Source organism: Crinia signifera, chromosome 1, assembly GCF_055691185.1.
Source record: "Crinia signifera chromosome 1, ASM5569118v1, whole genome shotgun sequence".
NCBI lineage: Eukaryota > Metazoa > Chordata > Amphibia > Anura > Myobatrachidae > Crinia > Crinia signifera.
The window spans coordinates 252,607,515-252,679,603 of record NC_139217.1 but is presented as its reverse complement, the minus strand read 5'-3'; the positions used below and the strand labels follow the sequence as shown (position 1 = coordinate 252,679,603).

The window sequence follows — 72,089 nt, the reverse complement described above, 5'->3', positions numbered from 1 at the left end:
TATTCATGGTATAATTACCGTACTGTGGCTTTTACCTCAAATTCCTAGATTACCATATATCTAGTTAATATAACCAAAATACATATTAATTGGCATTCAGTTGAGGGTAACGTCCGTATATAAATGAGTAAGGGAAAGAAATTGATAGTAGTATGGTGAATAAAGTACCCTTTCTGATCCAAGGACCGCTGCTCATGTGTAGTGCTCTGGGGCAGAATGATGGCCTCTGTGCCGGTCCCTGGGTTACAGGGTTTTGGGTTAGCAGAAAGATGTTGATACTGTCCTGAGGGATGAGGTAGCAAGGATCCCTGTTAGTTAATACCAGTGCAGGGTATCTGGCCCCGCACTCAGGATGAGTGTATATCTGTAGAAAAATGGTGAGACAGAGAGTGGAAGTAGGGGTCCCTGTCCACCGGCCGTGCGCTGCTGCTCACCACTTGCCAGTAGCAGAGGTGGGGAGTGAGCGGTACGTCAGTGGGTGCAGAGGTTCCCTTGGGATTAGAGGAAAACAGATCGAGTGGGCAGATTGCAAGATTGGCGGGATCCCTTCCGTCCTCTGTACGCTGCTGCTCCCCACTTGTCTGTTACAGCAGTGGAGAGTGAGCGGCACGTGGAGGCTGCAGGGTACCTATCAGTATCCGTGGACACTGGGAGTGTACGGTTAAGCTTGTCCACGCGCCTGTAGGAGAAAGAGAAACACACATAACTGTGCTGTGTTACGGTGCCGCAGAGGGACTCATGCCGCATCTACCGCTTCATCAGTGCTGATGTATGGTTCCTATGTGGCTTTTTATATGCCAGTAGGTTAATTGCCACTTTAAATTGCCCATTAGAATAATTATGCCATGTTCTCTATTATTATGTGTCATTCTAATTGATTGGGGCTGTGCGGCATTAAGGTTACTGATTGTAAAAATAATTTGTATTAAAATAATTTATATATGTTTATTCTGACCCAGTTTTTATGAATTAAAAGTGTGACCTAGTGTATTGGGATGGGAATAATTTTAGTATGAAAACGGAAAGGCACTTTGTACATAATGTGTACACATAACAGTGTACATTAAATCCCTCTGGGAATTGATTGATCGGGGAGTCTATACTTGTACCTAATGATGGGGTAAGATAGAATTATAGATGTTATTTAACTGGCATGGAGACTGATAGCAAATGCTATGGAAAAGATGGAAAATGGAGTTCAAATTGGTGTATTAGGGAGCCTACATAGATTCACAGATGTTTTTTTCGGTGAAATAGATGATGAAAAGTACAAATATAAATAATGATGCGGATACTGTTAATGACTATTATTTAGCATTAAATTGTAAGGAATTAATCATCCGTATACAGTGAGATAAGACCATAGGAGGTCTGAGAAAAGTAGTTTTGGAGGTGGGTGTTTGCAGGGCCGGCGCAAGGCACCGGAGCGCCCCAGGCGAGTCGGGGTGGGGGCGCCCCAGTGCCATTGTGTGTGTGTGGGGGGGGGGGTACCTGTTGCGCCTTCTGGGGAGGAAGGGGTGTCTATTCCGGAATCTGACAGGAGGCGGAGCCCGCGCGGGTACCTGTCCTGTGACGCTTTGTGTACCTGGCGGCGGCGGCGGTCCCTGCAGTGAATAATAAATAACAAGCTCTATCCGGCGGCGCGGGAAGTGCTTCTATTTTGAAGAAACACTGGCCGCACGCTGATTGGCTGAATCAGCGTGCGGCCAGTGTTTTCAAAATAGAAGCACTTGCCGCGCCGCCGGATAGAGCTTGTAATTTATTATTCACTGCAGGGACCCCCGCCGCCGCCGCCGCTGCCAGGTTGTGATACACCTGTGTCGACCAGTAGGTGTATAAGTGGCAGAACGTAAATCAGAGCCTGGGAATATTGTGCATAAGGGCACTGCTATCCGCAAACATCAGCAGTTAGCTATATGCTAGTTCCCGTGCTGGTCACAAAGCGTCGCAGGACAGGTACCCGCGCGGGCTCCTGTCAGATTCCGACATAGACACCCCTTCCTCCCCAGACGGCACAACAGGTACCGGTGGCATGGGGGGGCGAAATGCCGCCCTCCAGTGGCCGGCGCCCTAGGCAAATGCCTAGACTTGCCTAGTGGTGGCGCCGGCCCTGGGTGTTTGTAGATAATAGTTAGAGTTGCGTGATATATCTTATTATAATACTGAGGAGGGTATATGGTGAAAATAAGAATAATAGCCAAGTGATTTATTAAAAAGGAGGTTGTAAATTTATACGTGTTGGTGATGTGCTACCTTTCTCAAAGACACACAAACATGGAATAATACACTTAATTATACTGGGAATAACCAGTGTCTCTCGCGCCAGCTCCGACCTCCCTCTGCATGCTTCCCGGCCATGAGCATTGATGACGTCATCAGAATGCGTCCTCTGCCATCTCAGCCGCACAGCCCTAGTGTTGCCTAGGCGACCATCCGACGCTGGAACGCAGGTGTAAGAAAAAAATGAATGAACTTAACAACTATACAAAGTAGCAAATATCAATGAGCACATGGACACAGAATAGTAAATCAATAACTGGCTGGTGGTTCGGTGTTCCGAGGCCCAGAGCTGAGAAAGAAATCACACATGCAATATTCATGTGTGACTAGAGGGGGATGCGGGCAACCTTTGCCCTATGCAACATACTAACATAATAGTTAACCCCTAAGAATGTGAATACATCTAGAGCTACTGTGCCTCAATCACACCTTTCCGACAGTCAAAACATTTTTAAGTCATGCTAACGTATTATGCGCTGAGACACCAGAAAAAAGAACTGGAATATAGGCAATGTCAAAAAGAGTAATCAAGAAATATATGTACACACAGAGAGATCAAAGAAAGCAATTTAACGATAAATACTCGTTAAGTCCTGGATGGATCACATTTAATATAAAAATCCATCTCGCCTCCAACTGGAGCAGTTTCTTATCACGGTCGCCACCTCTCCTGCATACAGGCACATGGTCTATCATTTTATATTTTAGAGTTGGCAATGAATGCTTGAAATCCCGAAAGTGGCCGGCTACCCGTTGGTCTGATGGCTCCCCTTCTAGAGCATGCTTAATCTCTGAGCGGTGCAATGCCATCTGCTGTTTGAATGTTCTGCTCGTTTTGCCCATGTATACAAGTCCGCATGGGCAGCAGATCATGTACACCAGGTACTTACTCGTGCACGTTAGAACACATGGGGTGACAGATGGGCATACATATGGGGTGACAGAGCATACGCAGGGTGACGGAGGCATATACAGGGTGACAGTGGAAGGGACAGTAAGACAAAGGGACAGTGACACATGTACACTGGGTTACGGGGGCATACACAGGGTTGTCAGAGGAAAGAACTGTAAGTGAAAGAGACACATATACATAAGCCAACAGAGGGGCATACATATGAGCATGGTGAAAGCTTACACAAATTCCACTCCTTGTGCCAGCCTGCAGAGAACCCAAACCTCCCCCACCACTGCCCAGGTGACAGCTACAACAGAAGCTCTCCCCTCAGACCAGGTAATTGCTTTCAGTGATAGCTAAAACAGATCCCCCTTCCCCCCAGTGACCGTTTGCCCTCTATGCAGGATATGCAGCTCACTTTCGAGATGCCTGCAGTGTGCTGCCGAGGCTGCTGCACAGAGCAGCGCCTCCACGGTCCTGCAGATGCAGTCCTCCCTTGTGCATCTAGCTGTGTCCGCTTCCTGTGTTGGAGCAGGGCGGATCCTGAGCCTCTGGCTGTCCCAGCTCTCTCTGCCTTCTATGCCTGCCCCGCCCCCTCTTTTCTGGGCTTTTTCTCCTGCTGCCAATTCGGGCAGCAGATGGCTTAATTCACTCATGGTATGGTGTGCACTTTGTGGAATTCTCTGTGCTCCCCGCAGACCCCTAGCACTGGCTCCTCCAAGCCACCGCAGGGTCTGCTGCACTATAGCTACGCCATTGTACCTGACCAAATCACTTGGTTGAGGAGGTCAGCATTTTGAGACAAATGTCTGCCAACTGTATTAAATAAAAGAAAACAGGCAAATCTGCAGATGCGTGGGCTGGTAGGTCTGTCATTCTATATCACCATGAGCAAGTTAGCAGCTTTTCTCTCATGTAGTACGTTGCTGGAGGGTCTGCAATTATTAAGCTTGAAAGACATGCACCTCAGAATTCTGATGTAGTTCGGGTCCCTTGGTGCCAGCTGTATTTATATACTTTTTTTTTCTACTTTGAACTGATGGAGACAGCACATCACATTCCTGAGTTTCTGTGCTCCAAACCTATAGATTTCAAAGCTCTGTGCGCCATATAAAATTGAATTTCAGAAGGTGTCTCTGAGCAAGCAATCTTTGAAAACTAGTTTGTAAAGTGTTTTGCTGATCACCAGGACCCACAATCTCAGGAGACCTTTTACCCTTACCCTGTTGCATATTCTACCATTTTCCAGACCATTTAGCTGAATCTGCAACTTTTATTAATATACTGTACAGTACTAACTTTTACCTGTGCTATTCTGCATAGGTCAGACACAGCATCCTTTTAATGTAGCTGCACTGTCAGCCAACTGACAGTATTCTCCTCAGACCTGCATAAATCATTCTATCCTTTCTGCAATATTTACATTGTGCCTTTCTCCCATCTATGGGCCTAACTCTGACTTGACCGCTAATTAGAGAATTCAGCAAATCAAGCAATTATCAAACAATTGCGCATGCTTAACGTTTGTATGACGCATGCATGAGGAGAAATAGTAACAGAAAATGCATATTGTTCTTATACATGAGGAGGGCCTGTGATGCCAGCGATCACCATTTCCAGCCTGTCTCAGTCGCAGATTTGTGGAAGCCTCTCACTTACAATTACACAGATGGCAAAAACTGTTAGCAATTCGCAATGTATTTGCGATTCTCTCGCAATTTAACAAGGGTCTTTTTCTCTTTTTGTCTGGGCGACGTCTTTCTCTTTGTAGTGCACTGCGAATTCTCACATTAGTGATCAACTCTGAATTAGGCCCTATGGGGGAAATGTAATAGCGTGCGACATGCAGGCATTAGCGAGATTCTGGGGAGTGTGGGTATATTTTAAAAGGCCAAAATAACGTTGTTGTTTTTTTTTATTATTGGTGCCTACAAAAAACAAATGGGCAGACTCACCAGAATCTCACCACTGACCACATCCGTTCCCCATATTGATTTTCAGCATTAGCTCTCTGCTGAAAAAATTATACTATATCAGCGGTGGTCAATCTGTGTCTTGAGCTAAATTTGGCTCTTTTCTTAATGATATGAGGCTCTGACACGCACAGCACTGCCACTTGCTTCCTCTGACGGTGCACTGCTGCAGGTGCAGGAGCCAGCGCACAGCAGAGTAGGGCACAATCACTGTGGTCTCAGTTAACAGTGGCTTTCAGCTCTTTCGTGCTGACACAACCCTGAGGTCTCTGTTAAAGGTGCCCATACACTTATAAGATTTATCTTCAGATCTGGCTGGTTGGAACAAAAACATGGTTATGGATGAGTGACAGTTTGTCAGTTTTCCAGCATTTCCAAGCAAATGGTCAACTGTCATTTGCTCTCATCCATAACCATGTTTTTGTTCCTATCAGCCAGATCTGAAGATAAATCTGCATGTGTATGGCCACTTCAACAGCAGCTATTAGTCCTCTAGATTCCCCCTGCTGTGCTGACATGCCCCTGAGGTCTCTGTTAACAGCAGCTGTTAGTCCTCTAGCTGACCCCTGCCATGCTGACACGCCCCTGAGGTCTCTGTTAATAGCGCCTGTTAGCTGAGGTGTCCCAAGATGGTTTCAATGTAGCATAAATGTGCTGCTTGTAGCTAGACAACAACCCATTTAAAAATGGTCTGTGGCTGTGTGGAAGCTACGTTACGAACATTTTTTGTATGGTATCGACTCTTTGTCCTACCATATTTTTTGACTCATTGACTCTGATTGGTTGGCCACCTCTGCTATATACAGTGTGATCAATCTCAACCACAACATATTTTGTACTGTTTAATCACATCAAACACATGCAATGGCCAAATAAAGGAAAGCAGGAAGTGGTTACATTTGCATAGTTAAGTTGCAATTTGAAATATTCTAAATGCTAGATAATAAAAGCAAGTGCAGGTTTCAAATCCTTTGTTCCCATAGATGTGTTTAAAAAGGAAAAAAAAAAACGAATTTATTTCCAAATTGTGAAAGATTCCCCACTGTAACTAATGACAACCATGTCTATGCTGAAAATCAGGCAGTGTATTATAATGATGGTCCTATTTACGGGTTTGATACAAAATCCCGGCGGTCGGAATCCTGGCGTTCAAAATCCCGATGCCGGCATCCCTACCGCCGAAGTCCCGACAAGGGGGGACGTGGATCGCCCCCCCTTGCGGGCTCGCTGCTGGACACCCATAGAGGGAGAAAGTGTCGGGATTTCGGCAGTCAGAATTCCGGCGTCAGGATTTTGAACGCCGGGATTCCGACCTCCAGGATTATAACTGCATCCCCTATTTACTACTCATATTGATGTAGATATTATCATAGCAACAGAACATAATCTTTCATTGAAATAAATGTACCCCCTAGTGGAAAGCAAGATTTCTTCTTAATTGGGATATGTTCCAGCACACAGATCGTCCCAGGCAGTGCTCAAAGTGGGAATTTAGCACTCATGCCTCTCCTGCACCCCAGCGTCTCTACAGGACCCCAGTATCTCTCCAGCACCGTTCTGTCTCTTTCTGTTTCTCCAACTCCAGACCTCTACAGCTTCCAACTGGGTCTCCTATATCCTACAGTGCCCTACACTTACCTTTTCCTGCACCTTCTGTTTCTGCCCCCTACTTATTACACTGCATTATCCCTGCCATTCAGCAGTGTGATGCCACTGCATTGCTGTGAATCATTTTACAATTATGAAGAATTTCAGTCCAAGTTTTGTATGGTTTAAAAAGGAACTACCTAGGCCCTTAATGGCTAACCTTGACACTCCAGCTGTGGTTGAACTACACATCCCAGCATACTCTGCAGAATTAGCATGGCCAAATAGCAAAACTGAAGCAGAGCATGCTGGGATGTGTAGTTCAACAACAGCTGGAGTGTCAAGGTTAGCCATCAAGGACCTAGGCCAATGTGTCACAACCACTGACTATATTTTATATGCCACTGCCACCACTGTCTATATGTATAGGTGTGTGCTACATTAAACTGCACACCATCTGCATTAACCCCACATGTTACTGTCTGGGGGGGAGATTCTCTAAAACAGAAATGCGGTAAAAAAAACAGTTTTATGGGTGCTCTATTGTCCCTCCGCAGTAACAGTGCCGCTTTTTCTGGTGATTCCATGTTGAAGCCTATGGGCTTCTTACCGCAGCGCTTCTTACCGCAGCGCTACTGTGAGGGATCCATCACGGATCCCTCCCAGCATGCCCCCCGCTGTCCCCGTCTCTGACCCGGAAGTCCAGCGCCGGCACCGCATCGCAAGGGACAGCTCTTATTGCAAGAGCTGTCCCTTGCGTTAATAATCACATATGTTAGAGCATATGCGATTATTAACAATGCGGTACCCTGCGAAGGCGGGATAAAATGGGCAGCGGATGTTACAACATCCCGCCCTGGATCTCTTATTAGAATTAGAAATGCTGTGTAAAAAAAAAATTATATTTCCTATATAAGGTAAACATTACAGGCAGGGCTTAAAGTGGTCCTGGAGAGGTGTTGTTTTTACACAGCAGAAATGCTGTGTCAAAAAATTATTATAATTCCTATATATGGTAAACATTACAGACAGGGCTTAAAGTGGTCATGGAGAGGAGGTGGATACCCAACCCCCACCCTCCCCCATACATTGGCCCTTATTCTGATTGACGCGGACTTTACCGCATTCTTACGGATCGCGTCTTTTCGCCGTCTGCGCATGCGTGGAGAACGCAACGCGCATGTGCCACGCCTAGACTCCGTACCAGTTCGGCAAAATCCCATCCAAAACTGTTGGCCGCAATCAGTCGGGAAATATGGGCGTATTATGGGCGTCATGCGGAATGGCACATGGGCGTAGTTTCAAAGTGGGCAAAACGGGGCGGAAACATGGGCGGACACGGGGGAGTACACTTATGTTGGGGGGCGTACATTCGGAAACCACTCCGAATGCACGCGATCAAAAAGGGCAGAAATGTGCGGTGTCCACAAGTGTACTATTGCTTTGCGGACACCACTCGTTCATGCGGTAGGCGAACGTACGCCTAATGACTACAACCATTAACACCTGAACCCAATAGAATCTACTCCTTTACTCATTACTCACTAATAGGCCGCTTGTCAGTGCTTTAATTGAAACCATTGCTGCTTCAAGGAAACCTTACTAGTCCCCCACATATGTACTTGTCAGACACTTTCAAACTGCTAACAATGGACATGACAGAATATTAATACTAGCAATACACATGTGTATTTGACATGTATAATAAGTGGGTCATGTGATGTATAGCAGAAGATACTTCATAGTGGGTTGTTTGGCGTAAATACTCCGCTTACGTGCGGTAGCACCGCTTGGCTCCCGTTCGGATGCGGTATTCCCGAGCATACTCTGTAATACTCTGTAATACCGTGCCGAATCTGAGTGTTTCTCCCGCACACGCATGGTTTGTATGTCGTCCGTAAACACGCCCTGTTCTTAAAGAGTGAGTCCGTCCGAATGCGGAGGACACGTGGGCGTTTCTACGGACGATGGCCGCACGTGGCAAAACACCGTGGCGTGCGGACCGCACCGTAAGAATGCGGGAATATCCGCACCGATCAGAATAAGGGCCATTATACATTAGGCAGAGACTAGACCAGTGCCAGGGAATTTGTGCCCTACCTCCCGTAAAGGGGTAATGGTAACACAAAGAAAAGATGTGGTCACACAATAGTAAGTCCAATTGAATTTACAACATACAGTAGCACAATCATATACTGTACACATTACACCACATGTAGTGCCCTTGATTCATATTAAGTCAAACAGTATTGCCCCTTCAGAGGTGATGGTATGACATCACATATGCTGTGCTAGAAGAAGGAGCTGCTGGGACTGTCTTTTCTGTTGGAATTACTGTTCAGGACTGTCGTAGTGGTGGAACTCAGTTCCCCCTACCATTAGAGGTGATGGAACTCAGTTCCACCCCGTTCCCCCTCACTTTAACCCCTGATTACAGGTTATTATATGTGCGGCAAATTTCACACCTATTTTGACAAGTTCACTTGGCACTCAAAGGGTTAAGCATCAATACCCATAAAACCTGGAATGTTAAGATGTCTTCATTACTGGGTTTGGTAACCAATGATCAGTCTGATCAGACTCTGCAGCATCTAGTTTCCTCTGTTTTTTTATGCCTTTCTGCTGGTCAATACCCCACCACCGGAGGATCCTCGCTGTCATTTGCTCGCCTGACATCCTGGCCGCTTGTAGGTAGTAATTGCCATTAGTTCACTACATGGATGTAAAGATTAATAACAGTAAAATGGATATTTGGAGACACTAACTGTCTGCACCTGTCATTGTTATGTAGTCCAAAATGTCCATTGTTAGTAACCCCTTGGGTTCCAAGGACTAACCATTTTCAGAACACACATCAAAAATGATGAAAACAGGTGCCACTCATCTTCAGTGATCAAGTGTTCTAGGTACTCACCTAGACGGCAGTTGTAACTAGTACCAGTGGCTCAGACTCTATTGTGCTGTGCTGCTGGGAGAGAGGAGGGGTCTGGAACAGAGGAGGCTGCACACAGGCTTCTTACCCTTTCTTCAAATCCTGGCATGTCTAGTGAGACCTACGGTGTCTGCAAATGTGTTTATAACAAATTATATTTAATTGATTCCAGTCCCGGGGCCCCTTTATGTCTGGGCCCAGGACCTAAGTCCTGGAAGTCCCCCATGATGGCAGCCTTGACTTTCAGACCTGTTATGAGAGTGTTGCTGGCATATCAGTGAAAGTGGTTGCGTAAATAGGAACTCAACCACTCACATAGCAGCCATACAAAGAAACTCCACCTGCCATAGATGCACCAATCAGTGGATGCAGAAAAGTTAGTGCCTCACATCTTGCACATTCATATGCATGGATGTACACAAAGGAAAGACCTTAATGGCATATGCATACATTCATAGATGGAATACAACCAACAGATGTAGCTGCCGACGCTTCTGCACCCATCTTTGTATCAGATCCACAGTGTAACTTAACAGGCAGAGAATCATTTTTCATCATATTACTTCATGACAAGATTCTTCTGGTTATTGGTACAGGAGAAAACTTGCAGCTTGGGGATAGGATTCCTCATATTTCAGAGCACATGTACCTGCCATAGAAATTTGCATTTTTTACAAGACCCAAGTTCAAGAGAATAGGATGGAAGTTTTCAGCACAGAAGGCTTCAAGGCAGAAGTGTCCTTGCAATTGGGCACATTTTGCTATCAATGTGTCATAAAATGGTACTTAGTGCCAATGAACCTGGTCTCGCAAGGACTCTGGGGCAGCTGCTTTCCCGCTCAGCAGGCTGCATAGCGTCCCTGCCCAGTTGGTATGTAAGGCTAAACTTTTAAACCCCCCTATCCACTACTGCGGCTTCTCTGAGGGGAGAATGTGCAGCCAATCCCCCTAGAGTCGTGGCGGCAGGATCACATGCAGTATATCGCATGCTGTCCTTGTACATGTGATATATTGCATACAATCCCATTCGCCGATGTGGGATTCGATGAATCCTTGGTGAAACAGTGACGATCTCCAGCTCCGATCTGTTGGCAAGGGATTTGGGTTATTTTCATCTGATTCCTCTGTCGAACTAAATCGCACTACTGGATGGTTTGGCATTGGATATAGGTCATCCTGTTCTTCACTGCTTACTTTGTTTTTTTGTGTGTTTTCTTTGCATTTAGGTAGGATGAACCCACATACTGACGGAGTATTTCAAAGATAACAAGGCATAACGAGAAGCCACACCACTGTTATTTGTGGCAACCCCCCCCCAGAACTCAAGTCCATGCCCCTTTCATCATGCACTAGTGACACCTGCAAGTTCCAATGAAGGGATAAGTATTTTGACTAGGTGCAGGGCATATTTTGAATAGGTGCAGGATGTGCACACCTTGCACCTATTATATATATATATATATATATATATATATATATTTATTGTGTTATATATACAATATATATACATCACAGCTCTCGATGTCATGGGGTGATAATTTTACCTAAGAAGGGCTTCTCAATGAAGCAGCCCTATACAAAGTTTGGGAGATAATTGTGTGCGGTGGGCTAATGTATGTTGTTAATGTTTACTGGCTGTACATATTATGAAATGGCTGGATATCGCTTTGCACAATATACAGATAGTTCAGAAAATCCGTCCGCAGTAACTGTATGCTAAGTATCCCTACAAGTAACGTGTGCTAAATAGTCTGCATTGACAGCAAAACACCTAATAAAGTGTAATATTATGAGAAAGGTATAATCAGATTTTCAGATTATTTTTGTTTTAACAAAATTGGAAAAACACGCTCGTGCACTCAAATCATGGCAACGATTTTCAGTAAAAAAAAAAAAAGAATGTTAAAAACGTTTTCACTGCTTGAATTGAATCCAAATTCCCATAGCAACATACAGAACTGATGCACAATGGCAACATAAAGCCAATGGTTGATAAGTTACCACCCAAAAAAAATACATACAGTCACCAGCAATTATGAACATGTATATGTGTATATGTATAGACTTCTAACAGCCTAAAAGCAATTCTGCTATTCATATTCCTTTAATTACTGGAAATGATTTGCATACTCATTAATATTACACCCACATCTGTCACCCAAATTCTATGACAGAAAGAACATGCATGAAGCCACTACAACGGTTATTGCAGAAACAGATCTGAGAACTCTGCTTTGACAGTGAACAATGCACAACAGTGTTGACTGAATCAAGTACAGCTAAAGCTAGACAAAAAAACATAATAAAAGGTGTAACTAAAAGAAGATTAGAAACAGCAAAGAAGGAAGGTGTATGTACAGAGGGGCAAGAGAGGAGTAGAGAGAAAGGGCAAGAGCAGGAATGGGGCAAGCCAGACTATAAGGAGGATACCCAGTTCAACTGGACATTTAAAATGATGGATGGTCTGCACAGAGGGTTAAGCCACTAGGAACCACCATTATGTCTAGGCTTAATCACCAGAGTCAAGTACCTTATATGCCTTATATGCCAGCCCAGGGCACCTTATATGCCAGCTCAGAGTCCTGGGATCAGTGATCACAAGTAATTGCATACCCGCTAAGTGCTTTTGTTCAAGGTATTCATAGATTTTTATACCATAATTCAGAGTGGTACCAGAGTTCATGTTAGCTATACAGTATCTACACCAGGCATTGAGGGAATGAAAAGTGATTGATATTTTCTTCTTCTTGCCCACAGCCTAATGCATCTGCGCTTCCTTCAGCTGCTGTTAGTGAATATTCTGTATTGCAAATTATTTTTTGTCAGATAATATTGCTATTATTATTATTGGTATCTTCATATCATTCCTGTGTCACTGTCATTTTACTTTTCCTGACCTCCACTTGCATCTCGCTAACCAACCTCCCTTTCTCACTGAAGTGCCTGCACCATCCCAATGCTCTCTTCATTTCCCTGCTCAAAATCAATCTCACTTCAACATTACAGCAACCCTGTCTCCCTCTCCTAAATAAACCCTGTGTAATGCCAGATCTGCCTGCAACAAACTGATCCCTACCCATGGCCTTTTCATCTGCAACTCCCTGACTCTCCTAGATTTCACCAATCATGGCTTTTCTCTTAGACACTGTTTCACTTGTTGCACTTTCCTCTGATAGCCTTGCATTCTCTCTTTAGTACATATGCAATTAGTATCAGCACAATTGGCCTTATTCTAGTTCACTCTTTCTGACAAAATCCTTCTTAGATGGACAAAACCATGTGCACTGCAGGGGGGGGCAGATGTAAAATGTGCAGAGAGAATTAGATTTGGGTGACTTATTTTGTTTCTGTGCAGGGTAAATACTGGCTGCTTTATTTTTACACTGCAATATAGGTCTCACTTTGAAGAAAAACCCCACCCAAATCTAATTCTCTCTGCACATGTTACATCTGCCCCCCTGCAGTGCACATGGTTTTGTCCATCTGAGAAGGAATTTGCCTCTAAGAGTGAACTAGAATAAGGCCGAATGGGTGGTGGGATATACTGCAAGTGGTTGTCCTAAGAAAGGCAGTCTGACCCCCCTCACCGCTGTCATTTTGTTCTATTTACCTGTCAAACAGATATTACTACATGAATTATATTAAATAAGTTAATAAAAGGATATACTGAACATTTAAAATAACACTGAAGAGATTAATATAATAGCATATTTATTATGTAAGAACCTATAATTTCATGACACGAGAAATTGCTAAAAGGCTGTTCAAATAGAGATAGTCCCAGAACGTCGAGAATTAGAAAATGGCAAAGATTCAGAGAGTAATGTTATGTCATATTACCCTTTCAAACACTTGTTCTTTACTGTAAAAAAAAAAAGGTGCCCATACATGGTACAATATTTCCATGCGTTTTGAAGTAGATCACATCACATCGCATGCGATTTGCGTGCAATGTGATCCGAAGTTTGTTCAAAAAGCACGGGATGCACAGACTTTATGTGCTGTGCGATGGGATGCCTGCGGGAGCGCGCACCGCACCGCACAGCACCCTCCCACCGTGTTTGGGCACCTTTACAAATATGAGGCGTCTGCAGAAGAACTCTTGTGCAAGTTAGTAACTAACCCTTTCATACTGTCATCTGGTAACAGGGAGATCTAGGGCCCGTTTCAGACCTGCTCGCTAGGCTGCGTATATCCACTTCCTAGCGAGTAGGTAAACGCTGTCCACTCTGCTGCCCGAATCCCCACACTATACTGTAAGCGGATGGGTTCCCTTACACATCCGCTAACATGCGCCCCGCACAGAGGGAAAATCATTTGATGGTTACTTAGCCAGGACTTACTGTGTAGTTGAAAGCTTTCCAATGAATTGGGGATGGGTGCTGACGTCATCTGCCCGACCCGAGCAGGCAGGGGCATGCCTGCATTTGGTGGGGTCTACCCACCATTTCTATGGGTGCGCCCATGAAACACGGGTGCCCACCCCAAAATGCCCACTGCCTATCAATCAGGCAGCGCACACCCCAGTGAATTAAAAATTGCAGAAGTCGGTCGCTGTGGAGGTTTGCGCATGCTCATTATCGCACATGCACAGACCCCCGCCATCGGGGACGGGCAGGGCTGCCATCAGAAATTGTGGGGCCCAGGACTGACAAAATAGGAAGACCCTCCCTCACCCCCCCCACCCCCCTTGATGTATAGTAATGATGATTGCTATTTTTATGACCATCTCAATCAGATTCACCACACACCAGCAGTCTGTGGGGCAGTGCAAGGGTGGACCGGGATGGCAGGGATTCACGTCACTGTGCAAGCTCTTGACTGTGTGAGACAGGCCAGCGTACAGCACAAGCTCCTTGTCTGTCTCCCGCGGTGTGATATCATTACATTACGCCGTGCTGTGGGGGTCTTCCTGTGTGGAGGGCTCCCGGCTTCGAGGGCTCTCGGCTGTGTGGAGGCCTCCGGACACCCCATGGGACTTTGTATACAGTATGTGCAGGCTGTATATAATAACAGCAGCTCTCCGCCACTGTTGAATGAGGGGGTGGGATTGTGGCGGGCCGTGGCTCACGGGCACTGCAGTGTAGAGAATTGAAGGGACAGAGATGCTGGGGATAGAGCTGCCCTCTGTCAGAGCGGTGGGGCCTTGGACAGTTGTCCCCATAGCACCCCCCTGTCGGCAGCCCTGGGGACGGGGACGAATTCAGACCTATGTGAATAGGTCATAATTGACCCCCTAGACAGCTGAAATGTAGAAGAGTATGTTACTGCGATCACATATGGTTACCCCTAAAGCAAGACTTTGGAAAAGAAGAACAACTTAATATACATGCAGTCAGTTACTTCTCTAACATGTACACAGTGTGTGCAAATAAGTATACTTTACACATCATTCATAAATACAAAGGTAGATTTTGCTCTCTGCCTCAATAATGGAGATCTGATAGATTCAGGGTAAATAAGATTAAATAGTCCTGTTGTGCAGGTACATTTACAAACTGATCCAGGTATGGTTCTCACAGAAATAAATAAGTTCTCTTCAGCTGCAAGTCATTTTTCCCCTTCCCAAAGTCTTTTTTGGGTCTCAATGTCTCACTGTCCTCCCCACTTTCACCCTTAGCTTTTAGGATTAAATTTACTTTTGGGTGCACTATTGGGGTGAAGACGTGATCACATAACCACGTCATTGTGTTCCCGCTCCTGGTACACTTTGCTGAGATTATCGCACCAAACACCCATGCTGTGGTTAATATGCATGCTGCTCCTGGGAGATGCCCGGTGACTTGCCAACTTTTCCAGGTGGCCGGGTGGCAATCTTCAAGAGCCTATTAGCCAGTAGGCAAGCATAGTTTTTACTAATTTGAATGTAAATATAAAGGTTTGAACATTTTTCACATATGTCCATAATTTTCTAAGTGAATCTGAACACTAAATTGAGCTTTGTAAGGACTGTGCCAGTGGGAAAAATGCACGCGTCTAAGCCGCATGCCTGAAAATAAGGGTGTGTGGCCTATTATCACGGCACTTAGACTAGGCCACACCCCATTTTTGCAACTGTGTGGGCATGGTCGGCTCACTATAAGCTGCTGGCCATGCCCCCTGTCCCTCTCTATTAGTGAGTAGATGCTATGTGCATGTGAACAGTGTCTATTCACCACTGCTAAGCAGAGAGGGACATTTGGTCTCCCAAGGACCCCTCCCCACTCACACTGAAGAGTGCTGCTGCTTGCGACTGGGACGTGGGCGATTCACAAAAATCAGGACAGTTTGGAGGTATGCTTTTCATGTTATGGAAATGACCCTAGTAGCATAGGAAATGATATGTAGCCCTGATTATGATGATAAAGATAAATTTGCTTTAGGAAACTACCAGTCTCAGGAGATATGGGCATGCAGGACTAGTGGAACTGAAGGCCGATATATGGGCTTTAAATTCCACTTAAAAAAAATATTCAAAAAATAAATCAAGGTTTCAGTTACTTTTGCCTATGCCAGTATTGCTGATACTTGTACAGGACCAAGGGCAAGGGGTGCAGCTGCTATGGGGACCAGAGATGAAGGGGGCTCATCTTTACTGTCTAAGTAATATGATTAACATACATTTATCACCACCAGTTGCTACATAGGGGGCCCTTACAAAATTTTGCTATGGGGCCTACGAATACCTAGTTACGCCCCTGTACAGGACTGCAGCTTGTTAAATAGGCATTACCACATAATGTTATTGTTGTATAGGAAAATGATAAAAAGTGCTGTTGCCGGTGAAAACACTAGTTTAGACCTGCAATAGAACTATTTGCAATTTCATAAATAATCCAATAGTTATTTTCATATTCAGCAGTCATAGGTGGCCCTACTTTTCCTGACACCTGGTGTAGCGATTTATCCCCTGGGAGTGCATCGTTTAAAAGAGGACATGGTCTCACAAGAAGGGGACCTGACCACTGTTTTTGTCTCTTCAGGGGTCCAATAGATACTGCAGTGCCCCAGGACACTGCTGTGCTGTACTGCCAGCATGTACACTGTGAACTAGCTTGGTACTGCACAAAACATTACATTACAGCACCCGGCTCCTGCCACTGAGCAGAAACCAGCATTTTGGTATCACCCCTCAGTTGGTGTCACCAGGGTAAGGCTGGTACCTCATGCACCCCCCGTTTGACGCCACTGACTATAGTTCTAAGGTTTGATATAGGCTTCTAGTTATTAATTACCCGTTGCTTTGAATTACAAGTTTAGCTAAAGTTAGATTTACCATTACCATGTAAAGCAGGTTCAAGGCTTCTAGTTACATATATAAGATAAGATTTATTATTTTTAAATTAAATCAAACATGGGGTCTCTTGATTTCCTAGGATACTTGAAGGCTGCCATACAGGACTGGATTAAAGGCAGGGTGGAGAAGGTTGTCGACCAGGGGCCCCCAACATTGGGGGCCCCCACGATGGTGCTCATTTTGCCCTGATCTGGCCTTCTCTGCACCTTTCCTGGTCAGGTACCATTAACATCACAAAGATGTGTTCAGTGATTGATTCACATTCCTGGTTTCCCATTCTGCCAGGCTGTTGCCACTGCTCGGAGAGTGTCCAATGACAACAAATACAGCAGAAAGGTGGATTCTGTGGGCATATTATCCTTACCAATCATCAAACAAATATATTTCAGGGTACTGATAGGTAATGCACTTGTGCCTGGTCTTTGGCTCACTACTGTGTTTTTGTGTGGTTGCACACTTTGCCCTTCCCCTGCCCAGTGCAATGAAAGCAGCTGCTATGGGAAGCTCCAGTTGGCAACCTGCCATTGCAAGATGGCTGCTCATGGACTAACTTCCTTTGCATCACTGCCCCCAATGTACCCTATAAATGCCACCTGCCATGTGTTTCATCTGTATTATTATTTTTAGTTATTTTTTATATTACAATTATGCAGGTTTATACTAAAGACAGCAAGAGGGGTGGTGTTCATGTGACAATTTTATTGGGGGAGGAGTTCCAGAAGGCTGCTGCCCTAACAGCCCTGTTTTTGGTTTCTTTTATTCAGTTACCTTTACAAAGTCCCAATATAAAATCAAGGAGTGAAGAAGGCATGTTGGCAGTAATGGCAACAAAACTCACCACCCCTTCCCTTTCCTTATGGCAATATAGTCACACTTTCTCTGGGTCAGAACATCGCCCCTAATTGAACTGACCCTTAAGTGTGTTACCATTATAAAAACAACGTATAATTAACATAGTAACAGCAAATTCAAATTATGCACCAAAGCAAAAATAAAAACCTTGTTTCTGGTTCCATGTTTTACTCATTATTTTCTAGGACTGTGAGTTCACCAATAGATTGAGCAGTGAGAGCGTACTTTATCAGATGTCAACAATGTAAGTTTTGCTCATAGAGATGGTTCAGAATAAAGACCAAACACCAACGGATTTCATTGCCACTAATGATTCAACCCAAGCAATAAGAATGTTGAGATGATCTTCCAAATAACTGAATAAAATAAACAGTAGGTTTACTGCAGATGCTATTAAACGTTTTTAATAATTCCCTTTATGAGATGCAGGAAGAAATACGAAGTCTCATGGAGGGTGCATGCATGTTACATGTTATATATGGGCTCCAGTGAAAGTCTAGGAAAGCAGGGACAGTGGCTCAATGGATTTTATAACTATGACACAATCAAAATGAAAGTTACATTATACTAGGCTTTCATTGGACCACATTTGCCAGTGGCAAACCCAGGGTTTTTAGAGGGGGGTTTCCAAATTTATTCCAAAATCTCCCACTCTGCAGCACATTGGATTAAAGGCCCATACACATTAGGCGACTTTGAGCTGAAAATCGCGCAAAACAGCAAGATTGAGCGGCTTTCAGCTCAAAGCCGCCCAGTGTGTATGCCCCAGCGATGAGCGCTGCTGTGCGCTCCCGCATCATCGCCGGGAAAACCTTTCATCTGCTGGTAATACCAGCAGATGAGCGGCTTTGAGGAAAGTTTTGCATAGCACTGCGCTATGCAAAGCCATCTGCCCCTGCTGTCAGCGCTGGGCAGGGGGAAAGAGGCTCAGTGTGTATGCAACGAGCGGCTTTACCCCAGCGATGAAAATGATCATCGCTGTCCATACACGCTGGGCATAGTCGCCCAGTGTGTATGGATCTTAAGTCTGTCGGAGCGGTAACAGCCCTGAAAATTAGTATTTTTATACACTGGATACTGTATGGAATAAAGCATTAATATTTATCAGTACAGACGGTCTATAGTATAGGCCAGGCATGTCCAAACAATGTCCCTCCAGCTGTTGTGAAACTACAAGTCCCATCATGCTTTGCCACAGTTTTGCTATTAGTGAATGCAAAAATTTATGGCAAGGCATGTTGTCATTTCACAACAGTTAGATGGCCACAGTTTGGACATGCCTGGTATAGGATGTTTTAAACAATTAAATAAGAAAAGTGGTCAGGAAAAGGTTAAACATCAGGGTTGCCGACTTTTTCTGTCTCCTCTCCGGGAGAAGCCCGAAGAGGAGACATCCAGCTGCAGTTCGGGAGGCGGGGCTTGAACGTTACATCATTAAGCCCCGCCCCCATGATTGTAAAACCCCCAATTCCTGGATCTCCGTGGAGGGGGCGGGGCTAAAATGACGCGATTGTGACCATTTTAGCTCCGCCCCCTCCTTTGAGAACACCCGACCCGCGGATTGCACAGTATCCAAACTGGTATGGGGGAAGACGCCGCAATCGGGGGGGGGGGGGGGGGGGGGGTGGTGGCGTGGGGGTCCCCCGGAATCCGGGAGGGTTGCCCACCTTTCCGGGGGGCCGGGAGGAGGACCCAATTTTCGGGATCCTCCCGGCCATTCCAGGAGGGTCGGCAACTCTGCAACATACAGTATAATAAATAAATACACAAACATAATAGAACCAGTACTGCACTTTGTAATCTCACAATCTCCCACTTCATGGTAAGGCTCCTGTCTCTTCCTCCTGGCAGCTACTCTCTGGTCCATTGCGATGTTTGGTGGCTCAGATCCACACATACAGTAAATATGGTATAAGCAGCTGCTACCATTGGTCATGTGCAGCAGCTCTGCTCTGTCCCTTACACTGCACGATGTCGTGGCAGCTCTATTGATCATATTATATACCAGTGCTATAGCTGTCATAATTGAAGGCATTTGCCAAGAGGAGGGGGGTTTCCAGGAAACCAGAACACCCCCCCCCCTGCACATTCTGTTCCTTTCTGTCTACATGCAGTTACACCAAAGAGCAGTTATTTACGGTCAAAGATTTGTGTAAGTCCCTCCCCGTACGCACTAGGCTGCCAATAGCGTGCCTCCCTTCAGGTGTCCTCACACCTGTATGGAATAGTGGTGAAAATAATCTTCTTTTCAGCAGTTATTTACTATTTAAATTTTAGTTGTGAGGTTTCAGAACACTAGATTCATGAAGGTTGCCAGGGCCACCACTAGAAGTCTGAACGGTACCACCGCACAGAGGGCAGGGCTTTGTTGGGGGCATTGTTGATGCCACACAGCCATTGCTTTTGGCTAGCAGGGTGCCTTAAAAGGAATATCATTGTGGCAGTGCCTCCTAGGGCATCATTCTGACACACCCGGTAGACATCCTTCCATCTGCAGATGCTCTGAGTAGTACTGTAGCCCCACTTCTTCTGTGCAACATCATGATGTCATGTGCTAAGAATGTGGGACTGGTACAGGGCAGCTCAGAGCCCTGTTACATCACTAAAGCTTGCCATGTATAAATGCAGAGTAATTATGTACTTCATCTTGTGATGGACTTAACAAAGTGACATCAATGACAAACTCGCATCTACTATGGCATAATAATATAATATTGGGGCTTATTTAGAGTCGACATGTGTGCCTCAAACTTATAAACAGTATGAAAAGAGGCATACAGGAAAAGGTGTTGTTTTGTGTATATGCTTATTTGGATTCTCAAGTTGTGTCCAACTCAAACATAGAACTGTTACTACACTGTTCAGCTGGTCCCGGCGGCTCCGTTCTTCTGCTGAGGACCACCACAATATGGCCTCCCCCATACAGCAGACAGTTTCTGTCTGCTGTATGGGGGCGGCCATTTTGTGATGGTCCTCAGCAGAAGAACGGAGCCGCCGGGACCAGCAAAATAGGTAAGCCTGCGGGGGATTGGGGGGAGGTGTAACTATAGCACCGCAGCCCCTGGCGCCCCCATATGCACTGCGCCCCCCGCGGTGGTGGGGGCTGCGGTGCTATAGTTACGCCACTGACACTGTTGTAGTAAATGATTAAAGTCTCCTTACCCTATTTATCCACAAAAAAATAATGTAATGAAGTATAATATTTGCAAATGAGAATATTTTCATGACAAGGTTAAAAACAGGTAAAGTCAATATCATATGAAGTGAAATACCAACAGAAATACAAAATCTAACCTCCTGTAATGGAAAGTGCACACATACCGATGGAGCCCTCCCCAGCCAACCTTCTCTGGATAGCCATGGCAAGCCAAGGCCTATTGTTCTCAGCTGCAATTAAATATCTAGAACAATACAGTAGGGGATTAGCATAGGATTAAGTCCGACAGCTCTGGCTCACTTAATCCTATTAAAGGGCTAGATGAGGATGGCTCCAACTGTATCTTGCTTTCTGAAATTCAAGCAGTCTGAAAGCCAATGTGTTGTGAATAAATAACTGCTGGTTGGCTGGTACTTTATCTCCATTCACTTTATCTGTCTCCAAGGCTTAGTACATAGACCCACGGTACCTAAAAGTAATAACTGCGTCCAGGACTAATTGGGTGAACAAGCCCATGCTGTACTTAGCTTAAACTTTCCTAACTCCATATACCCTAATTACATCTTTACATAGACATGTTCTCAATTGTAAAGGGCAAATATGCTGGGACTGTACAGATAAATGTTAAATATTAAGTCAACGCAAAAATGTACATATGGATGTTTGTGAACACATTTATGGTAAGGATGTGCAGTGTGGAAATGCATAAATGGCCTAAACCAGTGGTTCTCAAACTCAGTCCTCAGGACACAGTTCACGTTTTCTAGGTCACCCGACAAGTGCACTCATTACTGACTGACACATTTTAAAAGATCCAAAGGTGAACTAATTATTACTTAATTGATTCTTTGAGGAGACCTGCAAAAAATGCACTGTGTGTGGTCCTGAGGACCGACTTTGAGAACCTGTGGCCTAAACAGTTGTATGCCCAAACTGTTGCAGGGCCCTCCTACCTCTATATCGGTCTGTTACTACCCAGTTTCTTTAATCACTGTTGTTTCCAATTGTAAAGCGCAACAGAACATGCTGCGCTATATTAGAAACAATAAATAAATAAATAATAATAATGTGAAATGTGCTCCTACTACTAGAATTTACAGGTAACCTCTCTCTGCACTCTGCACTTCTACAGAATACTTGTAAGTGTGTTATGTTCCCCCCTTGGATTACTTTTTGGTACATCTTCATTCTTTTTTCAGCCTACATTTTTATTACTTTGTTCTTAAATTGCACTGTAAATTATTTTGCCCGTACAATTGTGAAGTGTCTGATTGTATTCTGAAATACAGTTACTGCTGCAAGGTTCTAGCACCCTGGGCCCCAGCTCTGGGGCTCAGAGTTCCTCTGGGTTATTTCTTAAAATTGGTTTTCGTTATTATTTTGAGCAGGTTTCTAGCAATATTATTTGATGTACTTAAACTTGTTGTGTTGCTCTAACCTCAGTACATCTATAACATATGATTCCTTTATTATTAGTTCTACTTGTAATTTTACAGTTTGCAGAATACCTGAAATTTTTTTTTTATGAATACGATCAACCTGTTTTTTTTTATGGAGGCTTCCTGACCTTTTCTGAGGACTAGCAATGACCCTTGATGAAAGGTGAAATGAGATATTATATAATAATGTGACTATTTCTGCATCTGGCAGTTTCACACTTAGGGCCAGATGCACTAAGGTTAAAAAGTGATAAAATGGGGAGTGATAAACATCCAGCCAATCAGCTCCTACCCAGGGCTGGCACCACCACTAGGCAGCCTTAGGCATTTGCCTAGGGCGCCGGCCACTGGAGGGCGGTACTGAGCTGCAGCCAGTGCCGCCCGTCACTCAAGGAGCAGCAGCAGCAGGAGGAAAACTCCTGCCGAGGAGATTAGGAGAAAGCTGCAGCAGCTGCCAAGCGTATCCCAGCTATTCATCCCAGCACTGCAGGGAGTAGGTGAGTGACCCCCCCCCCCCCCCCCACTTGCTGGTAGTCATCTTCAGTGGGGGTAGTATCCCCCCAACCCCCCACCCATCCCCTGGAGCGCGGTAATCCGCTGCCAAACCACCCCTTCTCTTTTTTTGGTCAATGCCATTTTTTATATATTCATTTTTAAATGTGTTCCTTTGTAAATATTCATTCATTATATATTCATTTTAAATATGTATGTAACTTCATAAAATGACAAGCTATAATGTATTCAGCACAATGCAACCAATGCCAATCAGCACCATACAAAAAAAGCCCATACAAATAAATGGGCAGCCACTGATTGGCTGAGACCTCTCCCAGAGAGTGGTCTCAGCCAAGCAATTGCTTCCTATTCATTTGTGTGGGCTTTTTTTTAAGGGGGGGGGGGGGGAGGGGGGGGGGGTTGACAGTGAAACAGGGGCGTTATCCTGTAGGTTTGCCTAAGGCCTAGATGCCTAGCACCGGCCCTGCTCCTACCTGCCATGGCACAGGCTGTGTTTGAAAAATGTCAGGCAGGAGCTGATTGGCTGCCTGTTTATCATTCTCCATTTTATCACTTTTGAAGCTTAGTGCATCTGGCCCTTAGTATTTCAAAATTAAATTATCCATCTTAATTTTTTTTAACATAATTTTGGTTTAGTACTCTGACAAGCAATTTCAGCAGGAGAAATGTTTTCTTTCCTTTTAATGTTTCTTAAAGCTTACATTTGTCATTTAATAGCTTTATGTATTTTAAGGACATGTAAATGACGAGACCAAAATTGACACAAAATTGTTTGCATTTCTTCCCATATTCTAGTGAATCTAGTTGAACAACAAATTACTATGACAGTATCTAGGAGATGTAAATGCAAAGTTAAGTATTTTCTTCCATGGATAAGGCAAACATACCTCTGATTGCAATGGACTTGTTCAGGCTGAACAAGTGAGTCACTAATTATTAACCCTTTGGGCAGTATTCAATGTAGAAAATTCTCTGTGCATGGCGAGAGATTTTTTCTCTCGCCATGCACTCGCCGTGTTCCGGAGCCTCCTGCTCCCACTATTCAACGTATTTAAGACTCGCCGCCACTCGCGACGAGTCTTAACCCCTGCAGCAGACGAGCGTCCGCGGCAGGGAGCTGACAGGGAGCCGTGGGACGGTGGCATCCAGGGAGATTAAAGTCTCCCTGGATGCCCCAGAACATATGTGGAGGGTAGGGGGCCCCCCCGGGACCCAGGCAGCACAGTCTGCCCCCCCCTATAGCCAGCGGGGGACCCAGTATTCACTGCACCCGAACGTGCATATTAACTATCGGGTGCAGTGAATATATGAATATCTAATGAGCGGCTCGAGCGCTCCGGCCCCCTGCTGGCTGCACTGTGTAAAAAAAAAAAAAAAAAAATATATATATATATTTTTTTTAATTAAATATATATTCATGTGCTATAAGCACATGAATAAAAATAACATGCCCCTTCACAGAAAAAAAAACCTGATTTTTTGACACCAAAATGAAAAAAAAAAACCTTTTAGATTAAAAGTTCACATTCCAGCTCTCCATCAAAAGATGGAGAATTTCTACACGGAGAGAGACGGCGAAAATCACTTAGAAAGACGGCGAATATTTCACATTGAATAGGGTGGTTCACTTTTGGAGAGCAAAATGCTCCGTCCAGGGCGAAAAAAGCAAAAATTCTCCATAAAACACAGAGAATTTTTCTCATTGAATACTGCCCTTTGAGTGTCAAGTGAATTTGTCAAAATAGGTGTGAAAATTGCCAAGCAAATATTTTTATTCATCCTAATGACCTGTATTGCTTACCTTGTATAGGAAATATAATCTTTTTTACACAACATTTTTTATTTGAATTTGTATAACAAATGTGAGCAACACTGGCATTTTAAGCGGATATTTTGAACATCTCTCACAGAGATGTTGGCACTCAGGATTAAAACATGCTGCCTTCATTACTACCATTTACTCATTACTCAACCTATTTCTGCTATATTTAAACAATATATCATTATTGCAGGTATTTATCCAATGACAATGCAACTTAATTCTCTCAAAAATACTATTTAACAAAAGAATCTGTTCAATTGGCATTGGCTTTATGATTAAATATAAGTAAATTACCCATAAGCTTCAATTAAAAACAGGCGATACATGTACTATAAACTTGATATTTGGTCTATTGTTTTATGTCAGTTATACACCAAGCTACCTCTCCCAAACTATGTTATACTGGGTTCATTGGCATTGTGAACTAATACAATCCACAAATAAATAAATACATATATATTATGAATGAATGAAAGAATGCAAAGAAGTAAAAGTAAGTGAATTTAGTTTTGTAGATAAGAAATGGAAAATCTAGTTGGTACTGACACATACATGGAAAAAGTGACAGTATGTTTGATTCATAATCTGTGTTACATATCTAGTTTTAGTTAAGTCTTATAATATGACCCTGGATAAAAGACATTGGGGACATACATAATGGCATGCTATAAGCTTATGTTTAAGATGAGCAAAACTTTTAAACTATTCTGAAAAACAATCACCTCATTCCACATTTGGGAACAAATTGTTGTACTTTTCAACAGCGGAATTTGGCATTAAGTGTTCCTGGTCCTATCCCAACTATACATCACAGCAGTATAAATTCACTCTCCTTCCCCAGAGCATAAATTAAATATGAGGAATGGTGAAGAAAAGTCAAACTCAATGATTAAATCCTTGTCAGGCCTGTTGGACCTCGAAACTCAATTTACATGACATTTTCTTATATCATTTCTCTCATCTCATGCCACAAGTTTACCAAACACACCTGTTTTTCTTTCTTTCATTTTTCTATACGACACTAACACACTGTACAATTTTTTTGACCAATTTGGTTGAAAGACATTTCCATTGAACCCAGTGTCCTGGACTAAAGATGTTGACTAAAGATATTGACGACAGACGAAAGAAGAAAGATCTAGCTACAGTTTATAGGTTCTTTTTGAAAGATATTCAAATTGAGCTGCATGCACAGTTGACGAACAATCTTGATAAACAACTGGCGGGTATGCGCATCATCGTTCATCGTTTGTTTGTTGACAATATCTTTTGTCAACATCTTTTGTCCAGGACACTGGGTTCTATGGAAATGTCTTTCAACCAAATTGGTCAAAAAAATTGTACAGTGTGTATGCACCTTTACACTGTATTTACCATAGCACTGCCAAAATGTAGCCAGAATCAATTCAGATCATATGCATTATAAAGAAAATGAATGAAAGAGTAGGTTTAGAGTTTTAGTGTCAATACCAAAATAGCATTCAAGTAAAACAATCAGCATGTGATTGCCATGGTAACATGGATTGAAACATTAAACTAAAGCATGCAACATTGACTTAATGGTTGTAATATTAGTACTAAGGAGGTCATAGGTTGTCTACACAGATTGTGGACGTGTTCATGCAATATTGTGGATAATACATTCAGCATGAATAATATACATGAATGCCTATTTTTTGACGGCATAAAACAAGCATTTTAAGTACAATCATAAATGATCTGTAAATAATGTGTGTACCCAAAGCTATAGTAAATGGCACAAGATCAGTTGGCAATAAAAATAATATCTTCATTTTTAATTACAAAATGAATACTCTAATAACACATAAAGTGCCTCTTGTACTGGCCTTTTCTCTATCCATATGATTTATGTGTCAACTGCAAATTATATTCGAGGAAGGGTCATAAATGATAGCAGTAAATAATGCGCTTCATTTTGAACCATCTGAATACTGTACTCTTATGCAAAGAGCTTTATATTTGGCAGGCATATGTACAAAGAATATACCTTTAAATGTGCTTTTCAAGGTGCAACATTTGCGAATTAAAAAAACAAATACATACCTTTCTCTCTAATCTATCAGTATTTGTATTCCAAAGGTACAGTATGAGAATACCTATAGTCCCTTTCCTCCTGTTTATCAGTCTCATGAGACAAAGGGCATTTCAACACAAAAATGGTCCAGTATTGAATTTAAACAGTGCAAGTGCATTGCTTTAAATAGAGATTTGCACTTTATTTGCTCTTTGAGGGTATTTCAGGCCTGTTCGCTGGCATGTGAATTTGTAGCGCCAGCAATTATCATTAGACTGCACAAGCGCATGAGCCCTCTGTGCAAACAAAGCCCGCAACAGCTTTAGAATGCGAGCTGCATGCTGGCTGATTGACAGGAAGCCGGCATTTGGAGGAGGGACCTGGACATTTAATAAGAGTGTCTGTAAAAATGCAGGCAGTAACCAGGTGTTTTATGGGAGGAATGCTGATGTCAGCTCTGGACCCGATCAACCCATCCTTCATTGCAGCGCAGAGTAAATCACAGGCTACTGCACTCATGGGGGGATGGGGTAGGGAAACATTCCATGGTGGAGTGGTTGTGAATGGATTTGCATCTGTTTGCATGGCTGCGATGGCATTTGCAGCCATGCACAGGGGTGGGATAACACTCTGGCGGGATAACACTTAGTGCAAACTGCTGTTTCCCTAGCACATGGCTGTGCTTTATCGCTTAAGCTGGGTACATACTGAGTGATATGCTGTCTGGTTGGAAAGATCGGACCAGCATATCTCCTCAATTCACTCTATGTGATAAAATGGAGAGTGATAAACTACCAGCCAATCAGCTCCTAACTGTCATATGGTGTTAGACAGGCTGTGTTAGACAAAATTATAGTTAGGAGCTGATTGGTTGGTGGTTTATCACTTTCCACTTTATCACTGTTCAAGGCTTAGTACATCTTGCCCTATGTGTGTATTGAGCATGTGCTGCACATCAAACCTAGCAACATCATAGAGACACCCTGCATGTTAACCCCTTCACTGTAATCCCGAGACTTGTCCGGGCTATGCCTTAATGCCCAGGCTGGCAAGCCTGGAAAATTCTCGGGATTGCCAGTGATTAGCATCGGGCAGTGCTGCTGAGTTCATCGCAGAACTCAGGCAGCTTCAGCACTGCCCGGCTCCCTCTCCTCCGCCGCGCCCCCGGCTTACCCTGCCTCCCCGGCTGTTGCATTGCAGCCTGCGGCGCTGGCTTATAACAAGCAGGGTCGCCGCATGTAGGGATGGGACGCCGGGCAGTGGCTGATTGACGGTTCAGTGTCGCTGCCCAGAAAAAACTCACCCAGTGGGGAGCGCTCCCTGAAAAAAAAAACCCCACAAAAGGGGTTAATAAAGGACGGAACAGTGTTTTTTCATTCCTTCAATAACATCACTCCAGTGTGTATGAGCTGAAGGGGATTCATTCCGATGTTGGAATAAAATGCCATCGCTACAGTGTGGACCCAGCTTAAGCCTCATGGGGTTTGAAATGCAGTGTAATAAAGGGGTCTGTTTATGGATTACTGAAAACACTGGAGAAGTGACCCAGTGGAACAGTTGCCCATGGTAATCAATGAGCTTTGAAGTAACATTTCTAAAGTGCATTTTTTTTAATTAGATGTATCAGCTGATTGGTTACCATGGGCAACTTATCCACCGGCTCACTTCTCCATTCTTTTCAGTGCTTTGTGAATAGACCCCAAAGTACTCTTATGTGACAGGAACCATGCTTTCCATAGAGTAGTCACAACTTGAGCAGTATGACAGTGAACTGGTAAGGTACTAAGCAGCACATTCACAGCCACCACACCTTTGCTAGTTTTGACTGCTAGATTTAAAGGGTCAATAATATTCGGTATAAAATCAGGCATGTTTTATAGTTAGTTTCATTACTTTTTTTTTTCTCTAGCAGCCAAACACGTGGTGGCACAATAATTCATTAAACACCCCCTGCATATATCCTAAATGAAGTAGGAAGTGATCGCCCCAGCAAATTCTCCAATACCAGTGCTACAGATAATGCCGGCCTCTTCCATCCGGGGGCTGGCAGTCGGATCGCCAACCGCTAGCCGCCGGAAGGGGACGCGTGCACATGAGACACGTGGGCATCCCCTTCTAACGGAGCTCACCGCCGCCGGTCCCTGACGCGTTCCCCCACCTCCCTGCTCCCCCCCCCCAACCCTGCCCGTCTCCCCGAAGCGGAGACGGGCAGGGTTCGCGTCCCTTGCCGCACGGTAACTGGGACATGCGTGTGTGGGGGATGCCAGTCAGTTGGAGCGCCATCTCGCCAGCGGGGGCAATCTGGCGAGCCCCGGCGCTGGCTGAGAGGTGCTCCAGCTGTACATATAGTTTGGGGAAATTGAAGAAGAACGTTGTTATAAGTCATCTGTCTCTGACATGTGTGTGAAGGGTGAGGAAAACAACCTGTGAATCTCCAGCTGTTATGGAACTAGATCCCAGAATACCCTGCCAGTCTGACATGAACTGTTCAGAACAAGTAACTAGCTGAGGTGATGCTGGATTTCACTAAGGCACATACAGTAACTCCTAAACAGCTTGCTCAACCCATGCTTGTCTCCTTCCACCCCGTCTGTTTAATAAATAAAAAATAAGATTACAAGTTGATTTTCCAACCACCTCACAATCTTTCTAAAAAGTAATACAAAATGTTCTTCTGATGAGAATAGACATGATCACTGCTGTACTTCCAGTGGGGGACTCTCTTCCCCCACATACTGTACTGTAGCAATCTGCTCATGAAAGCAGGAACTAGACATGTCTGATCACTTGCTGTCTCACATACAGGAGCCTTGCTAGAAGATGTGAGACAGGTCCATTTATGCTAACAATTGACAATAATTTCAAAGGACCCTTTGCTGAACAGATCAGCATATCATCAGACTTGGTACTATTCAGATGTGCATAAATTTACTGCAATCCCCATTTAGATCATTTTACTGACCTTGGTTACTTATAATCAAATTATTTTACTGTATGAAATTAACTCATAGAGATCCAGCTACAGACATAGTTGTATTCAATGTATAGAAAGTAGTAAATGGATTCCTCTCTAAGTCAATACAGAAAAACAGGGACTTTTCCAGGGGTACGAATGTCCAGGGTAAAATCTGCAAAACCTGGGGTTGTTCCTGGGCATAAGAGACACTTGGCAACTACAGTATGTGAGAGATGACAGAAGACCAGGAGAGACTGGATCAGTGTGAAATCAGTGCTTGTAATCTGACCCTTCTTCGCCCAGTGACTCCTACAAGTGTCAAACTGTTTTCAAGCAAAGACTCATTCTGAGAAGCACAATCACTTCACAACAACACATCTGAATAGTTCAACCCACATAACATGTGATCAGCTGCCAAGCCAACAAAGACACAGACCTTTATTAACTCTGTCTGTGCTGCAAGGGCATTCAGCAGCTCTCTATGCAAAACCCATATTCCACACAGCCTCACCTTGATGGGCCACCTTTACTCTCAGCACCCCTGTACTCATTCCCAATCCTGCCCCTGGCTAGTGTGCTGCCAAGAAAGCTTTGTGCAATTTTGTTTTTCTTCTTTGCAATAAATCCAATTTTGGAGGCTCTCTGCTTTCTTATTAAACATTATTTGATGATTCATTAATAAGAAAAAATGGTAGGAGCAGTGACATGATCAGAAGCATTTACTGATAAAATCTTGAGATTTGGTAAAGATGAGTAATCTCATCAGACATGAAATAAAAGCCTATTTATACTGACATAATAATTTTGTAGCTAGACACTGTAACCATGGCAATAGTGACGAATAACAAAATTTAGATTTACACTGGTATGACAAAGTAAATGTGAAGAGGAGGAAATACTGATAGATCTATGGTCTTCACTACTGACTCCACATATATCAAATAAATTATTTCAATTGGAGTCAAGTGAAGACAGGTTCATCTCTTGGGACCACCAAGTACATACACTCGCACACATACAAACACCAGTCAACATGTTGTAGCTTTCACCCCTTACCATACACTGGCTATGAGCATTATCTGAACACAACCGTTTAGATACAGTGTGGTAGTCCTTGTGTAACGTGTCCCTGTCACATTTGCAGGCATCAATGATTGTCAGTGCAGATCATGGAGAAGTAAGGTCTATGCAGCAGTCAGGTGGATGTTATGTGGTGGTTGTGCTGCTGCTGCACATTTCAGTAGCAGGGTAAATCTCATCATAAGGAGGGGGCTGCTCATTAGGTAGAGGGTAACAATAGGGGTAAGATGGATTTAAATCTGGGTCCATAGGGGAGTAACCAGGGAGCTCCAGAGATGGGTGGCCCCCACAGTGCACCTCCACCCCCGCTTCATCAAACAGGTGAAACACCCCAACATTGATATAGGACACACTCTGGATAGTGAAATCCCCAGGGGAGTAGTCCTGCTCCTCATTAGAGAAAATCGAGCCCCTGTTTTGCCTCTGGAAGCGCCTTCCCCCACATCTTCTCCTCCTTCTGCGGCGCTGCTGGGAGGACTTGTAGTTTTTTACTAGCAACAAGTTGATGAGCCCAAGCAGGCACTCCAGGGAGTTAAAAATGGTGGAAATAACCAAACCCCGCTGGTAATCCTTCAGCTTCTGGCACTTGGTGGTGGTGCTGCTGCCTGCGCCAGGTGTGGGTTGCTGCAGGCAAAAGTGTGAGTACTTCCTCTCCACTAGTGACACGGTGTCCCCATCTATCACCGCCCCAGCAAAAGCGCTCAACACTCCCAACATAAAGACTAGCACGCCGAGGAGGAGGAAATTCTGGCTGCCGGGTTTACTCTCCCCTGCCGCGTCCTCTCGGCAGCAGAGTAGGGCAGAGCCCAAGAGCGAGAGGCCAGCTGATAGCAGCAATCCAGAGTAGAAGGCGCCGGCGGCTGTGCCCAGACGGAATGGTTCACCCTTCAGCTCAGAACCCAAAGAGAAGCACTTGAGGCCAACGGCGGCCGCACTTAAGGCGCAGGCAAGCAAGAAGCAGCTGGAGAGCGCTGTGCAAGCTCCCCGGACACCCCACTTCATCCTCCGCGCCGGCCTCACTTCTTCCAGCACCCCCTCCTCTCCTTCTCCTCCTCCTCCTATGCTCTGGCCGTCTCTCTCTCCTCATCCTCCCGTGTCCTCCTCCCCAGCTGCCCTTTCCAGGAAGGAGGTGGTGGGGTCCGGAGAGGACATGTTTTAGTGAGAGAGCTTGTAGAGCTGCATGCACCAGTGCTCAGCCCGAGTATCCTGGCTTGCCGAGTCCAGTCAGCAACAGCAGTTGTAGTAGCATGCAGCAGCACGGCTCTCTCTCACTGCACCTTCCCAGCCTCTGCACATTGCATTATCTCATTGCTCTTGAAGAGGATTAAATATTGATGTGAGAGAGGGGGGAATACAGGCAATGTGCAGAGGAATAGACAAGAAAGCCTGTCAGACTTTACACCAGCCAGCTCTGCTGCACACCAGTCCGTTTTAGGCTAGGAAAAAAAAAAACCCAATCACTTAGCAGTTGATGTCATGAAGCCCACACAGAGCTCCCTCCCCCAGAATCGCTATCTTTAACCTGCATATCTTCAAAGCAGGGAAGAGGTTAATGGTGCAAAGGGCTAGTTGCATAGAGAAGAACTGCTTCATTGAGGGAATGCTGCATTGTGCAAAAGCACAAAACTGGGGAATCTGAACATCACAACAGTGATCTTAAATCACTGCCCATCACTGCAAGAATTCATAAGTTAATTGGTATTTTCTTCCAGTGATTGCATTTTGGTTTTCAATTAAATAAAATGGAACAAACACACTGAAAAGACCTTCTGTTTATCCTTCTTAATTGCCAAGTAAACATTTTGCATAATACTATGAACAATGGTTGTAATGGATTTAAATGTATAGCACTGCAGCGTGTAATGTTTATTCGACTGCTGAAACTTTTGTATTCCTGAGTGACTGTATAATAATCTGTTTTACTCAGCAGAGCTAGCATGCCAAGTTTACAGGCCGTAGGCACATATTGTACCAGCATTTACTGAATACCTTGATTGTAATGAGGGTTGGTGCATGAATCAAATGCACTGCTGCTGTTGACTTAAATTTACCAGAAAACAACAGATAAAGGCAATTTTATATTTTATATTATCATACATGGATATATATATATATATATATATATATATATATATATATATATATATAGAGTGAGGATGCGGCCCGGCACTCTCCGTGGCAGTCAACTGTCCTGGTGCCCCTCCAAGAGAATGGTGTAGGATGGAAGAAAGGATGGCACTCCAGGGTCTTTGTAACAAACGTGCTGTATTTCAAAGCAAAGCAAAAGCCAACGTTTCGGGGGTGACGCCTTGACAAAGGGGGATCACCCCCGAAACGTTGGCTTTTGCTTTGCTTTGAAATACAGCACGTTTGTTACAAAGACCCTGGAGTGCCATCCTTTCTTCCATCATATATATATATATATATATATATATATATATATATATATATATATATATATAATTTAGAGGTAGAAGGCAGCACACTCGGGCATTCATTAAAGACAGAACTTCACAGGTATCAGGTAAATCAACATTTCGGTTTAATGATAACCTCCATCAGGATATCCTGATAAAGGGTATCATTAAACTGAAATGTTGATTCACCTGATACCTGTGAAGGTCTGTCTTTAATGTAAGCAAACAAAAGTTCACAAAGTATAGTGTCCAAGGACTGGATGGAATTCTATAATAGATATAAGAATAATTTATATATATATATATATATATATATATATATATATATATATATATATATATATATATATAAAATATATATAGTTCCCTGCTGTGTGCGATCAAGGGATTGGCCGTCCCTACCAGGTGGGTAAAAATAACAAAAAGGAAAAGAAAAAACTTAGATCACAGCATCTGGGAATAAAGATGTCTATATAAATTATAATAATTTAAAGTAAAAATATGTATAAAAGATAAGAAAATATAACAATTAAATGATGGATTGCTTGTTTATTTATTTATTTACAGTTTCTTATATAGCGCAGCAGATTCCGTTGCGCTTTACAATAGTAGACAGTGATAAGACTAACTGGGCAACAACAGACAGACTTGGAGGTAGGAGGGCCCTGCTGCAAGCTTACAATCTATAGGGATATAAGGGGGAAACACAAGTACAGGCACCAGTAATAGCATAGCAGTTACAAGTCCAGAAGGGAAGTTATATAATACATAAGTGCCTCGGAGGGTTATGCATGTAGAACTTAAATATGATAGGCTTGCCTGAAGAGGTGAGTTTTCAGGGAACGCTTGAAAGTTTGGAGAGTCTTAATGTGCATGGAAGGGCATTCCATAGGATGGGAGAAGCCAGATGAAAGTCCTGTAATAGTGAATGGGAGCTAGTGATCCGTGCAGAAGAGAGACGCAGATCTTGTGTAGAGCATAGTGGTCGAGATGGGAGATATTTTGTGATAAGTGCAGAGATATATGCTGGTGCAGTATGGTTAATAGCTTTATATGCAAGTAGAAGTGTTTTATATTGAATACGGTAATATACAGGCAACCAATGGAGGGACTGGCAGAGCGGATCAACAGACGATGAGCGTCTTGCAAGGAAGATCAGCCTAGCAGCAGCATTTAAAATTGATTGCAGTGGTGAGAGTCTGTTCTTGGGAAGACCAGTTAGGAGACTATTGCAATAATCAATGCGGGATATAACGAGTGCATGGATAAGAGATTTGGTAGTGTCTTGTGTGAGATAGGGTCGTATTTTGGATATGTTTTTTTAGATGCATGTAACATGATTTGGAGACAGATTGAATGTGGGGGAGAAAGGACAGTTCAGAGTCGAGGATGACCCCTAAGCAACGAGCTTGTGGGGTAGGGTAGATTGTCGAGTTGTCAACAGCGATGGAGATATCAGGATGGAAACTGTTCTTAGTTGGCGGGAATATAAGTAATTCCGTTTTGGAAATATTGAGTTTGAGTTGGCGACAAGACATCCAAGATGAGATGGCAGAGAGATAATCAGAGACTCGACCCAAAACCAATGGTGACAACTCTGGTGTTGATAGATAGATTTGAGTATCATCAGCATACAAGTGATACTGAAATCTGAAAGAGCTGATTAGTTTGCCAAGAGAGGAGGTATAGATTGAGAAAAGCAGAGGACCTAAGACTGAACCTTGCGGAACTCCGACTGACAGAGGTAATGAAGAGGAAGTAGAGTTAGAGAAGCGAACAATGAAAGAGCGATCAGATAGGTAAGATGTGAACCAGGAAAGGGCTGTATCATTAAGACCTAGGGAGTGTAGTGTTTGTAAGAGAAGAGAGTGATCGACGGTGTCAAATGCAGCAGAAAGATCAAGAAGAATAAGTAGTGAGTAATGGCCTTTAGACTTAGCCGTTACCAGATCATTCACCACTTTAGTCAGTGCAGCCTCAGTGGAGTGTTGAGAGCGAAAGCCTGAGTGAAGTGGGTCTAATAGGGTGTTAGAGTTAAGAAAGTTTGTGAGGCGAGAGTAGACAAGTCTCTCCAGTAGCTTGGAGAGGCATGGGAGCTGAGATATAGGACGATAGTTAGAGAGAGAGTTAGGTTTTTTTTTTAGAATAGGAGTTATCACTGCATGTTTGAGCAGAGAAGGAAAAGTATCAGTAGTAAGAGAGAGATTGCAGATTTTAGTTAAGGTTGGAATAATCACAGGAGATAGATTTTTAATGACTTGCGCAGGTATAGGATCGAGAGGAGAGGTAGTAGAGTAAGAGGATAAGAAGAGTGCGGATACTTCCTTTTCATTTGTGGGATCAAATGAAGAGAAAGTGCAAAAGGGTTCAGGTGGGGAAGAAAGAGGGTTAGAGGTTGTGGAAGAGCATACCATTTCATCTCGGATGGGTGCTTGTGTAGTTTCACGCTTCGGGCTCGGTGGCTCGCTATGCTCGCCACGCTATCTAAAATCAACTCCATGCCAACATGGATATGTTGGCATGGAGTTAAGTTAGTTTATTTTAGATAGTTGTGGTGAGGGTAGAACTCGGAAGTAGTGAAACTACACAAGTACCCTTGGATGTTATCAATTTTGTCCTTAAAGTAGGAGGCAAGTTCTTGTGCACTGATGGTAGCCGGTGGGGGAGGAGGGGGAGGGTACAGAAGAGACTTAAATGTGTTAAAAAGTCGCTTAGGGTTGGTGGCATGAAAAGAGATGAGAGATTGGTAGTATGTTTGTTTGGCAGCGTCCAAAGCTTTGCAGTAGGAGTGGTAGCTAGTTTTATATGTGAGGAAAGCAGTCATACTATGAGATTTGCGCCATTGGCGTTCCATTTTACGTGACTGATTTCGTAGTTGTCTTGTTGTTTTGGTGTGCCACGGTTGGCATTTAAGCCTATGTGGAGTGTAATGGGTAGCTGGAGCCACGTCATCAAGGGCTGTTTCAAGAGTCTGGTAGAGGTGGGAAACAGCAGAGTTAGGAGAGGTAAATGTAGAAATTAGTGAGAGCTGTTGTTGCAGGGAGGTGGTAAGTTGTGGAAAATTAATAGCATTAGTATTTCTGCGGGTTAGAGTAGGCATGCATGATTTCAGTGTCAGTGAGCTTGGGGTAATGGAGGAGAGCGAGAGGGTAATGAGATTGTGATCAGAGAGAGGGAAGGGAGTGTTAGTAAAATCAGAGACTGAGCACAGCCTGGTGAAAACAAGGTCAAGGCAGTGGCCTTCCTCATGAGTAGAGGAGTCAGACCACTGGGAGTGGCCGAGAGAGGAGGTTAGAGAGAGGAGTTTGGAAGCATGCAAAGATGGTGGACTGTCAATAGCAATATTGAAGTCACCCAGGATGACAGTGGAGATGTCAGAGGATAAGAAATGGGGGAGCCAGGCAGAGAAATCTTCTAGAAATTGAGTTTTGGGAAGCCCAGGTGGGCGATAGATAGCAGCAACACGCAGAGAGAAAGGAGAAAAAACCCTAATAGAGTGAACTTTAAATGATGTAAATGTGAGTGAAGGAACAGGTGATAGAACTGAGTATGTGAAGTCTTGTGACAGTAATATACCAACCCCACCTTCTTTACAGTTACCAGGCCTGGAGGTGTGAGTGAAGTAGAAACCACCATGTGACAGTGCTGCAGGCGAGGCCGTGTCTGATTGTGTGAGCCAGGTTTCTGTAATGGCCAGCAGGTTGAATTTGTGAGCGATAAAGAGGTCATGGATGGATGTTAATTTATTGCAAACAGAGCGTGCATTCAATAGGGCACATTTAAGTTGTTTGGAGTGTGGTGGGAGGCATGTGATATTTATGAGGTTAGCCGAATTTCTAGGCATACAACCAGTAAACTCTGAGTGGGACAGGTGGTTTGGGCCTGGGTTTGGTGATATGTCACCAGCTAATAAGATTAGAAAGGAGAGATAGATAAAGGTGGATGTTTGTGTTTTTTTGTATTGTTGGTGGGATGTGGATGTGAAAGTACAAGTAGAGAAGTAAGTAAAGAGCTCATGAGTGTTTAGAAGAGGGGAGTGAATAATAGAAGAGGCAATGTGCACAGAGTGGTGAGCACTGGCGGATTCAGGGGGGGGGGATCCGGGCACGTGTCCCCCTTGTAATTTCAGACGGATTTTTTATTTATTTCTGCTGCCCGCTCCCCCGCTGTGCCCGCTCCCCCGCTGTGCCCGGCCGGGAGAGAGATGTGCTACTGTATAAAATTCGCTTCTCCTGCTGGACCGCTAGCCAATGGGCACTTGCGGTCCAGCAGCCAATGAACTGGCGGCTGCTGGACCGCGAGCGCCTATTGGCTAGTGGTCCAGCGGGAGATATGAATTTTACATAGGATAGGAGCACATTTCTCTCCCGGCCGGGCACACTGTGGAGCGGGCGAGCGGGGAGTCGCGGGTGAGCGGAGCGGGGCGGGGGGGCGGGCTGTCAGCACATGCGGGGGGGGGGGGTGCACACACAACCATCCCACCCTACTGCACCCACCCTGCTGCAAGCACCCTCCCACCCTGCTGCACCCAAGCAGATTCAGTCGAGCATGAAGCCCCTTGGCATCGAGCATGTAGGTAAGTGGCACTTATGTGTCAAATGTATAATGGGCATTACGGTGTGATATATAGTATGTAATGGGCATTACGGTGTGTTATATAGTATGTCATGGGCATTACGGTGTGTTATATAGTATGTGACGGGCATTACGGTGTGTTATATAGTATGTATTGGGCATTACCATGTGTTATATAGTATGTAATGGGCATTACGGTGTGTTATATAGTATGTAATGGGCATTACGGTGTGTTATATAGTATGTAATGGGCATTACGGTGTGTTATATAGTATGTCATGGGCATTACGGTGTTATATAGTATGTAATGGGAATTACGGTGTGTTATATAGTATGTGATGGGCATTACGGTGTTATATAGTATGTAATGGGAATTACGGTGTGTTATATAGTATGTGATCGGCATTACGGTGTGTTATATAGTATGTGATGGGCATTACGGTGTTATATAGTATGTAATGGGCATTACGGTGTGTTATATAGTATGTCTTGGGCATTACGGTGTGTTATACAGTATGTCATGGGCATTACAGTGTGTTATATAGTATGTAATGGGCATTACGCTGTGTTATATAGTATGTCATGGGCATTACGGTGTGTTATATAGTATGTAATGAGCAGTACGGTGTGTTATATAGTATGTAATGGGCATTACGGTATGTTATATAGTATGTGATGGACATTACGGTGTGTTATATAGTATGTAATGGACATTACGGTGTGTTATTTAGTATGTCATGGGCATTGCGGTGTGTTATATAGTATGTGACATGCATTACGGTGTGTTATATAGTATGTAATGGGCAGTACTATGTGTTATATAGTATGTAATGGGAATTGCGGTGTGTTATATTGTATGTGATGGGCATTACGGTGTGTTATATAGTATTTAATGGGCATTACGGTGTGTTATATAGTATGTAATGGGCATTACAGTGTGTTATATAGTATGTAATGGGGTTTACAGTGTTATATAGTATGTCATGGGCATTGCGGTGTGTTATATAGTATGTAATGGGCATCATGTGTGGGCTTATGTGTAATTGGAATTACAAAGTTCACTAAAATGTGCAATGGGCATTACGGTGTGTGGTATAATGTTGGTCCATGCCCACTTTTAACTGAGCAGGAGCCTCACCTACTACAAATTGAGAGGGAGGGGGGGCGCAAAACATGCCCTTGCTCTGGGCACCGTGGCACCTAGCTACACCACTGCCGCCGCCTTATAGGAGACAGACACTAGAGGTACTACTATACTTCTAGTGTTTGTCAGAACAGAAGAGTGCGTCCAGCGCTATCCGGAAGTGTGGATTTGGGTAGCGCTGGCGCGCTATTTAAATGGAACCCTTCACAAGCATGCACCCTGGCTCCCCCCTGGCAAAAAAAAAATATCAATCCCATGACATGGCAACAAGAATAAAACCCCTGGCAAGAAGCATGTAACCTCTGGCAACATGTGATATTCCTCTAACAATAAGTATGTAGGTAAGCAGCAATTAAATGGTATAATATGTAATAGGCATTATTATGTTTAATGGGCATTTTGGTATTGGCATTATGTTTAATGGGCATCACAACGTATGGCATTGTGTTTTATGGGCATTACTTTGTTGGCATTATGTGAGATGGCCATTACAGTGTGTGACATTATATTTAATTTGTATTACGGTGTGTGACATTATGTGTAATGTAATACTGTGTACATTTTTGGCTCGCCGACGGCGCACAATGTCCCTATTTATACATCATTATCTATACTATGGCTTAATCCATGTGGCATTATCTGAATTTTGGCTTAATCCATGTGGCATTATGGAAATTTTGTCTCATTCTTTTTGGCATCATGTGTAAGCGGCAAGTATAATATTGTCCACTATTTTGTTGCATAATGTGTAAAAGTGGTATATGGTGTGGTACACTACACTCAAGGACACGCCCCCTTTGGAATGGCCACGCCCCCTTTAAAAAATAACCTGCGGCCTTCGGCTTGCACACAACTCCATCCTTCACTTTTCACTCCACAGTGGGCCTGTGGACTTAAAATGTCAGGGCCTATTTCTAATCCCATTCCTTCCCACTCTCTCTGCTCTCCTCCTCTCTATCTCGCTTCACTCTCTGAGAATGCACACTGGCACTACTAACACCGCTCACTCCCACCCCTCCTGTCATGGTGGCCCCCCTGTAATTTTCTCCTGGATCCGCCCCTGTTGGTGAGTGTCAGGGAGATTATAGGATGAGTGAAGTTTGGTGAAAATTCCATGTAATGAAATGAGAAGTAGCAGTTTGGTGAGCATGATGTAATAATGTGTATTGTATTTACCTTGCTTGATGTTGTTTTTTTAACTGTTCTTTAAAAGTAATATCACTTTGTAATTTATCACTTATACCCCTTTTAGACATACTACCCAGGATTTTGTCCAGGTTTACCCGGGATTTTCAACCCAGGTCACTCCCGGGATTTTAGTAACAGACCCCCTTTCACACTACACCTCAAATCCGGGAAAAACCCGGGTATACCCCTTTCACACATAAGCCAGGCTTTTCAAGCATTTCAATGTTTCATCATTAAAATGGGACACGCCCTGGCAGCAAAAAAAAGCAACATCACATGTGTAAAACTGAAAAGCCCGGGTATACCCAGACATAAGCCGGGTATTATACCTGGGAGTTAAATACCGGGAAAAACCCTGGTCAATTGCAGGTGCTCAGTATCCGGGAGTGAAATCCCGGGTATACCCTTTAGGACATACGCTAGTCCCAGGTTTGGGCGCGTTCATGTGAAAAAACCCGGGATTTTCGCGTATGTCTGAAAGGGGTATTAGTATATTTCTAACTTATGCTGTGTACACACGGGGGAGATATATTGCTCAGCCATATATGGCTGAGATATATGGCTGAGCAATATATTGCTCAGTTTCTACTTTACATCAGCGACCAGAGATGGTCGCTGATGAAAAAGAAACTGCCGGGGGGAGCCCGGCAGTGGTAATCAGCTGGTCGCAGGAGCATGTTCCTGCGACCAGCGATCACCACAGGGGCAAAAACGGGAGCGCGCACCCGGCTCAGCGACCATATTTCCCGCGATTTTGCCCAAAATTGCCCCTGTGTGTACGCACCTTTAGAGAACTGCCCAGGCAGAGGACTGCCTTATAAGTGAAGATATATACCAGGTCTGATTAGAAGAGGCTACAGCTGAGGTCACATGACCAGCTAATCAAAGGACATCAATTAGCTTGTTTTAAATAAACACTAGCCAAAAATATATACCCCAATAAATTAGGCCTCACTGACAACAGCTTCAAACAGGTTATACAAAGACTAGAAACATCCTTAACAATACAACACTGGTTCTGCAATTGCCATAATTCAGATTAGCAGTTAAAGCAGGGTTGCCGACCCTCCCGGAATTTGCGGGAGTCTCCCGAAAATCGGGTCCTTCCTCCCGGCCCCTGGAAGGGTGGGCAACCCTCCCGGAATCAGGGGGACCCCCACTGAGCCCCCCGATCGCGGCATTTATATGCCGCAATCCGCGGGTCTCAGGGGAGGGGGCGGAGCTAAAACGGCACAATCGTGACGTTTTAGCCCCGCCCCCTCAATGGATAACTGTTATTTCGGCTATTTGTTGTAATGGGGGCGGGGCTTAATGACGTCACAGTTAAGCCCCGCCCCCAAAACGAGTAACGCAAGATTCCTCTCCGGGCTTTTCCCGGAGAGGATTTTTTCAAAGTCGGCAACCCTGAGTTAAAGTGATTTCAAGAGACAAATGAAAAGTCACATACATGGAATAATTACTCACAAAATGGATAGAAACCGTGCGTGGTTCTCTAAATAACATAGATAGCATGTCATGAAAATACAGTACAATAATCAGTCAAAAGACATGTTTGGTTTGGAACGTTTCAGGATTTTTTCCCTGTCTTCAGACGGCACAAAAACATATTATCCCTTCAACTCCATGCCACAGATCCCAGGTACTCTGCTCCACCCTCAGCTTCAGGTGAATGACTTCAGGGAAACTTCGGGACAGCCCTCTGACCATCAGCTGAGTGTGACATCAAGATCCACGGCGTTTGCTGCGGGATACACTAATCCTAATCATGTGTAGAACAAGAGAACATTAAAATCTTATTAAAAAACTGTATCATTACCAATAACTGTCTTTAACAATGCATGTTACATTTTTCTATATGTATTGTACTAAGATATGCTATAATTCATCTTGGAAAGGATATGCCCACATATTTATATATATTTTAGATGTGAACAGTAATAACTAAGTATTTTATACCAACAAAAAATATTTTTTTATAAAAAAAAAACAGGTTCAATTGGTCATTTAGCCCCTGTGGTTTAACCGTATCCAGGGTATGGATCCATTTTGCTTCAATACTCAGCGGTTTTTTATGCCTATCATCTTCAACATGATTGATAATCATGTGATGGAAATTGGATATATTATGTTTGGCTTCCAAGAAATGCTTGGCTATGGGTTTGGTACTTGTGTATTTTTTCATTTCATGCCACTACTTAAGGCATGCGATGCAATGAGATGCGATGCGATTTTTCATTGTAAAGACCCGATTTTTAATTGTATAGTCACCCATGGGTGATTTCATACCCCCACTATCCAACTACGCATGGAGTTGACTTTATATAGTGTGGCGAGCGCAGCGAGCCACCAAGCCCGAAATATGGCTTGAGCAGCGAGCCCCGCGAGGGGACGTGGATTACTTTACATGTATTCTCGCTGCGCTCGCCATGCTTCGGGCTCGGTGGCTCGCTGCGCTCGCCACACTATATAGAATCAACTCCATGCGTAGTTGGATAGTGGGAGAATGAAATCACCCATGGGTGACTATACAATTAAAAATCAGGTCTTTACAATGAAAAATCGCATCGCATGAATTGTATGCCACTATATTGCATGAGATGCGATGCGATACAATGAAAAAAATTGGGCGGCCAGATATTACACAAGTACCAAATGTTTTGTTCTGTATCGAAGGCCAGATATTTAAACTATTAGCAGATACAGAATTTAGACGTTATCAACTTGGTGAAAGTATTGGATTGGACAGTACATACAGATGTTACTAAACAATTAGAAAGACTTAGGGGTAAGAGACGTAAGAGCAAGGGATGTTTCAAATCTACTGCATACCTCCCAACACTGGACTGCGACGAGGAGGGACACTTTGCGTGCCGAAGGCTCACATCCAAAATTTTGGGGGCGTGACCTAGTGACAAGGGGATGTGGTTTATAGCGCTATTGGCTGGCTTGCGGCCTAGCGGCTCCTGATTGGCCACTAGGCCGCAAGCACAGGTATCCCTATGGATTTCTTCGGACACGGACCCCTGGACATCAGACCCGGAACCCAGGACAACGGACCCGGGGACCTACATACGGGCTCAAGATAGGTAAGTATCAGTATGTGTGGGCTTTGGATGTAATCTTTATTTTTCTTGGGTGTCAGTGTGATTTTTTAACTATTTCTATTACTGTGGAACTACAAGTGCCAGCAGGCCCTTTAATGCCCTGCATGCTGGGACTTGTGGTTCTCATAGTTGCACAGTATTAGACAATGGTGTTTCATTCTATTTTTTACACAAAGGTCAGCCCAGTACCCAATGCCCAGTGGTACCAGGGACAGCACCAGGCTTCAGCCTGGCCAGGTAAGTACTGGAGGGGGATGACTCCTTTATTGGGGGGGTCCCCACTTCCCCAGGACCCCTGGCCAGGCTGACTGGTCGGTAGGGTTAATGCTTTGGCTCCCCCCGGCTGTGGCATTACCCTGCTGGCTGGTTGGCCTGTGGCTGTTTCTTAAAATACGGGGGACCCCTATTCATTTTGGGAACCAGACCCAGCCCTAGAGCCTGGGGTTGGTTTTAAAAAGTCAGCGGAGCCCTACGCATTTTTTCCCCTGATTTTTTAAAACCAGCCCCAGCTCTTTGAGCCTGGTGCTGGTTATGGCCGTGGGAGGGACCTGACTGATCCGTGCAGGCTAATGCCAAATACGACAGGAAATTGAAGTCTATTTTCCTGGTGAATTTGGCCGGCAATTATCGGCAGTTTGCCGATAATTAGTGGCCGTATTTTAATAATACGCTTAGTAAATTAGGAATCACCATTCTTTTGAATGGTGATTCCTATTCAAATTCCCCGATGGCGTATACATTCGTATTTGTAAATACAAATACGAATGTGCCATATATATGAATCCGAATATGTGTATTTTTGGCATAGTAAATGGCAAAAAAATTCGTATTTCACTATGCAAATATGATTTTTTAGGCGCATTTGCCTTAGTAAATTTCCCCCTATGTCATTTACTACATGGGGCGGTATTCAATGAGGTTGATTCGCCAGGTTTTTATGGCGATTTTGTGCTGTAAGGCGAATTTCTGACTAAAACGGTGAATCACCCTATTCAATGACCAGATGGCGAATACATTTCAAGGTTTTTTTCGCCATGATTCACCGAGTAGCAATCGCGATCTTTTTATGGTGAAGTGAAATGTGAACTTTTAAAATAAAGTGTTTTGTTTTTTACAATTGGTGTCAAAAAATCTGGAATTTTATTCTGAGGAGGGGCATGCTATTTTTATTCATGTGCTGTAAGCACATGAATATATATTTAATTTTAAAAAATGTATTATTTTTTTACACAGACCAGCCAGCAGGGGGCCGGAGCCGAGCCGCTCATTACATATTCATATATTCACTTCACCCGATCATTACATATGCATGATCGGGTGTAGTGAATATACCCGGTCCCCTGCTGGCACCCCCAGGGGGCAGCCTGTGCTGCCTGGCACCTGGGGGGCCCACCTCCCCCCCCACAAACGTTCTGGGGCAGGCAGGGAGACTACCATCTCCCTGCCTGCCACCGTCCTCAGGCTCCCTGCGGCGTCCGCCGCAGGAGCTCAAATTTGCCGGTCAGGGGCAGCGAGCCTCTGACTCGTTAAATACCGGAGCCGGCGAGGCTCCGGAACGCAGCGAGCAGTGGCGAATGTGCAGCGAATCCTAAACAGGATTCGCTGCACGTCGCCAGTATTCACATTGAATACTGCCCATGGAATGGCAAGGAACGGCTAATGCCCTGGCCTATGTTCTTGACTAGTGGTCCAGCTTCACACAACGATCACAGCCCTCCTCCTCATCCTCATCCTCCCCCCCCCTCCCTTAAATAAGGCACCGGGCGAGACAGTTGTTGTCCGTGGGATGCAAAAGGCCATCACCCTGCCTGGGCAGAAGACCAAAAAATCCATCTCTTTGGTCTGGAAATATTTTTATCCTGGTGCGGACAACAATTGTCTCACCATATGTAGCTTATGTAAAGCTGCAATAAGCAGGGGTAAGGCCATGGCCACCTAGGGATATCCTCCCATATGCGTCACCTGAAGTTAGTTCATAAGTCACTGTTTACTTCAGAAACTGTGACTAGGACCTTAAGCAGTCCAGGGACACCTAAATCCCTTGATCCGGTTATATCCATGCTCCTAAAAAACCACACCAGCAAGTCATTCCCCATCAATTTCCTCCTCCATCCAGATCGGAGGTAGTCCTGCAGGCCATGTCACCATCATGACTGACTCCTCTCCCATCGGGGATTCCTCTGAAGGATCCTGCAGCAGTATGCCTACTACTGCTGCCGCTGCTGCTGTTACTGCTGCTGGGAGTCAGTCATCATCCCAGGGGGGAAGCCCGGTCCACCATCAGTGGAGTGGGATTTAGATGGTTGATGGAGGTATTGTGCCCCCGGTACCAAATCCTGTCTAAATTCCACTTCACTAGGCAGGCGATACCCAGGATGTACAGAGACGTCAGAAAAAGTATCCTCAGTGCCCTGAAAAATGCGGCTGTACCCTCTCCTGGGAATTTGTGGTGTCGGACAACGCCAGTAACATTGTGCGGGCATTACATATGGGCAATTTCCAAGACGTGCCATGTTTTGCCCACACAATAAATTTGGTGGTGCAGCATTTCATAAAAACTGACAGGATCGTGCAGGAGATGCTTGCGGTGGCCCACAAAATTGCTGGACATTTTCATCTACCTACACTATCTATCTATCTCATATCTATCTAATCTATCTATCATCACTCTGATCTATCTATCTATCTATCTATCTATCTATCTATCTATCTATCTATCTATCTGTATCTATCATGCTTACAGGCCATGGAGTGTTTCATAGTAAAAGACACGCACAGACATATATATATATATATATATATATATATATATATATATATAATACAGAGGATCCCGGCACTCAAACGTTAACGGACATCGACTTGGGTTGCCTTTCCAATCCAAAGAAGAAGGAAAGTAGCAAACGGGCAGGATGGCACTCCCAAGATTGAGCAATAAGTTACAAATAAACAGTCAACATTTGACTGTTTATTTGTAACTTATTGCTCAATCTTGGGAGTGCCATCCTGCCCGTTTGCTATATATATTATATATATATATATATATATATATATACTGCTGCACTAGGTCCGGCACTCCCTGTCGTTCCACAAACACTTTGCCCAGGTGCCCATCAACGGGGGAACAATTGCTCGCCACCACACATACCATACACAAAAGAGATGTCACTCCGGGTCTTAGGTGAAAAGTGGAAAAGCTTTACTGTAGAATGTCTACGCCGTTTCGGGACTCGCCCGTCTTCAGGACATGCACAGTACAAGTAAAATAAAGTGACATATTTATACATTACCAGATCAGAGGCTGCCCGCTCTCTCATCCGCCCTCCGGTGTGTACGCCGTTCAGCTTCCGGGTTTCTCTGCCGGATGTGACGTCGCGCCTTCCCAGGGGGGCGTGATGATTGACCGGCAACTCTGCAAGAACGACAGGGAGTGCCGGACCTAGTGCAGCAGTATATGGAACACCAGTGGAGCGTTCGCATCCCGGACACCACTGGCAATTTTGTCAAGGCACCCTGGAGGGTACAAGAACCCCTCTTCTTTCAGTAACTACAGGACAGAGCAACAACACTGCAATAACAACTAAGCAGTGATCACAACAGCACTTTTGCAAGCACCAGCACTTTACCTGCACGGGACACTTTTCTACAGCACTTGTCACTTTGCAGCTTCTTGCATTGTTTTGCACAACTATTTGACAACAGGGCAGCTTCCAATACAAATGAATTGCAGCAAATGATTCAGTGTGACAACACTGACGTATTCAGTTACTCTGACAGCGACACAGGAGGGATATTATATACAGGGTCTGTATTTGACATCAATATCCAATCCTCAGGAGAAGATCTGATCCATGAACTCATCAGATTGAAAAAGAAGGAAGTGGACTTTTTATTACATGGGATGACACTCTCTGAGTATTTCAGAAACAAACAGATACCCAGAGGGTTCAGAGTACATAACTCCCCAACCATAGGTCGCTTCAACCCCGCTTTTTGTACCAAGTGGATCAGTATCCTGAACAAATGTTGAATGGATCTGATCCTCTTGGTAATAGAAGAATCCACCCGGGAATTAAATCAAGTTAAGGAGAAAATAGCGGTGTTTGAAACCGAACACACCAACACCCTAAATGACAGCAAACATGCTGACTTGATGAACAAAGTGCAAACCCAGGTGGATAATTATAAGCGGGATATCCTGAAATTTAAGAAAGATAAATTTCTCAAAGTCCAACAGGACTATGCCCAACATAGGGTTTACAGATGGCTCAGCTCAGAACCCCAAAATAAAGGCTATACTCAAACCAAATACAGAAGAGACCGCAGACCACCGAGACCGACAAGGGAAGAAACCAGTACTTCGGCCAGTGACACTGAGAGACCTAGTACCTCTGGTAGAAACTGGAGAAAACCAAGTATCCCTTTAGGGGTGGACACCCGGTCCAAGATCAGATACCGGGAAGAGAGACCAAACAAAGCGGCAAACGAACCGGACGGGGGGGGGGGGGGGGGGGAGGGGGGGCAGAGCCAAAGACAACAAAAAACAGACACAAAAATCCAAAGGCAAGAGGAATTGATCTTCAACCTCTCAACAACCCCTCTAACTGAAATAGAAATGAGGGTGTTGAGTAGAGGATTAACCTTTGTACCTACGAGACAACAAGATGATTTTCAATTACAGATTGATAACTACAAGGTACAGAGGAAATTACGCCTCAGAGACTGCTGGGAAAAAAAAGGAAACACTAATGACACTATGAGCACCGAAGACACTAGCATAAAGAAAAAATTAGGAAATACAAGCACTTTTGATCCCCAAACCTTTAATGCCTCCATTAAAACCTTTTCCAGATTGATGGACAAAAACAGCCAAGAAGCAAAGTCCATTGGTAGACCTAATCTGACAAAAGAGGAAAGGCAGGCATTGAAAACCCTCAGCCTCAGAGAGGATATAGTAATACGAGGGGCCGACAAGGGGGGATCCATTGTTGTACAGGGAATCGAAGCTTATAGGGCAGAATGCAACAGGCAATTGTTGGACACTACTATATACAAACCATTAAAAGAAAATCCAACAGAACAATATGCCAAAGAACTGCATGGTATCCTGACAATAGCAGAACAGGACGGCATCATATCTACCAGCCTAAAAAAACAGTTGCTAAAAGACAAGCCCAAAACAGCGATTTTTTACACGATCCCTAAGGTCCATAAGGATGCGCAGAGGCCCCCGGGTAGACCAATTATATCAGCCCGTGGGTCTCTGTGCGAACCTCTGGCTATTTTTGTGGACCACTATTTACAGCCATATGTACAATTGACAACTACCTATCTAAAGGACACTACAATGTTGCTTTCAAAATTGGCAGAAATAGATGAAGTCCCTGCCAATCTCATCCTGGCGAGTATAGATGTAACCAATCTGTACACATGCATTCCGCATGAACAAGGACTACAAGCAACACATGATCTGATTGTTGATATCCCTTTGTACACCGGCCCACAAATTGATTTTTTCTTACAATTACTAAAGTTCACGTTGACACACAACTGTTTCCTACACGATGGCCAGTTCTTCAACCAAAGCTCTGGGTGTGCCATGGGATCACCAGCAGCACCGGTCTACGCGAATACATATATGTATGCAGTAGAAAAACATCTGTTCATGAGTGATGTTAATATCAGCTCAAAAATACTGTTGTATCTCAAATATATACATGATATCATCATTCTATGGCTGGGGACAGAAAGAGAATTAACAGAAATAATTGAACGTCATAATGAATCAACAACTCCGGTAAAATTAACCTATTCCATGAGCACAGAACAAATCAACTTCCTGGATGTACAAATAGTGGTCAAGGATGGAAAGTTAATAACACAACTCTACACAAAGCCAACTGACCGCAATACGATGTTACACCACCAGAGCTTCCATCCCAAACATACGGTTCAGAGTTTACCATACTCACAATTCCTGAGAGTATGCCGTATCAATAGCAACATCGAAACCAGGGATAAACAACTGGCAGGGATGGTCGACAAATTCCTCGCAAGAGGATACAGAAAAGAGGAACTAAAGAGAAAGCATGCAAAAAGAACAGAAAAGAACTTCTAAAAAATTCTAACAAATTAAAGAACAACACGGAACGAACATTCACTTGGGTAACCCACTATACAGACAGAAGTCCTGACATGGTCAAGAGAATTAAAACAATATGGCCGATAGTGAACAGTGACCCTGAATTGAAAAGCCTGGAAGGAGTGAGACTGATGCCCAGCTACGTGAGAGGTCCAAACCTTAAAGATCTATTGGTGAAGACGGACATCACAGGCCGAGGAGTCCCTAAACCTCAACATTTCCTGTCCAGAAAAGCCGGGTGTTACAAGTGCCTGGGATGTGCCACCTGCAATTATTTAATTGCAGGTGATACATTTAGACATCCATACTCGGGCAAACCATATAAAATCAGACATGCTTTAACATGTTCCTCCAAGTACGTCGTATACTTGCTGTCTTGTCCATGTGGCTTACACTACGTGGGCAAGACGGCAAGGCAATTTCATGAAAGAATGGCCCAGCACAGGATGGCCATAAGAGCCGCCCTGATTAGTGGTACCAGCGAACAGTCGGTAGCCAGGCATTTCGCCACAGCAAAACATGGGATGGCTACACTGAGGTACCGCATGATAGACCACATCCCTGCTTCCCTGAGAGGGGGAGACAGGGACAAACAATTGCTGTGCTTGGAAAACAAGTGGATCAACAAACTTAACACTGTAAGCCCAAATGAGCTGAATGAAGCCTTATACTTCGGATGTTTCCTTTAGATTAAGCATGAACTGCAATGGCACATACATAGAATAAATAGTAAACAATATAGCAAGGAGACCCATGATATAGAAGCCAAAATGGCAAGATTTGTAGTCTATAAATATGTAAGTCTTTTTGCAGAACACAATTTAACCCCCTTTTTTATCTTTTATATATTGTTATATTTTTCACAGTTTTTCCACATTTTTTCAGTACACTTATACTAGTTCACTAAAGGTTAATTTCATTCCAATTTTTGTACACATATATAAAATCACCAGCAGAGTAACACACCTACAAATATAAAATAATTTCTCTGATAAAAATTTTTTTTCATTTATCTAGGTACTTATTTATCATATTAATATTTTTGTAACATCGATTCAGATGTTGCTTGACGCAACGATAACACATTTGAAGCACTAAGCTTGCAGATGCCACCTAGTGGTCACTGCCACACGTGATGCACGGCACATAGAGAATACAAATATAAACACATGAAAGTTCACTTAGTTAAATATAACACAATGTGCATCTGAGAATATGATTATATGATATAAATTGCACTTTTAAAAAAAATGTATTTGTTCTTGCAGAGTTGCCGGTCAATCATCACGCCCCCCTGGGAAGGCGCGACGTCACACCTGGCAGAGAAACCCGGAAGCTGAACGGCGTACACACCGGAGGGCGGATGAGAGAGGGCAGCCTCTGATCTGGTAATGTATAAATATGTCACTTTATTTTACTTGTACTGTGCATGTCCTGAAGACGGGCGAGTCCCGAAACGGCGTAGACATTCTACAGTAAAGCTTTTGCACTTTTCACCTAAGACCCGGAGTGACATCTCTTTTGTGTATGGTATATATATATATATATATATATATATATATATATATGTGTGTGTGAACAGGGGTTATTTTTTTGGGAGGGGGCCCTGAGATGTCCATGTACCGGGCCCCAATATTTCTGTTGCCAGCCCTGTCTCTGGGCAATATCACCTCTTTTCACTTTAAAAGCTTTAGTAAATGTATCCCCTAGTGTCCCAGTAAAATTTAGGACAGGTGCCTATAGCAGTATTCATAGGTGCCGATTATGTGGGTGCTCAAGGGCCTGAGCACCCATGGAAATTGAAGAGCATCCATGGGCCCAAGTCCCGCTGCTGGGCCGCCGTATTAACTTTCTAATTTGCATGTGGAGCAAATGTAATAGGTGTAGAGAGAGAGAAAGTTACATTTGGGTGGGGTGTATTCAAACTGAAATCTAAATTTCAGTGTAAGAACAAAGCAGCCAGGGGCATGGCTGGGCAATAAGTGTTGTCTTGTTGATTATTAACAAGCCCATGGAGCTATGGGAATGGTTGGGCAATTGCTTTAACATAGGGCCTTATTCTGGTTGGTGCGGTAATATCCGCGTGCGTTCGTGCCGCCTATGTTTTGTGTCTGCGCATGTGCAGAGGCGTCTCTGCGCATGTGTGAGCGGGGCGTACGGCCAAATCCCGCATTAAATGTGAACACTACGAACAGGGGGTGGAGAGGGGCGTGAAGGGCTATTTGGGCTCATTACCATATGCATACGCCCCGCGTTTCATGGGCGTTCCCATGCAATTAATTTAGACAGCTTCACGAATCACAACATTCACGTTAACCACACTAGAACCATAAGAAGCAAACAAAAAAACATTGAACCTCCATCATGGACAGGAAACATAAAATCAAGTGCTAGGATTATCTCTATAAAATTGATGCCATTTTAGTTTGTGGAAAAGTATGTAAAACATTTGTGATACAAGGATTACTTATTTTTCTCTGTCTTGGTTTGAGTGATATAAATGTATGTTTATCAAGAAAACAATAAAAAAAAATTAAAAGAAAAAGAAAAAGAAAAAAAAAAGAATAAAGCAGCCAGTATTTACCCTGCACAGAAACAAAATAATGTAGCTCACCAAAATCTAACCCTCGCTGCAGATGTTATGAAAGTGTTGGCTTGTTTATTTGGGTCAAAGCATGGGCGGAGGGGACCACCGGGGAGTCAGCCTCTCCCCTTTATATCTGCCTCACCTGCAGTGCACATGGGTTTGCTCATTTTGAAAACACAATTTTCCTGTGATAAAGTCTGAATTTGGTCTTTTGTACCGATTATCTTAATAGTTTAACAAGAGACTGTTCTGCTTCACCACTAATGTCATGCTGCACTGTTTTGTTGCAATTACGTGTCAAGTGTACACTATTTCCATTTTGCACCGAAGATTATGTTCGTAGTTGCAGATGATTTGATCACATTGGGCCTAATTCAGAGGTGGTCTTAATCAGTGGCGGACAAAGGGGGGAGTCACAGGGGCAAGTGCCCCCCCCTCCCCCTTCCTCCCGTCGATGCTGGCACTTTAAAAAAAAAATTAACACACAGTCGCTGCTATGACGAAGTAGCCGGTGCCCAGAGGTTACTGTCACTTAAAAATCTTGTTAAGCACAGTGCTCAAACCTTTTTAAACATATGCAACTGGAGCAAAAATTAATTATCGCATTTAATCACTTTTTTTACGGTCAGATTTTTTTCTCTACCAGACTGCACAGATATTGCTGCACTGGCATTAATAGCTGAATTCTTTTTCTAGTGTAGGATTTTTAAGACTTTTTCTCATTATTTAAGTCAACACCAACACTTGCTCACTCTGTTCAGTAATTACAAGCTGTAGTCAACAAATCTGTTTTTCATGCAAAATGGATTATATGTAGTTTAGCCGAATCCGCCGTGATGCACTGTACATCTAAATAAGAAATGTGTCTGATTGCCAATTTATCTGTGAGTTGCAGTACTGTAGAGAGAAAACTGCCTTGCACAGGCTCTTGCAAAGGCCTGATTTTTCCATGATGAGAAGGTATTGTGTAAAGTGGAAGTATACGAAATATGAAATCACAAACAATATGCAAGTCATCTATTAATACAAGGTTTAACGTGGGGGAAACTGGTTGGAACTAAGGGGGTTATTCTGGTTGGTGTGAGCGGACCGTGTTCGCACGGTCTGGAGGTTTATTTCTACTTCGCATGCGTATCATTCGGTTTGCGCATGTGCGGCATCAGCATACCGGTGACGAACGGACTGTCCGGAGCGAAAAATCATATCCGTAATCACACATTGACAGTGGGCATGATATGGGCGTTTTTAGGGGAGAGGCCAGAAAACTGGGCAAAACTGGGCGTATACCTGGGCGTACACGGGGATGTGCACTAAAACTGCACGGAGGGACAATCGCCTCGCTCGGCGAGCACAACGTGCATTTTGGTCCAAAAACAGTCGGACGCCAAAGAGTGCTCAATACCATTCTTAGAGTTTCTGCCTGAGTGCGGATGTCCTGGTCTGCTAATTAACGCCAATTACAAGTAATTTGCATACACGTGACTGCAATATTAAGGAATGCTGCAGCCTATTAAGTGAAATGCCTCATGTCAGTACCTGCAAGCCAGACACAGCCCTGAAATACTTTGGAAGGTTCTCTTTCTACACTTCTCACCATATAAAAGTTGGTTTATTTTTTTGTAGTATTAATCCAATTAAACATGTTTCAATATGTACATGTATTTATTTTGTATACATCTACACCCTTACTGCAAGTGTGTTTCCCATATTTTGAAAACAGGACCCACAAATCATAGGAGTCGACATGTGTCAACTTTTTCACTGCAACACAAACATACAAGTCACATTACTTATTTTCACACATCTATCACGTCTAACACAAACATTGGGCGGTATTCAATGAGCCTGATTCGCCATGTTTTTATGGCGAATTTGTGCTGTTTGGCGAATTTCTGACTAAAACGGTGAATCACCCTATTCAATGACCACATGGCGAATACATTTCAAGGTTTTTTTCACCATGATTCACCGAGTAGCAATCGCTATCTTTTTATGGTGAAGTGGAATGTGAACTTTTAAAATAAAGTGTTTTGTTTTTTACATTTGGTGTCAAAAAATCAGGAATTTTATTTTGAGGAGGGGCATGCTATTTTTATTCATGTGCTGTAAGCACATGAATATATATTTAATTTAAAAAAAAATATTATTTTTATTTTTTTATTTTTTACACAGCATCCAGCAGGGGGCGCCGGAGCCGAGCCGCTCATTACATATTCATATATTCACTGCACCCGATCGTTACGATCGTGTGTAGTGAATATACGCTCCCCTGCTGGCACCCCCGGGGGGCAGCCTGTGCTGCCTGGCACCCGGGGAGCCCACCTACCCCCCACAAAGTTCTGGGGCAGGCAGAGAGACTACCATCTCTCTGCCTGGCACCGTCCATGAGCTCCCTGCGGCAATCGCCGCAGGAGCTCATATTCGCCGGTCAGGGGCAGCGAGCCCCTGACACGTTGAATGTGCAGCGAATCCTAAAAAGGATTCGCTGCACCTCGCAGGTATTCTCATTGAATACCGCCCATTGTGTTTTTGGGTCACCTTTTGAACTTGCAGTGTTTGTTAAATGTCTTATGTTCATGGACACGCTGAGTCTCCGAGCGAAAAAGGCTGAGATCCGGCCGTGCCCGTTAGCGTACCCTCATATGTACGCCACTCCCCTTTGTCGGTGTCTGTGACTGTCCATGTGCGGCTGTTCTGTGGGCGGACTCACGCTCACCGTGAGAGTGCGGAAAATGCTTGGTGTGCATGTCCTTACGCGCGTTTCACCGATCCGATCAGAAGAAGGCCCTAAGTTCCACCACCTCTAATGGTAGGGGGAACTACTTCCGCCTCCACCACAGCCCTGCAATTCCAACAGAAAACCCTGTTCCAGCTGATTCCTTTTCTGTGGGATTTTACTGTAGGAATAATGTTTAAGGCGCACTACTACTGTGGGTATTGTGTACAAGTGACACTACTTTGTGGCATTTACAAGATGTACTACTTTGTATCCTAACATGAATAAAGGGCACTAATAAGTGATGTATTGTGAATAAGGGTCTAAGGGGCATTGCTGAGTGTTATAAAGTGAAAAAGGAGCACTACTATGTGGCGGAATAGAAATCAGGGGCACTACATGCTGGGGGTGTCATATATCCTGCCACTGAGCCCGACTAAGGGGGTGGGGGGGGGGTTAGTTCAACCTCCTTTACAAGACCACTTTATGTCCTGATTAATACTGTACAAATAGTTTGCAATAGGTTTCATTTTCAGGCTACAAGCTAATATGAAGATATTTTTCAAAGCATCTCTTCCAATATCTATCTATCTATCTATCTATCTATCTATCTATCTATCTATCTATCTATCTATCATTTGTCTGTCTGTCTGTCTATCTAAGAAGCTTGCACTCTTCTTGTAAACAAAAAAACAAAACAATTCAGTGTGCTTATCACAATGCATTTATCGAGCCAGTATCCAATAGAAGCATACTTAAAGAGTTATTTCAAAAGAGAGCCCTCACTAATGTACAGTAGATAAAGGAAAAAGGGCATATTTATCACTATATCGTTTATAAGGATATAAATACATTTGCACACTGTTCAATTATTAAGTTATCCTTCTGTTGTTTTCTGGTGTCGCTATGCGGTTAACATCCCGGTAGATAGGTAGTTATGTATTTTCTTCACATAATTTTATGTTTTAACTTTTGAAACATTAACTTAAAAATTAATAGTTGCTTTCACATACCTTACACATTATGACAACTTACAATCTGTATCACTTCTATGCTGTATTTGCTTATGTGATGCCATGAGGGGGGGTGGTGGTTTTTGGAAGGGGGGTGGTTGGCCCCCAGTCATGAACCCCCAGAGTGTTAGGAAACTGCTCAACAGAAGTAAACTTTGGTGGGTAGGTTCAGATTTTTGGCCACATTTATGCTAACAACCCCTTAATTAAATATAAAAAGGTAATATATATTATATGGTAGTTGTAATAAATGTACAATGCACCTGTATCCCCAAAACTGTTTTGCATGTGACTATGAATCTTGAAAAGGTAGCACTTCTCATAACAAGCAGTTGGGGTAGACTAGAGTCCCGTTTCCCATATAATTATACTGCATCAGCAAGTCTCTACCAGGTAAAGATTTCAAAGCAGACTGGGGTTTCAAGATGCTGTTAAAGCCCTTTTGAAGAAGTACAAATAAATTGGGGGTACTTGTTTCCTAGCACGGCGCCCGTCGGGGTTGATCGCATGCCTTAAGTTAAGGTACTTAAGGCATGCGATCGACGCGATGGACCCGATTTTCTGTCAATTACCAGCTTAATTTGCCGGTAAAGACAAAATCGCGTTGATCGCGTCCATCGCGGCCCATTATAAAGGGCCACGATGGGACCGACGCGATCAACGCGATATTCCCAAAGAGAACAATGTTAAGTTAAAATCGCGTTGATCGCGTCAGCCGCATGCCATCATAATGGCATCCGATGCGATGGACGCGATCAACCCGATTTTACATAGGGAACAATGGAAAATGGGCCAATATGGCCAATTTCTCATTGTATATGCCCCCTCATGGGTATAAGTATGGTTAATGTCCCCCATTGTTAACGCCACCCCACTATTGACACCAACCCGAAGCGTGGCGAGCGCAGCGAGCCCACGAGGGGCGGCGGTATGCGTTCCTCCAACCTTTTCATACCCCCACTATCTACGTCGGCGTGGAGTTGATTTTATATAGTGTGGCGAGCACAGCGAGCCACCGAACCCGAAGAGTGGCGAGCGCAGCGCGCCCCGGGAGGGGACGCGTATACCTGTAAAGTAATGTGCGTCCCCTCGCGAGGCTCACTGCACTCGCCATGCTTCGGGGCTTTTTACATTGAAATCAATGTAAAATTGGGGTCTCAGGGAACATTTTACATTGATTCCAATGTAAAAATTGGGTCGATCGCATCGCGACACGATTTTTGCGGCCCCGATCAATACAATTAAAATCGGTAACTTGCATTTCTGTGTGAAAAGGGTATGAGTATGTTTTGAGGCATACCAAGTTAGGTGCATATATATTTGGACACTAATACAGTTTTCCTAATTTTGTCTCTGTATGCGTTCAGAGTTGATTTACAATTAAACAATGGAGATGTAATTGAAGTGCTGATTTTCAGCTTTAATTCAAAAGGTTAAACAAAAATAATTTTATGAAACATTTAGGAATTGCAAACCATTTATATAGAGAAACAAAAAGAATTGCCATTCACACAGGACCCTCATCAAATTTGAGGGAAATGGACCCCCTAATGTACCGTGTCCCCGATAATAAGACACTGTCTTATTTTTTTTTTCTTGAACAAAAAACACCATAGGGCTTATTTTCGGGATAGGGCTTATTTTAATGAACATTGACAGCAAATGTCAAAAAACATGCCCCCAGTTCTCCTTAATAAACATGCCCCCAGTCCTCCTTGATACAGGTAAACATACCCCAGTACTCCTTAATAAACATGCCCCCAGTCCTCCATTATACCGGTAAATATGCCGCCAGTCCTCCTTACGGTAATAAACATGTCCCCAGTCCTCCGTGATAAAGGTAAACATACCCCAGTACTCCCTTAAGTCACAATGATGTCCGGCTCTTCTTTGCTGTGCCACAGCTCTGTGCTACAGCCGCGTGATGTGCGCGATGATGTCACGCGCCGCACCACAATGCATCCCTGGGACCGGGAATAGATCCGGCTTCAGAAGAAGCCTGTGCTTTACCTACTCAGCGGAGGTGAGGGGGGTTAGAGGTGGTGAGTGGGGAATCGGGGGTTTTAGCAGGGGTAGAATCTATTGTTTGAGCGCCATGTAATGACATTTTTACTAGGGCTTATTTTCAGGGTAGGGCTTATTTTGGACCAGTGTCCAAAATCAAGGGTAGGGCTTATTTTCAGGGAAGGTCTTATTATCGGGGAAACACGGTACTACAAAGTATGTCGTTGAGATTGAGAAGTAGCAGGTTGGGGGTGTGTATTAAAGTGGCATGCCTGTATAATACACAAAACGGTGCGCTACCAGCCAGTGAGCCACCTCATTTTAATACACTTTATTTCTATTATTTTTGTCACTTTATCTCCATGTCTGTTTTATATTTCGCAAGTTTTTAAATAAATCCAATAAAGGTTATATTTTATTTCTGAGATCCCAGATGTACCACGTAAATGACAGCCTTCCTCTTCCTATTTTTGCAACCATTTATATACACAGGGGATGAATTTAATTTGATTAATTAACATTATCATAAATAAGATATAACATTTTTAATACTTTGTCAAGAATCCTTTGTAGGCAATGACTGCCTGAAGTCTGAAATCCATGGGTATTGCCATACGAAGGTTCTCATATGTTATGCTTTGCTAGGCCTTTATTGCAGATATCTTTCCATGGTTGTTTGCTCATGGGTGTTTCTGACTTTACTATTGTCATCACAAAGTGAAATGTATGCTAAATACATGTACAAAAATAATAGAGTAGGAAAAAGCGCCCTACTCTATTATTTTTGTACATGCTAATTTCACTTCAGGAAGGTAACTCCTGGATAGGAAAGTGCTGCCCTTTTCAGCGCCATTGATTGTCTTCCATATTATTCTATGCTAAATACAGTTTAGATCAGGTGACTGATTCGGCCATTACAGTCTATTCCACTCATAGCATTAAAAAAGCTTCTGGATTGCTTTTGCAGTACGTATGCTTCGGGTCATGGTCCCTCTGTACTGTATTGTGAAGCGCAGTCCACTCAACTGTATGTCAATATACTTGAATGCTTCTGTCTTCTGTAAACACTAGTAACCATAGGCGTGCGCAGCACATTTTATTAGGGGGTGCACTGTAAAGGGGTGTGCCTAGCACCACCTATTGGGCATGTCTATCACTGCCATTGGGTCTGTCTAACACCGCCAATCAGGCGTGCACTCACTACAATATAAAACGTCTCTTAGCCACACCATTATATCCTGCCTATTTCAGTTTTAATCCTCTAATTACTCTGTGTAACAGTACATGCAAATAAAGTCAAAATCATATCTGGATGACACATACATGTAGTGATATGACAATGGTGTAATACAATGAATAATGCAAAACACACATATTTGATTGATGGGCACTTATTTTAATGGAATACAGGTCTAAAAAGCAAAAGGGTACTTGTGTACTTTCGATGCGATGTCATTTTTCACAGAAATTATGTACATGAGTTGACATCATGTAAAATGCTCCCCAAATGTCATTTTTCACACTGTACCACCCCCACTATCAACGCGAACCCGAAGCGTGGCGAGCGCAGCGAGCCCGCGAGGGGCGGCGGTACGCGTCCTACGACCTTTTCATACCCCCACTATCCACGCCGGCGTAGAGTTGAGAATAGAAAGTGTGGCGAGCGCAGCGAGCCAACGAGCCCGAAGCGTGGCGAACGCAGCGAGCCCCGCGAGGGGACGCGGATACCTTCACAGGTATCCGTGTCCCCTCGTGGGCTTCACAGGTATCCGTGTCCCCTCGCGGGGCTCGCTGCGCTCGCCACACTTACTATTCTCAACTCCACGCCGACGTGGATAGTGGGGGTATGAAAAGGTCGTAGGACGCGTACCGCTGCGCTCGCCACACTTCAGGTTGGCGTTGATAGTGGGGGTGGTACAGTGTGAAAAATGACATTTGGGGTGCATTTTACATGATGTCAACTCATGTCCATAATTTCTGTGAAAAATTACATTGCATCGCATCAGATCGCATGCGATCGCATGCGATGCGATGTGATGCAATTTTTCCCTGTACGATGCACATCGTGGGAGCCGTGAAAGTACACAAGTACCAGCAAAAGTAAAAGGTATTGCTGGTATTACCCCCAAGTGTGGGGGCACAGCATTAGGGGTTGCCTGTGCACCCTTAACACTCAATGTGCGCACGCCTATGCTAGTAACCCAGTCACACTGGAAGTCATGCAGGAACATGCCATTCCACCATGTTTTTTTATACCTGTTTCACACTAAATTCCCAGTTCAGAATCAGAATCAGAATCACTTTATTGCCAAGTATATCAATGTACAGCATACATAATAAACAGGGAATTTGTTTCCGATAACCACTGCTCCCACACAGTGTACATACATAACAGACCAATACAAACAGGATCATTTCAGGGGGAGGGCATCAGGGTTGTATTTAGAGTAATGTGTCGAGTGCCGAGATTAGCGCAATGGGGTGGAATCGCTGACCTTTGAGTTTATTATGGAAGTAGCTTGGGGAAAAAAAACTGTTTCTGTGTCTGGCTGTCTTCGCCAGTTGAGAGCTGTATCGCCTCCCAGATGGCAGCCTTCTGAACAAGTCATGAGCAGGGTGGAGGTGGTCACTGATAATTCTTTTAGCACGTTTTGTAATCATTGACCTATACACATCCTCAATCGCCGGGAGACCCGATCCTATGATTTTTTTCCGCTGCTCTTACAAGTCGCAGTAATCTATTTCTGTCATAAGCCGAGGCCGACCCATACCAGACTATGATTGAGGTACAGATCACGGATTGTATAATTGCAGAGTAGAAGAGCACCAGGAGTTCCTGCGGCAGTTTGAACTTCCTGAGTTGATGTAGGAAGAACAGTCTCTGTTGGGCTTTTCCCACAATGCCATCGATGTTGGACCTCCACTTCAGGTCCCTGGCAATGTTGGAGCCTAAGAATCTGAAGGATTCCACTACCGCCACTGCCCTACCTTCAACCGTTCGCGGGGGGGAGTGTAGGGGGATTCTTCCTGAAGTCTATGATCATCTCAACAGTTTTTGATGCATTCAGCTGTAGGTTGTTAGCACTACACCAGGTGACTAGCTTTTCCACCTCTTGCCTGTAGGCCTGCTCATTACCTTCTGTGATCAATCCAATTAGCGTGGTTCACTGTTCCAGCCTGGTTCACTGAACATGGTTTTCAAGCTATGTCACAGTAGTTTAAAACCCATTCAGAGTGTACATTCAGAGTGTAGGCTGAACATGGGGTTTATCCTCTGCCAGCGCTTGGAGATGACATCATCTCCAAGCGCCAGTGAACCATAGGGTTTGAATAAGATGCAGGTTACCTGTACACACTGCTTCGAAACCTGGGGAGTAATTCTGCATGGAATGCCTGAATACTACTATCTGCAACATTTATTTAGCTGATATATATATATATATATATATATATATATATAGATATATATATTATATTACATTTCTTGGATGTTCAGGTTACTCGCGGGGATGCAGTTAGAATCCCGAGGCCCACAAGGGGGAGCGATCCACGTCCCGATCAACCGCTGGCCCATCACTTCTATGAGGCAAAGCACAGTTTAGCGACCCTTAGAAGTGTAATCATTGACCATGCCCCAGCTTCTCTCAGTAGGGGCGATCCCTCCTTAAAATTATTACGATGTGAGGCTAATTGTATACAGCGTCTTGGTACACTGTCCCCTGGGGGACTGAATGAATCACATGGCCTTCATTGTTTCCTGTAAATTGTAATATAATACAAAACGGCTGCAATCTTTTCTTTTACTCTATGTGTACCATGACAATGTTTTTCTTTTCTTTACTTCATTGTTGTACGGATACGATTATGATGTCATTTAAAATTTCGAATGTTGCTTAAATATACTGCCTTACATTAGTCTATTGCAAAGCTAATTTTGGATATGAAGTATTATAAGTAGTAATGTGAGTAATACTCCAGTCCGTTTTTAATTGTATTGTATTTTATTGGTGATTGTTGATGGAGGTTGCCGTGGTGATACAGTTGCGGAGACACAGACGGAGATGCGTCCTGCGCACATTGTGTACGGTGGGTTGCCGGGACCATGGGGCATTGATGATGACGTCAATACGCTGTGCCATCCTGGGCAACATAGAGCCGGCATCCTCATCACATACTGGGGTTCTGGTATGTATAAATTGATGTTATATTTCACTTGTATTGTTGTATCCTGATGACAAGGTAATATATAAAATAGAACAGACCTTTGTTTGTGCTAGAAATAGAAGCTGCACTCTATAATTTCTCCATGTTAGTGGAGGAAGAGGGAAATTATTCGGTGCAGATATAGAGCATGCTAGATGACCGCCACCACCTTCACGTGCAATTACACAGTTGGTATTTAATATAAAATTTGATATAATATTTATTGAAACATTAAATATGCAGATCAGACATGGGTTCCATTGTTGATTTTTTTTCAGGATGGCAAAATACTGACGCGTTTAGTCACAAATGACTTCATCAGGGGTGCTGATGCTGAATAATAATAAAAATATAGATATAACCTTTCTTAAGGTAATTTATACCAATAAACATATAAAATCATAGAGCTAAGACATAGATACATACCCAAAATGTCAACCGCAGGGTAGAAACTTATTATATATGTTTTTTAGTGTCGTCCTTTTTTTAGTTAAATTCCTTAAAAGCTGGGAGTCAGAAAATCATCTGGGAAAACCACATAAATTCATGGTATAAGGAGGAGAGCATGTTCAAAAGCCGAATTCTAAGGGGTATATCTAATGGTAAATACATACACAGCAGTAACCAGAAAAAATCATAGATGCCAGGTAAAATAAGAATAAACCTAAAGGGTATATAAGGGCAATAATTACCAAATTAATACCTAACTTGAAAGGCAAAATATCACATTATGACATTGTATTTTTAAATTAATTATGATAGATATATATATATATTCACATTATGTAAATTTTGCCACAAGGGTTCTGCAGCTCCTAAAAGAATACATAAATAAGCAAAAGCAGGGAGAAAAAGGCAACTTAGGTATATGGTAAATAAAGATAGTTGCATCAAGGGTCCTAGGGTTAGGATAATTTATATATATATATATATATATATATAGATATATATAGAGAGAGAGAGAGAGAGAGAGAGAGAGAGAGAGAGAGAGAGCGAGAGAGCGAGAGAGAACGAGAGATAGATATATCTATATATATATATATATATATATCTATATATAATATACATACACAAATTTTAAGAGTGGAGAAAGCACATGAGGAGAGAGGGTCCCGCTTGTAAGAGCTTACATTCCTGTGGCAAAGTACAACCATTATATACCATTTCGATGTACTGTAGTAAGCCACTTAGTTACAGGATTGCTACTATCATTATCTGAGACATGCTTTACAAGCAATACATTTTTAAGGCCACCTTAAGAAACTTTACAGTAATTGTCTGATCATGCTGCCTGGAGAGGCATACAGATGGGTTACATAAACCTATCCTTATATTGCGCCAGATAGTAACATGGAATACTACAAACTTTTCAACATAGCCACGCAATGTGTCCACCATAGTCTTGTGGTAGTCTCTGTGGGAGTAATCTGGACTTTTGCACCCAAAATACTAATCCAGTATATCTAAGACACTATAAGCCAATGTGTACACTGTATGGCTATGGTATGAATAAGTACCAAAATACAGGGAAAAGTATGACATTACAGGAAGTGGTTAAAATGTTCGCCATGCATCTCACCTTGGGGATTATTCTGGCTCACTCCTTCTAGCAAATTCCTTCTCAAATGGACAAAACCATGTGAGCTGCAGGTGGGGCAGATGTTACATGTGCAGAGAGAGTTAGATTTGGGTGGGGGTCTACTTCAAAGTGAGATCTATATTGCAGTGTAAAAATAAAGCAGTTAGTATTTTCCCTGCACAGAAACAAATAACTCACCCAAATCTAATTCTCTCTGCACATGTTACATCTGCCCCACCTGCAGTGCACATGGTTTTGTCCATTTAAGAAGGAATTTGCCCAAATGAGTGAACCAGAATAACCCCCATTATATGGTGAAAAGCACTAGGTGTATGACGACACAGGTTTATCAACGTTTGCAGAAACATTTGGGAAACAGCAGAAACCAGTCAGCTCCAACTGCTACCTCTCTTATATACATACCTCATGCTTAACCCCTTCCCGACATTTGACGTACATTTACGTCATGGTCGGGAAGTACTTCCCGACACATGGCATAAATGTACGTCATGGATTTAAACTGTCACCGCGTCTATAGACGCGGTGACAGTTTGGAGATGTCTGCTGTCCCTGACAGCAGACATCCCCCCTCGCCGCCCGGGGGGGGCAGGGATGCACCCCCCGGTCGGCGATCGCTGTGATTGGCTGTTCAAATGTGAACAGCCAATCACAGCTATTTCTGTGTTACCGGCGGCTATGCCGCTCGGTAACACAGAAAACGTTGGTGATCGGTGCTGTTAAGTACAGCACCGATCACCACCGATCCGCGGACACCCCCTCCCTCCCACCCGGCAGCACTGTGTGCTTACCCGGCACCCGGCAGCCGCTCTCCTCCCTCTGCTATGCGCCGCAGCGCTGCCTCCCCCCTCCCTCCCCCCGCCAGCAGCAGCAGCACTAGGGACAGTGTAAAAATGAAAAAAATAAAATGAAATGATTATATATATATGTGTGTGTATGTGTGTATATACACACACACACATATATATATATATATATATATATATATATATATATGTGTGTGTGTATGTGTGTATATACACACACACATATATATATATATATATATATATATATATATATATATATATATATATATGTGTGTATATACACATATATATATATATATATATGTGTGTATATACACACATATATATATATATATATATGTGTGTATATACATACATATATATATATGTGTGTATATACATATATATATATATATATATATATATATATATATATATATATATACAGATAGATATTCCCGACCGAAGACGTATATATACGTCATGGTCGGGAGGTACTTCCATAGACGCGGTACGTCCATAGACGCGGTGACAGTTTGGAGATGTCTGCTGTCCCTGAGCCCCGGTCGGCGATCGCTGCGATTGGCTGTTCAAATGTGAACAGCCAATTGCAGCGTTTTCTGTGTTACCGGCGGCTAAGCCGCTCGGTAACACAGTGATCGGTGGTGATCGGTGCTGTTAAGTACAGCACTGATCACCACCGATCGCCAGCCCCCCCCCCCTCCCACCCGGCAGTCCCCCCTCCCACCCACCCGGCTGCCGCAGCGCCAGCACCCCTCCCACCCCCCCACCAGCCGCAGCGCCAGACCCCCTCCAAAATCTGGTGAGCAAAATGGGGTCACATGTGGGGGGGTTCCACTGTATTGGTGCTTCCGGGGTCTTGCTAATGCGACATAGCACCCACCATTCATTCCACCACCAAATATCACTCCTTCCCTTCTGAGTCCTGCCATGCACCCAACTGGTATTTTTTGGTCACATGTGAGGCATTGCCATACTCGGGAGAAATTGGGGCACAGATTTTGGCGTGCTTTGTCTCCTTCATTCCTTGTGAAAATGAAAAACTTTGAGCCAGAACTGCATTTTTGTGTAAAAAAGTACATTTTTTTACACAAAAATGCAGATCTGGCTCAAAATTTTTCATTTTCACAAGGAATGAAGGAGACAAAGCACCCCAAAATCTGTGCCCCAATTTCTCCCGAGTATGGCAATGCCTCACATGTGACCAAAAAATACCAGTTGGGTGCATGGCAGGACTCAGAAGGGAAGGAGTGATATTTGGATTTTGCAGCACAGATTCTGGTTGAATGACCCCTGAAGCACCCATACAGTGGAACCCCCCCACAAGTGACCCCATTTTGCAAACTACACCCTTCAGGGAATTCATCTAGGGGTATAGTGTACATTTAAAACCCCCAGGGGTTTCACCAATTTTGATACAACTGAGCTGTGAAAATGAAAAATTAAATTTTTTCATTTGCACAGCCCAGTTGTATCAAAATTGGTGAAACCCCTGGGGGTTTGAAATGTACACTATACCCCTAGATGAATTCCCTGAAGGGTGTAGTTTGCAAAATGGGGTCACTTGTGGGGGAGGTTCCTAACTTTTAGCATCTTATGGTGCCTAGAAACCTACATGGTGCCTAAAAAATAATCTCATAAAAAGGAGGCTCCAAAATCAAGTAGGTGCTCCTTCTATTATGAAGCCTGTGGTTTGGTCACCGTGCACACTAGGGCCACATATAGGACATTTATGAAAACCAAAGAATTGGGGGAATCAATTTTTAGTCACATTTCTCTAGTAAAATCTACTGTGTTCCTTAGAAAAATGTATTAAAATTGAAAATCTGCAAAAAAAATGAAATTTTGAAATTTCACCTACACTTTGTTTTAATTCCTGTGAAACACCTAAAGGGTTAACAAACTTCCAAAATGCTGTTTTGAATACTGTGAGGGGTGCAGTTTTTGAAATGGCATCATTTATGGGGGTGTCTCACATACAAGTCCCTCAAAGTCACATCAGAACTGAACTGGTCCCTAAAAAAATCAGTGTTTGAAATTTTCTTGAAAATTTGAGAATTTGCTATTCATATTTTACGCCTCCTAGTGTCCAAAAAAATGAAAAGGAAGTTGAAATAATGATGGCAACATAAAGTAGACATATGGTCTATGTTAGTTATTAACTATTTTGAGTGGTAAGATTATTTGTCTCACAAGCAGAAAATTTAACATTTTGCAAATTGCTAAATTTTCCATTTTTTTCCGACATTTTGGTATTTTTCACAAAAAAACACAGACTGTATCGACCCAAATTTACCACTAATTTGAAGTACAATGTGTCACGAAAAAACAATCTCAAAATCACTGGGATAAGTAAAAGCAAAAAAAAGTTATCCCCACTTAAGTGATACATGTCAGATTTGAAAAAAAGGGCTCTGTCAGGAACGCAAAAACTGGCTCTGTCAGGAAGGGGTTAATGAGCACTTTCTTGCTGTACCACTGAAAGATGAACGTTAAAAGACATAAGAATTTTACTTTAACCACATTAATGAATAACATCAGACAAGCTTGTAAATAAGAACACTTTCATTAATGTCATGTTTATTAAGCAATCCTAAAATTAATTTGTGCAAGTGGCACTTGAAAATGTTGTAGAGCTTGTGATATACAGCTGCAACTAAGGAACTTTCTAACTGTTTGGGTTGTATATTATGGTATGGTCTGGCTTGGATCCAGCCTGGATAACTGAAACGTGTTCATCGGTTTTCAATACTATGTAATATTTAAAGACATTAAAATCACTGCCTCTGGGAAAATACATGAACAGCAGAGCTTTTCCTAGATGGAGCTGCCTCTTGTGACACATCATGACAAGCCTGTATTACAGTTTGGGTTCATGATTACATTTCAATATGGTACAGCTACTGCTGTCATTCTGTCTAAATCCATCTAACTAGAATAAAAAGGGACTATACCATCCACTATTTTCTTTCTATTCATTGGCTTGAAATACTGAAATAGAGGTGATGTTTCAACAAGGGATAAAACAACTCTTATATGTAAAAATGCAGAAACATGCAAAATATAATGGCCGCTGTTAAGTCTGTAACTTATATTATATCAAACCTTCATGAAGGAGGACACAGGAAGTTCAGCATGCTTCTTTACTCATAAACTGCAGGGCAGGAACTACATACATTACAGGTATTCATACGCCAACTTACACACAAGAAAATAAGATCTGTTATATCCTTCCACGGGATACTTACACAGCAATAGGAACTATATACACCACACTCCTCCCAACTTAGATAAAAGCAGACAAATTGTAAATGTAGCACTACACAAGGTATATGTTACCCCAGAAGGCTACAAATCAAGCCTTTGGGGTGCCTTACGAACTCTGCCTGGGTAACGATGTTTAAATTCCCTAGAGACAGGCTGCTCCACTGAAGTCACACCAGAAGGTTCAGGGTCAGTTGTTGTCACTAGGGGAACCTCTTGTTCAGGTGACTCCATTCTAGGCATAGGAACAGTCTCTGTAGTCAACCCAGAGGGGTATACATTTTCCTCAGTGTCAGGAACAGTCTCTGTACCAGGCCCATGGGGGTAAACATAAACCCCTACATCACTAGCTTGGCTGTGTCCAGATTCCGACTCACAAGTCATCTGCCTCCTGGCCTCAATTATTTGATCAATGTGTCGACGCCACAATTCCCCTCAACTTCAATCACATACATCAGTGGGCCAGATTTTGAAGAAACTATGCCCGATTGCCATTTGTCTCCTCTGTAGTCACGACCAAGCACCTCTTGACCAATGTCGATGGATCGTGTAGGTTTCTGGTAAACAGTTTGAAACTGTTTGTTTTGTACCTTTCTTCTAACATCTGGTTTTATCAAGTCCCATTGAGACCGCAAGTTTCGCTGCATAAACAGCACAGCAGGCGGTTGACCAGTAGTAGAGTGCTCAGTTCTACGATATATGAAAAGGAAGTTGTCAATCTTATGTTGTAAAGGCAGATGTTCCTGGTGTGCAGACTTGATAGCCTTTTTGAATGTTTGTACAAATCTTTCAGCCAAACCATTAGTGGCTGGATGGTGTGGAGCTGATGTGAAATATCTAATGCCATTATCTTGCATGAACTTTTTGAATTCATTCGACACGAATTGTGGTCCATTGTCGCTGCATACTTGCTCTGGTAGACCATTTCTGGCAAAGATGGTTCGCAGAACAGCAATTATTGCAATTATAAGAAACATACAATTCATGAATGGACCAGCAAAGTCGATATGTACCCGCTGCCATGGAGATGATGGCCATTCCCAGGGGTGCAGCGGTGCTGTGGATGGTGAATTTTGAACTCCTTGACACCCTTCACATCCTTTTGTCAATGTTTCGATTTGCCCATCGATTCCTGGCCACCACACATAGCTTCTAGCAAGACTCTTCATTTTTACTGTGCCCAGGTGCCCCTCATGTAAATTTTCCAACACTCTTTTTCTCAGTTTGGGCGGTATTACCACTCTGGAACCACACAGCAGAGTTCCTTGACAGACAGAAAGTTGATCCCTCCTGACTGAAAAACCGTAATATTGAGCATTGCCATGTTTAGGCCAACCTTTGAGAGTTAATTCAATTACTTTAGATAAGACTGGGTCTTTCCTTGTTTCCCGATTGATCATGTCATTGGTAATAGGTAGCTGTTCTATTAACATATTCTGATAAATGTCCAGGTCATCTTGGTCACTGGCTTCATTGCCTTGGGGCAAGGGAGAACGTGATAGACCATCAGCGTTGCCATGTAGTTTTGTTCCTTTAAACTCAATGTCATATGAGTGTGCACCCAGGAATAATGACCAACGTTGAAGACGAGCAGCAGTCATGACTGGAACTCCCTTTTGGGGGTTAAAAATTGACACCAATGGTTGATGATCAGTTACTAATGTGAACCTTTGTCCGTACAAAAATTTATGAAATTTCTTCACTCCCCATACTAGACTTAAGGCCTCTCGATCAATTTGAGCATAATTCTTTTCTGCTGCAGTCAAGGACCGTGAGGCGAATGCAATTGGTTTCTTACTTCCATCTCTTAGTTGATGTGACAACACTGCTCCAATGGTATCCGGACTATTGTTAGACAGCACTTACATCGACAGCCATTACATCGACACCATTAGTTCGACAGCTCAATAGGTCGACATGGTTTTAGGTCGACATACCATTAGGTCGACATGTCATTAGGTCGACAGCTCATTAGGTCGACATGTTTTTAGATCGACACTACCATTAGGTCGACAGTGTCTATGTCGACAGTCAAAAGGTCGACATTGTTTTTTTCACTGTTTTTTGAGCCGACATGTGCCGACAGGCGGTATTTCATGCCCTACTATCCACTAGGGCGTGGTGGGAGAATAAAATAGTGTGCCGAGCGCAGCGAGGCACCGTGCCCGAAGCATTGCGAGCGAAGCGAGGGGCTGCGGTACACTTCAAGCTGTGTCCATGTCGACTGTGTCGACATTTCGGCCAAAAAACAGTGAAAAAACCCATGTCGACCTTTTGACTGTCGACATAGACACTGTCGACCTAATGGTAGTGTCGACCTAAAAACATGTCGACCAAATGAGCTGTCGACCTAATGAGCTGTCGACCTAATGACATGTCGACCTAATGGTATGTCGACCTAAAACCATGTCAACCTATTGAGCTGTCGAACTAATGGTGTCGATGTAATGGCTGTCGATGTAAGTGCTGTCTAATATCCGTCCCAGACCCGCTCCAATGCCATATGGTGAGGCATCACATGCCAGTCTGATCGGCAGTGTTGGATCAAAATGAGTGAGGACTTTGGAGGTTATTCTGGTTGGTGCGTACTTTCCCGAATTCCTACGGTGCTGTCCGCACGCAACGCTGTGCGGTGGCGTGCGGACATCGTCCGTAGAAACGCCCACGGGTCCTCCGCATTCGGACGGACTCACTCTTTAAGAACAGGGCGTGTGTACGGACGACATACAAACCTTGCGTGTGCGGTGGACACGCACAGATTCTGCACGGTCTTACCGCGTAAGCACGGTCTTACCGCGTTAGAACGGACGGGAAGCTGGCCGTACGCTAAATACAACACTTTTTTACTGAGTACACACAGCGATCACATGACCATACTGTATGCCATGTTTAACTCATGATCAGGCTGGTGACCTTATTGTCTTAAATAATGTCATGTAAGCAATCAGGTACAAATGGACATTTAATGTATAAACACTCACATCTAGCAAGACTGCCCCTGATTTGCTGGAGCAAATCCGGCTGCCGACGCCTCAGGTCAGACCACCGCCGCTCCAGCTGAGCGATGGTCCGCCGAATATGCGCCGGCGGGCCACCGCATACGCATTCCGCTTCTGGCGGTTTGTGATGAATGGGCCCGCCCGCCCCAGCCTGGTCTCCATAACGGAGACCAGTGTCCTCAGCTCCGCAGCTGAAAAGGGTGCTGCTCTGCCATAGGCCGCCATCTTAGCAATGGCACAAATCAAGCAATCATGTGCTGTCATTGGTTGATCAGAGTGATATTTGGTATTAACTTTATTGTTCATTTTTACACTAACAGCGTGTATGCGCCCGAACAGACGGCTAACCCATTGCATCGCAAACCCACACTTGCTGTACCTTTGCATAGTTTAGCAGACCATCCTAAACAGACAGTGTAAAATAAGATGGGAACCCATTATATATAATCTATAACATTCACCAAACATGGGTATAAGCAACAGGTGAAATAGTCTGCATCACTAGCCACTTACACCTAACTCAACACGGTACTAAACAGCTATTTTATAAAGAAAGCTATGCAGCAGAAACATAGCAAATAGTGCCAGACCTTTTACCAATATTAGGCCATGCTGCCATGTGTACACTTACCTTCTACAGGCCCATACTAGAGAGGTGGAATGAAAAGAAGCTAGCATCAAGGCTGAATTTGGAGAGCTTTCACATGTGATTTGGATGCTAGCACTGATTACTTGTGCTTAAGTGGTGGACTGGATTTACATATGGAATGGGTATTGTCAATTGTACTACATACCAAACAAGTGCACAGTACAGATGTACATTCACATATACATTTCATGTCTGACCTCAGTTTTATTTGGTGATTGGTGTACAAATCTGCATTTACCTACTAAATCAGACTTACTCAGTTTGCCATGTTTTTTTTAAATATTTTTCTGCAGCAAGGGGCGTAGCCTATGCGCCGCACGGTTGACGCGGCCATACGGAACGCGGCCGTACGGAATGCAGGGTGTCGCTGATGTACGCCAATTACAGAAATACTATATAAAGGTATGTTTGCCAAATGCAATGTTGTTGCACACATGTCTGCATCTCTATCTGAGGAAGAGCAGGAGTTGCAGGACCTATTTGCTCAGATGGACTCCAGCACCACCTATGTCCCCATCAACCCAGAACAGCCATTGGTGGAAGAGCAGACAGATGGCCCATCGACATCAGGCCAATCGCCAGCTGGCCCATCTTCAGCATCAGCAGAATCATTGGGAACACAGCAGGTGGCTTCCCAACAGGTGGCCAGCAGTTCAAGTACAGCGACCGGTGGCCGTGGCCGTGCCAGTGGCAGTGGCGGTGCCAGTGGTCGTGGCCGTGGCCGAAATCGGGCAACAGAGGAACCAACCACCAGAAACATGGCATTCAAAGCGCAGGAGCTTGCCATCCTGGTGCCCCGGGCACGGTATTGGATCGAGTGTCCACAGGACAAGTTGACACACACAAGGAGATGGAAGATCTGGGAGGACATAACGGCG

At 43.6% G+C, this 72,089-nt stretch overlaps 1 protein-coding gene across 1 annotated transcript; it reads right to left on the bottom strand.

The window, feature by feature from the left end:
• Positions 1–24,661: 24,661 nt before the first annotated feature.
• Positions 24,662–32,390, bottom strand: TMEM271 (transmembrane protein 271). Its single transcript, XM_083180142.1, has one exon. It carries the CDS (start codon positions 31,800–31,802, stop codon positions 30,927–30,929), a length of 876 nt encoding a protein of 291 aa, XP_083036268.1. The 5' UTR covers positions 31,803–32,390; the 3' UTR covers positions 24,662–30,926.
• Positions 32,391–72,089: the final 39,699 nt, after the last annotated feature.

Coding starts and splice junctions, on each gene's coding strand:
- TMEM271 (XM_083180142.1), bottom strand. CDS start 31,802: ATGAAGTGGGGTGTCCGGGGAGCTTGCACAGCGCTCTCCAGCTGCTTC.